Source organism: Cricetulus griseus, chromosome 2 (assembly GCF_003668045.3).
Source record: "Cricetulus griseus strain 17A/GY chromosome 2, alternate assembly CriGri-PICRH-1.0, whole genome shotgun sequence".
Classification (NCBI taxonomy): domain Eukaryota; kingdom Metazoa; phylum Chordata; class Mammalia; order Rodentia; family Cricetidae; genus Cricetulus; species Cricetulus griseus.
In genome coordinates, this window is record NC_048595.1 from 435,723,575 (window position 1) to 435,795,663 (window position 72,089).

The 72,089-nt window shown below is 38.2% G+C and overlaps 1 long non-coding RNA gene and 1 pseudogene across 1 annotated transcript; one reads left to right on the forward strand and one right to left on the reverse strand.

Moving 5' to 3' along the window:
* The first annotated feature begins 8,596 nt into the window (after positions 1–8,596).
* On the forward strand, positions 8,597–17,315 carry LOC113833592. The gene is made up of 2 exons (XR_003481569.2): positions 8,597–12,783; positions 12,886–17,315. It is a non-coding gene; the product is annotated as an uncharacterized LOC113833592 (long non-coding RNA).
* Positions 17,316–29,781: 12,466 nt separating this feature from the next.
* On the reverse strand, positions 29,782–30,413 carry LOC100765945 (annotated as a pseudogene).
* Positions 30,414–72,089: the final 41,676 nt, after the last annotated feature.

The following is a 72,089-nucleotide window of genomic DNA, read 5'->3' on the forward strand; positions in this document are numbered from 1 at the left end:
AACTAAAACCTTTTTTGGTAATAGTTACTTATGCTTGGCATTTCAGTAATGCTTTTGGCTTTATGAAATGCTTTCACACATGTTGGAACACTTCAGCAAGTCTCTGTGTCATCTTTGATGGATATCCAAGTTGATTTGCAAAACTTTCCAACTTAAAATGATTTAGATGCTTGCCACTGCATGAAAACATTCACCTAAGTCTGTGCAAATCCTGGCAGGATGGCAAGATGATCCCATCTTCATCTGGTGACTGCATTGCCCGCACCTCACTGCATTCTAACTTCAGTGATCCTCCTGGGCCCTAAATTCATCATGGTCCTTCCTACTCCAGGGCTATTGCATGTGCTGCTTTCTCTCTTTGCAGTACTACCTTCATGAGAACTGGAATCCCTGACTCTGTCTTTAGAAAATGGTATCTATTGTTTGAATTGTAACCCAACCATCACTGTTTTTCATAACTTTTCTTCAACCACAAATTTGATTCTGCTCTGCCATCAGTGCATGCTCCATATATGTCCCCGCATGAAGCTCACTGTAGTAAGTGTAGGCTCACACTCACTCTTGTGTGGCCTCCATCAGTGCGTGCTCCATATATGTCCCCCCATGAAGCTCACTCTAGTGTAGGCTCACATCACTCTTGTGTGGCCTCCCTTCCCAGTTGTCATTACTGAATTTTAGCACACGGGAAGACAGATTATTTTATCATGTCTGATCTCATCCTTGCTGCATGAACTTGTCCTGTGGCTTAGTTGTTTATGAGAACAGTTCACTACTAACATGAAGTTCTAGGAGTTGACAGTTCCTTTGGGAAATTCAGGTTTTGGGTCCTTCATGTAGTAAATGTCAAGGGGCAAACAAAGATAGGAGCATTTGAAGACTTCTTCCTGTAATTTGGTACTGGGGCTAGAACAGCCAAGGACTGGCCATGAATCCTCATTTCAGTTTTCCTTATCTCACCAGCTTTTGGCTGCCTAGGGTAGGTGGAATTCTTCCACAGTAGACTGAGGACTCCACAAGGACAAGGACTGTTCTCAGCTAGTCAAGGAAGAAAATGCATGCTACCACCGAAATCCAGTCTGGTAGACAGCATTGGACAAGACAAGGAAGGAATGGTCTAGCACTGTTTTTCATTCACATCAAAAAGTGAAGGACATCTTTCCAATCACCATTCCCTGGACGATCTACAATCCTATTTGTAAATGTGTTTCATTTTGGGAAGCCTGTGACCTACTGAATGTTGTTTTAAGTGAATTTAATTCTAGAAACTTATCTTCTGACAAATAAAGTTTCTGTTTCTCTCCTTCTCTTTTGGAGGAATGGAGAAAGTGTGAGAAGATCTTACAGAACAGTGTTTGCATATCACATTTGATTCTTTAAAGATCCCTTGAATAATTAGGCTAGAAATCTTCATAAGTTGCAGGAGCTTATCTTTGTCAGTAATTTGATAAAATGGGATAGAGATCTAGGGTGGTTGTTCCCTGAAGCAGAACCCCTTATTAGTGTAAGCATTGGCAAGGGAACAATTTAACTGTGGTTGTTAAATTTTCTGTAGGTGCTCAGGTCCACCAATGGGCCAACATAGACCAAGTATTCTATTTGGGAAACCAAAGCCAACATTAGCTTTAATGTATTTGTGAACTACTTTCATTCCCTAAGTCAATCTAGTCTGGCTTCAGAGGGCAACCTGTAAAATGCCAGATTTGCATTGTTTTCTGGCAACAAATGATCTGCAGCGCATCAGATCATATTTTTGACTAAAGAACAAGAGGGTGATACATGAGGCTGGTCTCCAAGAGGCAGGTGTATCCAAAATGATTTACCTTCATTTTGAGTAGTTTCAGATTTTAGTAGTGACTTCAAATATTCCCAATACTTCTGAACTAACTTTCAACAAGGGATGGTCATGATGAAAGTGATAGACATTTTACTTAGCCCTCAGTTGTTAAGAGACATGTGCTCATTTATACTCCACACAGGGGCTTGAATCACCATGGCCAAGTAGGGGCATGCCTATAATGACAAGAACATTCGCTCATTTATACAGATAGAAGGTATAAGGAATGACTAAATGTACCCATTGGTTATAAACAGAAACAGATTTTGATTGGTATGATACAAATTCAATGTATATATTTTGCAAAAGCAGGCATAATTGGGATGTTCTTTTACATTGTGTTCTGTAGTAAAGATACCTCATGTAAATTATCTCCAGTGGGAGATAAAAAACACCTGTTGTTTCAAAAGTAAAAAAATATTCAATGACCTCAAAAAATGCTTTAAAAAGTAATGACAATAGTGTAGACCTCAGTGGGCATGAACGGCCAAGCCTAGGAGTCAGTTGCTGTGACTGGAGAGAGGGTCAATCTGGATGAGGCATGTGCCATGATAGTCTATCTGGGCAAACTACTGACTGAGCAAAGGGTCTTGCAGACCTTCGAGTTCCTGCTGCTATGACCAGAAGCAATCTCTGGATTCAATATCTGCACAAGTCATTTGTATGTTTGCACCAAGGTCAATTCTCCAAATTACATGTCCTCTCTGAAGAATCAAGGTTTATGGTATTGTCTGAAGTTTGACTATTCTCCTTCCTTCCTTCCCTCCTTTCTTTCATACCCTCCCTGCTCCTCCTTTTCTCTCTTCAGTCCTTCTTCCTTTCTTCTTGGACGTTTGAGGAAGTATCTCCTTATCCATCCAGTAGCAATCTTCCTGCATCTGCTCCTGAGTTCTGGGGTTACAGGTGTGTAATACCACGAACAGTTTATGGTCCTTAGCTACTTACTCACCCAGCATCTCAATCATTCAGACTCCATGTACAAGAGTGATTGTGCTAGCTTCCAGAGGATGTAGGGAGGGCTATATATGTTTCCAAAGAATTGAGCATAACTGCTGGGCTACAACTAGGAAACCACTGTGATGGGTTTGTCTCTATGAAAATGGGAATTAGAGCCCTCCATCTGAGTGGTCAAACAAAAGCTGTATGTGATCCAATTAAGATGACTCACAAAGGAAAATTCTTCCTACAACCCAAAGGAAGTCAACCAGGAAGAAATGGCATTTCTATAAAAGCAGTATCCTGCATCCAAGAAAGGAACAGGAAAGCTCTCCTGTGCTTCTCCATGTGTGTCAGTATGGTAATGCTGCTTTTGAAAATATGCATCACTGAGTTTTCATCAGAAGCAAATGAGGAAAACATTGGCCATCATGAGTAGTCACAGCACAAGCCTGACATAGTTGTCATTGACCTGGAAAGTAGGTGTGAGAAATCCACACAAACCAGAAAAAAGAAAACTATAAAGCCCATTTCTCTTTTATAAGGTACTCTAAGCCCACCTAAAGAACATTTCTAAAGATGTCAAGCTGTGGAATGAGCAATTGGAAAGGGAATTAGGAGACTAAAAATAGCTGCAACTGAGGTAAGCTCAGTTGAGTTTATAAATACCTCTGGGCCAGTGCAAAAGATGGTGTTAGAACAACTCATGGACTTTTGAAAAAATAACTTTTCTTTTACATTATCTCCCTAAGATACATTTAACATGGTTAAATCTATGTGACAAATGCCTAAATGCACAATAGATAACTTTAAATTTTAAAAACTATGTATTTTATTTGTGTATGTGTGTGTGTATGCATACCACAACATGTGTGGTGGTTGGAGGGCAACTTGTATGTGTTGGTTCTCTCCTTCCAACATGGAGGTTTGGAGATAAACTCACATCATCAGAACTGGCAACCAAGTTAATAAGTATGCCATACAATGTGCCAAGTTGTCAGCCTAATAGGTAAAATATGTATATTTTATATACATATATACTTACATATTTGTATATGTGTGCATGTGTATGTATGAATATGTATATTTGTATGTATAAAATTGTTTATGTCTTTCCCTGTAAGCACAAGTAACAATTTCAGAAGAGAAAACCATGTGTATCTGAGTGCTAAATGTAAACAAGTCTACCTGTAGAGAGAGAGGGCATTGAGTATAACTGCTGGCCTACAATTAGGAAACCTTGTGCTGGGTTTGCCTTTGTGAGAATGGGAATTACAGTCCTTTACAAGAGTGGTCTAACAAAAGCCATGTATGAGCCAAATCAGGACACACACACACACACACACACACACACACACACACACACACACACACACCACACACACGCACAGAATGCAACAGCAGATAACTTGAGTGAACAGTCCAAGGATCACATAGGCTCAGCCTGTCTAGAGTGGCATTGTGAGTAGCTGACAGAACACTTGCCACTGTTTTAGTAACATTTGGCACACAGTAGGTAGTCAATGATTTATATAACCTGATGTGTTCTCCCATATTATTTTTCAGTTTTTATACATTTTCACAAAAATATTTTTCAAATCATCACTGTTCTGTTACATGTATACCCTTCCCATCTTCTCTGATAGCCTTCATGAGAATCTCATCTTTTCTTTCACAGAGAAAACAGAAATCATGAAATTAGACTTGTTCTGTCATAAATCATTCTAACATGTTTCACATTTGAAGGCAATAGAATGGCTTCTCTACTCTACTGAAAGTAAACAAACAAACAAAAACAGTGAGAGATGTTCCTTCAGGCAAAATGGCTACATGAGAGCTCACCTGAAGGAATACGAGTAGCTGATCAAAGGAACTCGAAAACTCTCAATGCCCTACCGGACCAATCAGGGAAGTTCATCAATGGAGCAAGGCAGACACGTGGGTGGAGCTCTTGTGAGAACCACCATGGAAGACTAGGGTTGTGAGGACTGAAAACCTACTTGTACTTTAGAGTAGAAGTGTGTGCAGAAGAAAGTCACCCATGCCCATGTGAAGATACTGTGGCAAAGTGCCTAGTGTAGAATTTTAAGAACCTAATGGGCATCTTGAAGAGCCAGGCTCTGCACAAATGACAAGGAAGAATCCCTGCTCTGGAGAACTCTGGAGGCAGCTAAGAACAGGGAACACACAGGGAGCCTTTGTGTTGCTGTTGGGAATAGTGACGACTTCCTGGGTTTTGGTTGTGGTAAAACACAACTGATTCATTCAACAAAAGAGTAATCTGCCTTCATGAGAATAACCCAGCATAGAAGGCAGTGGGTTATACTCCAAGAGAGGGGAGCTAAACTGATGATAAGATAGTGCTCAAAAACCACTTTTATTGTGGCAGAAAATGGTGCAGAGGCAAGCACAATGAAAACCCAGCCTTTGATCTCACAGAAAAACTTGTCCTTGGGTGTCTATCGCTCAAAGGACCCTGAGTGCCAAGTACAGACTCCAGTAGCTACATAAGTAATTAGAAAAGAAATTTCTTCTTTCTCTTTAATTCTCTTTCTTACTTGTTGTTGAAACTAGAAGTGGAGGAGTAAGAAAATACAGAAAGAGCGAGGAAGAATAAATAATTCACAAAATAATTGGTATACTTCTGCTTGTGATGTGATTGACATCTTAACATCTGGACTGGACCACTTTTTTAACACTATCTGATATATTTCAAAAATGAAATTGATAAGATGAGTTAGGGAAGAAAAGAATGAAGGTGGGAATTTTTTTCTTTTTTGAACTTCATGTGTAATTGACTTAGTGTGTGTGTGGGGTAAAATAAATGGTAACGGTAATGCATACACAAAAAGGAAATTACTGTATTCTTTTTTTTATTTTTTATTAGTTCAAATTATGAACAAGCTTGCTTCACATGTCAATCCCTTCTCCCTCTTCTTCCCCTTCCCCCAACCCCCACCACTCCTTCTCTCCCCCCCTCCCCATGGAAGCTAGGGCCCTCCACAGGGGCTCCCCAAAATCCACATCATCCAGTATCGGGCCTAGGCCCTCCCCAATGTGTCCAGGCCAAGAGAGCATCCCTTCACGTGGGATGGGTTCTCAAAGTCCCTTCTTACACCAGGGAAAAATACTAATCCACTACCAGGGGCCCCATAGAGTTCCAAGGCCTCCTTGTTGACATCCACTTCAGGGGTCTGGATCAGTCCCATGCTGGCCTCCCAGACAGCAGTCTGGGGTCCATGTGCTCCCCTTTGTTCAGGCCACCTGTTTCTGTGGGATTTACCAGCCTGGTCCCAAATGCTGTATTCTTAAAGAAGAAAACTTTACACCAGTATGGTAGCCTATCAGAGTAGTGAATTTACATATTGCAAATGACAGTTTACCTTGTGCATTTCAGACTTCTTTCTCTATATTTGTCAGTAGCCATTAAATTGTATGTCACCTTTCCATGCTCCTTCGTGATTGAGGAACATGCATTAGTCATTCTAATTATGAAGTGTCTCTTTTATAGCAACAGATCTAAAAACAGCTGACAGAAGTCTTATGTGTAACAATGAGGTTTTTAGAAATCTTAAATGCTCAATTTTATAATAACTTCTAGAATTTCTGCAATTGCTAAGGCCTTCCCTTCTCCAGAATTGATTCAGAAGGTCATCAAGTATCTCTGACATTTTCTCACTAAACTTCACCCTCTAAGGAATTCATCATATGCCCACGTTTCATTTGTCAGACTTTAGACAACATGGCTGGAAGACAGATTTTGACTGATTCACTGACTGATTTAGAACAGGTATCCGGTCTTGGTGACCATGATCAAAACATTCCAATGACTTCATGTTGTCTCTGGAGATACTAAGCCATCATCATCTTTGTCTTCTTCCCAGTCAGTCTCTTCGAAATGGTTTACACTTGATGTCAAAGTGACTCAAAGTTTCCCCAAACTGGCTTCTGGTGAGATCTGATTTTCTTTTCTTTCTTTTTTTTAGAAGAGATAATGCAAAAATATATGTTCATTTGAAACTCACATGTATATTATTAAAAGTCAAATTAAAAGTCAACAATTGTTTTGATGTGGCAATGAGAGCAATTTTTTTTACTGATTATATTAACGTTTTATCTACCTATCAATCTGTATGTCTGTGTGTGTGAGTGGTGTGTGTGTGTGTGTGTGTGTGTGTGTGTGTGTGTGTGTGTATGTGTGTGTGTGTGTGTGTGTGTTCATAGAGTTTATTATTAATTGGGTCTTGACTAGATGGCTCCCATCCTCTAGCCATCATATCTCAATGCCTCTGCCCACATAATTGTCCACAAATAAGATCAGTTTGCAGCTGTGTGTAGATGGCAGCTTAGAGCTAGAGGTGAAAAGCAGCTCTAGTAGATAAATATTCCTCTTTATGCATTGGCACAAAATTAGATTATTAAAGTTGTCAGAAAGCTATAGACCTGCCTGACATGCCACCATGGACTAGGTGGGAAAGACACGACAGATCAGGCCTTTTCTTGCTGAATGGAATAATGTAAGGCTTTCCCTCATTAATTTCCAAGGTCATGGCTGAAAGCATAAATGTTATATTAACTATTCTCCTCTTGAAAATTAAGTAAATATCATAAAACACATCCAAGGTTGATCTTTTTAATTCCATTCTACTAAACCATCATATTGTATTCTGGTAAAAAGAAAAGCAAAGAATTATAAACATTTGTATTTCACTAATGTCAAGATTAAAAATAGAATAGCACATGCAATAGTTCATACTTGTCATTGATACAGTATGTATGTATGTATGTATGTATGTGTGTGTATGTGTTATGTACTTAGAAATAATGAGCTATGACATTTGTCTGTAGGCACATGTTTATTTTTAAATCTCTCTCTCTCTCTCTCTCTCTCTCTCTCTCTCTCTCTCTCTCTCTCTCTCTCTCTCCACCCTTCCTCCTGTATGCATGAGTGAGTGTGTGTGTGTGTGTGTGTGTGTGTGTGTGTGTGTGTGTGTGTACTAGTGTGCATGTGTGTGTAAGTGCATGTTCATCAAGGCCAGAGGACAATGCTGGGGTGTTAGTTCCCACCTTCCACCTGTTTGAAGTAGGGTCTTATGCTGCTGCATAGGTTGCTGCCCAGTTCTATGGATTCTTCTGTCTCCACCTTTCATCTCATTGTACGAGCACTAGAATTACAGACAAATTGTGTCCAGCTTTGCCATGGATTCTGAAGATGCAAACCAGTTTCTCATGCTTGTCCAGCCACAGCTTTTGCTCAGCCATCTCCACAGCTGACATTCTTTGCTTATATAATGGTAATCAATTAATACATTTCTAACCATGGTCAAGACAGAGAAAAAATTTAATATAACTGTACTGTAGTTTCACTATCCCCTCTCCTGAAGTTTTCTTCCTTTTCAGTACCCCAAAGGGAATGAGACCTGCATACTACCTGACTAAGATCCCTTGGCCACTGCTGCATTTTTCACAGCCAATGGGGGATGTTGATGGGGGAAATACTTCTGTGTATGTTTATAAATACAGTACTTGCTTGGCCAATGAGACAGCAGGTTAGGCTGGACTAGGAGTCAAAAAGGATTCTGGGAAATGTAGTAGAGAAGTGGTGTTCCAGACAGGAAGTGACATAGCAAGGAGACTCATATTTAAGAAGAGGAAAAAGGAAGTGTCGCTCTCTTTCCCCTTGGCTCCTGCTCCAGTGGCACGATGTGATTCACCAGCAAGGAGGGACACCAATAAGGCGTCCGATAAGATAAGTCCCATAAAATATATAGATGTATGGTAATTGAGACTGAGCTAACAAATGAGAATCCTAGTCATTGGCCAAGCAGCTTTGAACCTAATACAAGTTTCTGTGTATTCATTTGGGCCTAACTCGGGCAGACAGCTGGAGTAAAGCACACACATGGCTGTGGGGCTCAGGCAGCTTTTGGCAGAAATATTTATCGTAACAGGATGTTGGCAGGAGTCTCAGGGCAGGGGAGGCTAGAACCACCACATACTCTGTGCTTGGTCTGTATCTGTTTGTGACAGTATCATTCAGGTAGCTGACTTTTGCCATTTCTTTCACCTATTTCTCAGGCCTAGTGATGCTAAAATGACCCATTCTCACTAGTGCTGGAGAAATATGGCATGTGTTGATGGCATCCTTGCTCTTTCCCTCAACTCTGCCAACATCCCATTCATTATATTTCACCTATTACATCAGCACAAGCCCCTTCTTTCTCATGTTGGTACTCTCATTAATTCATGCCTTTTATCCCCTTTCAAAAGTGCTTCCATAAAAATTCTGTTCTATCTGCATCTCAAAAGGTGTTTTAAAATTACATTTTAGTGTGGGTTGCAGGACACAATAAACTCTGAACAATTCTCTTATCTGTTAAATGGGAAAACATTCCCAGTACCAAGGATTAAAAGAGATAATATGAAAGCCTGGTGGCACAAGCCTGTAATCTCAGCTATTTGAGAGACTGAGGTAAACAACAACAAAAAAATCCATAAGGCCAGCTGAAACTGAGCTTGCCTATTTACTGAAGGCTCTATGTACAACATCAATATGAGAGAGAGAGAGAGAGAGAGAGAGAGAGAGAGAGAGAGAAGATAAGAAATCTTGGTGTATGCCCAGTACTGGTAAAGCCATCTGGTTTACCTTGGAAAATTCTAAACAATCCTCATAATTTACCTACATCTCCTTCAGTTAGAATCCCGTACTCCTTTGATTTGTCCAGTGTCTGTGTCTAGTCTTCATAAAGGTACTTTTACTTTTGTGTTTTCTTTTTTTGTGAGAGGCATTGAATGGGTGAAATCATAATACTAGATTCATGGAAGTTTCTTCATTTAATAAACCCATGAACCACTTTCATCAACCTACTCATTTGAAATATTATAGTAAGTATTGATAAGCATGCCACTTTAAGTTGTTGATGCAACCAAGATATACTAATTCTCCAGTCTGTGCTTCCTCCATCTACATGGCATAAGCCACATACATTCTCTTGTTTCTATTTGCTTATAAATTATATTTGTTAAGAAATAAGTCTATCCTTCCTTGATCATTTGATATTTGTTTTTCAAAACCATTTTGATTTTCTAACATTTTTATCTTGTTGCATGTTATCATAATTTGTTAATTGTGACAATTGTCTCATATTCCACTTTATGAGTAATTTGCTCATTCATTGTCCTTTAATGGAACCTAAATCTATCTAGAGATAGAATCTAGCTCCAGGCTTGTTATGGTGACAAATTAATGTTACTGACATTTTGATATTGAATATCCTTGTTGTCTTTACTTCAATTTCCCTTATTATAGTGTCTCTACTCAAACTTCTTATTGGCTGTTTCTTGAAGTATAATTGCTGAGCCTCAGATATATGAATACTCAATCTTAAAAGGGAAATTCCCAGGAATCCACAAGGATAACCCCAGCTAAGACTCTAAGCAATAGTGGAGAGGGTGACTGAACTGGCCAGTAACTAACTGATAGAAGCAGATGCATAGATACACAGCTAAACAACAGGCCAGATTCCTGGAGTCCAGTTGAAGAGAGGGAGGAGTGGTAATATGAGCAAAGTAGTCAAGACCATGATGGGGAAACCCACAGAAAGAGCTGACCCAAGTTAGTGGGAGCTCATTGACTCTGAACTGACAGCCAAGGAATCTGCATAGGACTGAACTAGGTCCTCTGAATGTGGGTGACAGTTGTGTGGCTTGGACAATTTATGGAGCAACTGGACCAGGATTTATCTCTAGTACATGAACAGGCTTTTTGAAGCCCTTTCCCTATGGAGGAACACTTTGCTCAGCCTAGATACAAGGGGGAGGGCCTTGGTCCTGCCTCAATGTGATGTGACAGACTATGTTGACTCCCCATGATAGGCCTCACCTCTTTGAGGAGTAATAGGGGGTGGGATGGGAGGAAGGTGGGGGGGTGGGAGGAAGGAAGGGAGGGGCAACTGAGATTGGTATGTAAAATGCAAAGATTATTTTTTAAAAAAGATAATGTGGTACTTTCTCAAAGTGCAATCATTCTTATGATTTGCCAGTTGTAGGGTATGGGATATAGCTCAGAAAACAGAGACCCCTCCCACATCACTAATGTAATGTTATTATTCATTTATGTTACTGAACATTCCTTTATTCATTTCTTATGCAAGGGGTTTCCTTTTTCCTCTGGAATTGCTTTTTTGTCTTTTTCCCATCCTTTCAGTTGCATTATGCTTTAAAATTGAATCTTAGAATACTTTAGTGTCTGCTCCATGGTTTTCTCTTCTGGGGATCCAAATTAGAACCTTGAATGTGCTAAACAATTACCCCAAAGCTAAATCCACATTCCCATATATATATTATAGTTATATATAATATATAATTATATAGATTTAAAATTTATAGCTATTTTTAACCTGTGTGCATAACTTGTAATTTATATTTTTATTGTCATTGAGGCATTTTTTTTTGTGCTAAAGCAAAAATGTAATCTACTGATGTTTTCCTGTTAGTCATTACTTGCTTGTTTAAAAATATTCCTCACTCAGGTGGTAGTGGCATACACATTTAATTCTAGCAAGGAGGCAGCCTGCCTGGTTTACACTATAAGTTCCAGGACAGCAAGGACTACAGAGAGATCCTGCCTCAAGAACAAATATATATATATATATATATATATATATATATATATATATAATATATGTTCCTTCATCCAAGAGCTAAAAGATAACAATGTTTCTACAAGTGTATTCAATGTTTGGTTATGATTTTTAAGCCATAAATTCAAATTTAACAATTAAAAGTCTATCAACGGCTGGGCATTGGTGGCACATGCTGTAATCCCAGCACTTGGGAGACAGAGGCAGGCGGATCGCTGTGAGTTCGAGGCCAGCCTGGTTTCCAGAGCGAGTGCCAGGATAGGCTCCAAAGCTACACAGAGAAACCCTGTCTCAAAAAAACAAAAAAAAAGTATATCAATGAAGGATTTTCATTACCCAATTAAGTAGTCTGATTAAGAATGATTGACCAAAACAAACGAAATTGTCTATTTTTACATTTGATATATAGTTCCTGAGAGGCAAACTGCATCTTCCCTTTGGTTCACAATCTCTGAGGAGGTAAATCTTGCTCTTCCAGGATATATCCATAACATCAGAGGACAATGTGGGGACAACTCAAACAGAAATTGAGAACTAACACAGATGTGGAGAGAAAGAACATCAGAATGCAGAAGAGCTAGACAGATACTATGTATTTTCCAGCATGGACTTTTTATTATCCTCTGATCTTTCTGTTACATTTGTGTGTGTGAGTTTGTGTTGTTATAACAACATACCCATATAAAAATGTTTTTAAAGAGAAAAGGTTTTCTTTGTCTCATTGCTCCTCTGGAAGTTCCAGCTCAAGATCAGACAGATACATTGTTTTGGGTGCTCCTGGGCTTTGGATAGAAACAGGAAGAGCATGTGGGACAGCGGACTCTCTGAAATGGGACAGGAAGTGGGTAAAAGATATAACAAAAATTAGGTCTCAAATTCCACAACCCCTTTCTGAAGCATTCTGTATGCACCCCAAGATCCACATGTTAGGATTGGTCTCCAGAGTGGTTCTGCTAGGTGGAACCTCAAGAAGTAAGAACTTTATGGAAGATCTTCTACCATTTGTCCTCAGATGTACAGAGCTCCCCAAAGTTCCTGGGTCCTAGTCACCATGCACATTCTTTCCTCAAGTGGTCTTTCTTCTCCACAAATACTGACAAAAATATAGTAAACCACAGTGTTATATTTTATACCGTGTTTGATTTTTACTTTTATTTGCATTCTGAATATATGTTTGTAGATTATTTCAGTTGATTGTGAAGACTTGTTTACAGATTCATGAAAGATAAGTCTATAGCTTTATAGATTTTAAAAGACTTATTAGTTTTTACTTATGCACATGTGTTTTGCTTGCATGTCTGTTTGTACGCTGTGTATGTATCTGATGCCTGCAGAGGCTGGAAGTGGATACCAGATCCCCTGGAACTAGAGGTAAGAATGGTAGTCATCTGCTTGTCTTCTCTAAGTATAGCAGGTGCTCTTGACTGCCAAGCCATCTCTCCAGCCCCACTGGAAACTCTTTCTGCTATGCAGGCAAGAAGAAAATGCTGCTTAACATCATGAATGCTTGGTGACTGCACTAGAACATCATGGATGCTTGGAGACCGGACTAGAGTTCCACATAGCACAGAGCACGTCTAAGGCACTTTTAGAAGGTTTATTGAATGAATGGGTGGCAGAGCAGGAGGTGCAGAATCCATAAGGAAGGGTGAAGATTGCAATGCTTGAGGAGACAATGAAAGCCAGCATGAATGCTGTTCAAAGGGCTGGAAGAGACTGGAATGGGGACAAGGAGGCCAGCGGAGGGTAAGCACATAACACAATCTTAGGAAGGACCTGTCACTATACAGTTTACATAAATGTCTCCATGAACCTCAACATGACTGTGAATGGTTTCTCTGAACTTTGTAATGTAACATCCCTGTATTGTGTGTTGAAAGCCCTGGTCATTGTGTCCTTCAAGGAGTGAAGCAGGGATGTTTAATATGGAGATTTTATAGCAGCAAGAACACTAAAGGAAATATTTTGCATACTAATTGTCATTGTGGTTGACCTGTTAGCACATTCTAGATGCACAGATAATTAGCCATTGCAACTGCCAGGAAATTCTAACACCTACACTTTATTTTAGCACTTGTGAAAACAAAACCACATTCAAAACAGTTTTAGGACCCCAGAAATGGGAAGGGTCTAGAAACAATATGTTCTGCAAAGTAATAAAATAGTTCTTGTATACATCTCCACAAATCAATAGCCAAGCAACTAGTATTATTTTAAATATTATTTTTTTAAATATTTTTATTTTTCACACTTTATATTGGTGTTTAAAAATGATAGCACTGTTTTGCATCTCAATCCCATCACAAAATTACCAGGAACTATAATAAAACCCATACATATTTCTTGAGTATTATGTAATGTTGCCATAAACAAGAAGGGTAAAATATGAAACTCAATTGTATTCTAACATGGAATTATTTGGCCGATGTGTGCTCTTCTATGAAAAACCTTTCAGGCAGTCATGAGAGGGATTAACACACATGAAAAGAAGAGCAGCTGTTTGCTTGCCACTGGCTTCCTAAAGGACTGTTGGTGACTTAGTGATAAAACCCAAGTGTCCTTTATTTCATAACCAGTGATTTCCCCAAAGACTGAGACTTAGGGAAAAGTTAAATCTTAGGCTTAGTTGCTACAGAAGTTCAATAGATCTGGGGCTAGATTATTCTGTGAGACACATCTCTTCATTCACATAGTTGGTCATCAGTGACCTCAAGAGAACAATGAGAGTAACAATGGTTTGCCACTGAAAGCTTTCTAGACATAGAAATATTAAGAGCTAATGTGGTAATTGGCATATTTGCTGTCATTTGTATTACTGAATTTGTAATTATGTATTAATGGTTAGTTATAAAAATTATTTCATTGACCCCTCGTACATATAAGTAGACTTAGAATGCCAAATCCTATACTCTTGAGTATCAGTCTTGGGCAATCTTAGTGTTTTAGAAGGCTTGCTGCTAGCAATTTTCTGTTTCCAAGTCCTGAAAAATTTGAGAGGGGAAATATGGGGGATGAAACTGTAAGTAAGGCATGATAGCAGAGCTAAACTCAACCAGGGGCCAAAAGAGTTTCCTAGTATCTCTCTCCCCGCCTGAGTAGACTCATTCCACCACTCACTGGTAGTCAGCTCAGAAGCACACCACACAGAGATGTGACCTTCAGAAGCAGAAGGCTGGGACAAGGAGGCAGGCATCCATTCCCCAGTTCACATAGGAGTTAAATAGCTTCTCCCTGGGAAGTCCAGGCATGGGGCGGAGAATGGAAACAAGTGTGATTGCTTCTAGAAATGTGTAAATAGGAGTAGGTAGCACCAGAAAAGCTTTCTCATTAAAGACAAAAATGGGAAGCATGTTTACACAGGAAAATGAGTCTGTTTCAAATTTAACTTCTACATCTCCAGAAATAACTCTCACTCACAATCATGAAGATGCCCTTTATGTCTAAATTATTTACTTTTACCACACTTGTGCATGACCATAAACTAATAACTTTAAATATGTAGAGCATTTTTTTTACAAAACTTGACTAATGGTATGATATTTTATTCAATATGTTATTTTAACATTTTATAAATATTGATACAAATCAATGTAGATCATGAATATTAAAATCACATAGTATTTTATTATATGGCTGTACCATATGCCCATTGATACAGGCATGTGGGAGTTTTACCAAGTATTGTTATCAGTGTTCTTACTATATTATTTCTATTCATGTGTGAGAGACTGTCATGGGATTTTAACTTAGTCTAGAGGAGAACTTTTGGTGTAGAGATAAATAACTTCCATTGTCTCTTCAAGGATATATTAATATCATCAGAGTTGCTTTCCACTGCAGTGATACCAGCTAATAATCTCTCCAGTTCTCACATCAGGGTTAGGCAAGCTCACTTCCCTCTTTTAAGCATCATTGAACAGAGAGATCTACTTTGTAGACAGGTTAGTTTCAATCTGGAAGAAGAGAGAGATAATTGTGTATTTGAGTGATGTATTCCCAGTTATGCCCCTCCCATTTTCCCTCTCTCCCCCCTCCCTCTCTCCCTTCCTCTCTCTCCCTTCCTTCCTCTCTCCCTTCCTCCCTTCCTCCCTTCCTCCCTTCCTCCCCCTTTCCCTTCCTTTTCATGTTTAAGGCAAGGTCTCACTATATAGACCAGGCTGACCTGGAACCCACAGACACCGACCTGCCTTCCTTTGCCTCCCTGATGCCAGGGTTAAAGGAATGAGCTACTACACCTAAGTAGTCCCCATCTCCATATGTACTAACCTAATAAAACACTTCTTTGGTGTAATGATTAATTTGTTAATTTTCCTGTGCTAATGTGTCCTCAGAAAGCATAATTTCTAGGTGGGCTTGTGAGAGAATTTTTTGGAAGATATTAGAATTTGAATTGATAGACTGAGTAAAAACATCTCCCTTTCTTGTGTGAGTGGGTGTCCTAGAGTCCTGGGGAAACTGATCTGCCTTATTCAGCTGAAGCATCCTTCTCATGTTCTTAAACAGAAGTGCCTTTATCCTTTGGCTTTCAGAACTTCAGATACTGGCTGAATTACCTCATGGGATTTTCTCAGTCTCCAGGGTACACACGTCAAACAATAGGACCTCTTGGCCTTCTTAACCATATGAGTCAATTCCCATAATAAATTTCCTTTTTAAATATATGTATGTCCTGTTGGCTATGTTCTTCTGGAGAAGCCTGTGTAAAGTACCCAGAGGATGTGAATTAAGAAAGAGGCTGTGGAATAAAACACATTCTATCTTTCTTAATCCTGCATGCATCTTCTGCCTGTTGGTCTTTATCTTTCTCCAGGACTTTCTTGGCCATATTAATATCACCCACACTAGTGCCTTTATCTTATTCTGAATATAGAGCATATTGAAGCTATCCTCTTATCCTCCCTCAATCTTTCATTCATTTTCCCATCTCAGTTGTTGTGTTATGCTCTGTAAACACTATTCAATCTATTATTCAGTTCATTAACTTTCTCTTCTACAATAACCCATACATAGAATTTTAATCACGGTGGCAGGTGTTGTCTTGCAGCTATTTATAGAAGGGGCAAGGTGTCAGCTATCAACCATCAGAGTGGTGATTAGTTTCAATATGTGAGCTTTAAGTAGATATACAAATATCCAGCTTATAGGAATACATTGTCTTCTGGTTTTATAAAAACAAATGTTCATGATCATGTAGCCCAAGAGATAAACATGGGAAGGGGTGGTTCTTGTTTAAGTCTTCACAATTCAGAAAGAGGAGTGCTATTATTCACTTCCAATCTTTCCAAGATTCTATCATCTTCATCTTTTATCTTTCCAGGTGGTTATTGTTTATTCACAATTGTGATCATTATTCACAGTTTGCTCTCTTGCCTTGTGAGTACCTGCCAGTTCTAAGATGTGATTTTGGCAGCCATAATCAGTTCTCTTTGGGCAATTACACTCACAGGTGTTTTTCTCCTATACATGTTTTCTTGAACCTCCCAATACATACCATCTACTTCTAGACACTGTGATTCCCATCCTCTGTCCTCAAATTATAGCTTGGTAACTTGCAGAGAGAAAGTGCTTACTGCATGTTTATTAGTCGAATAAATATAAGGAACAGACCAGATTCAAAATCAGAAATTCATCTTTTAAAAGGGACTTGTGTTGGATAATATAAAAAGTTGGTGGCCATACCATGTTAGAATGAATGCCATTTAGGATAGTAAAATCAAGTGCTTTGAAATACATCAATCTTGGTTTAAATCTATGTTTTGAACTGATAAATGCTATCAATGTAAATTGTTAACTTTCTGAATTTGATCTTTCTTCTCTGTAAAGTGATATTGATAGAGACAATTCTGAGAGTTGTCCTACAATAATGAAAATATTAAAATTTGTAGAAAGCCCAGCACAAGTGACTTCTGGGAAGAGGTTCAACTTTTATTGTTGCATCTTCTATCCTAATCACTTTTATACATTCCCCAAAGAAACTTGAAACACACACACACACACACACACACACACACTATCTAGAGATTTCCATCAAAAATCTGATATTTTTAGTATAACACTTCAACTCAATGAACCATAGCACTAATGAAACAATATATATTGCACAATTCGTATCATATATTTGGTTTTAATGTTAGAAAATTGTATCAAAATGAAAATATGTATTACTCGAAATTACTGATCATTGTTCAGAATAGGCTATTTTTGTGGTTTTTGAGAAACAATTTTTGAGAAACAATTTGCTGAATGACATAACTTCCTTTTCTACTTCTCTTCAAGCATTATAAAAATAAATGCTTGATCATCATTCATATACACATACACACTCACACACACACACACACACACACACACACACACACACACAAATAAATGCTTGAAGAACAATGACAATAACAATAGACACACTAATTTGGAAGGGGAAATCTCATAGTTCTCATCATGAGATAAAGATCTACATGTCACTAAATACAGCTGAGAGAGGGAGAATTAATTTTTCCAAGAGATGAGCCACTTAATTGGTTATCAAATACAAAGTGGTCCTCTCTGAAGTTAAATGCACACAAGCAACAAAAATGGACTCCGGGAGGAGTTTAAGGAAAAAAAGGGAACAGGGAAATGATGTTATTATATTTTACCTAAAAATTTTAAAAGAAAAAATGGAGAGAAGCAATGATGCCAAACCTAGTTGACATAGGATAATTCCTAATTGTTTTATATTCAGAGACAAGAGGAAAAGCATTGACCTCAGAAATTAAGAACAAATGTATAATCCAATAAAAGTAATAATTGAGGCTTTTATTCCTTGTCTCTTCCCGAATGCTACATTTAGTGGTGTTACTTTTGAATTAGTGGTTTGCATTTCGCTCCAGTGGATTTCACAGAGACTGGCATTTCAAAAAGTTCTCAACATTTTACTGCTTAAGATCATCCAGGGCTTTGACTTTACCTTTGAAAGACAGGCATCTTTCCACACTGCATCCTTTCTGTGGCAGACAGTTCTAGTCAAGCCAGTGACACAGTGCATATTTTTTTCATATAGACACAGATGATGCTGATCTTAAGCAGGCTTACCATTATGTGGCTAATTGATCTTTGCAGGCATGTTAATGGTCTGTAGAGCAGTAGCAGAAACAATAACATGAAATGCTAGATGTTGCTCAAAGTTAACTCTCTGGTCCCAACAAACTTACTTTTAAGCAGAAACTTTGGAAGCTGGTCCCCTCACTCCAATCTAGTTTTGAATCACTACTCCTATATGGTCCAACCCATTCCTCTACTCAATAACTAAGTCCATTTTCACTATTAACATAATTCCTACATTTTCAACACCAACATGCTCAGATCTTTCTTCCAGCCATTAGGGATAAGTCCTGACTGATTTAAATCAGTCTGGTGTATTTTACTTTGCCAGTGGTTGGTCTGGGAGAGAACTACTACTTTCTTCCTGCATTTATCAAGATATGTGACCTCTAGAATGAAAGCTGGGAAATTCTATTTCAGTAGGGATGGTGAGAGATGCAGAAACCTCAGCTTGTTTGGTAGATAGTCTCAAGGGAATGGAGAAGAGGCAGGCCAATCTGGTGCGTGGATATAATGTACAATTCTCCACTGAGGTGAATGGGTTGACAGAAGCCTTTCAGCAAGAGAACGAATCAACTGACATACAGAGGGGTAGATAATTAGTAAATGCCAGTGAAGAATTGGAATTTTGAAAAAGAATGGATCATAATGGAAGATTTTTAAACAGGAAGTAACATGCATGATATCGGGGAAAACATTAGCATAGTGTTGAGGGGTTGGAAAAGATAAATTTGGTGTTTTAATTTATAATAATTAAATAGCATTTTAGAGAGCATCTAATGCCATCTGTTCAGTGCTTGGCTAGGGAATCTCAGGAGGACCTGCACAAAGCCATATGCATAAAGTTTATCACAGCAAAATTGCAAATATGCACAGCTGGACAAAAATCAGAAACACACAGAGGAGTCTGAACAAGGCACATGGCTTCTCTATTCTTCCTTCCTGGGTGTGGTCACATAGATCACATTCTCTCAAAGTAGGAAAAATGCTGCACATTCCATGAGATGTCTTCTCTATGGAAGGTTATCAGAGGGCAGCCACATAGACATTGTTCACTTGTCAACCAGCAAAATCCTGTGTTCCCATTAAAAAGGGAAACTGTCCATCATGAATCATTGCATGGAGCATTCTTTATGCACAGCCACCTTGCCAGTGAGAGAAAGCTTTGGAAGCTAGGCCAAGAGCTAGCAAAGAGCCCAACCTCAAAATCAGAACCTTTTAAAGGAAGCAGTCTGGGCCTGCTATAGTAACTCTTTTCTGAGAAGTAGATTACCTTTTGAAAAGGTAAAAGTAGCCATGAATATTCTTTTTTAAAACTAGTTTATTTATGTATTTTCTGTGTGCTTTCATTTATTTTTTTCTTTTTTCTCTCCATTTTTATTTAAATTAGAAACAAGATTATTTTACATGTCAATCCCAGTTCCCTCTCACTCCCCTCCTCCTCTGCCTCCCCAACTAACAACCTACCTATCCCATACCCTTTCTGATCCCCAGGGCTGAGGCCTTCCATAGGGGAGTCTTCAGAGTCTGTCATATCCTTTGGGATAGAGCCTAGGTTCACATCTTTGTGTCTAGGCTCATGGAGTATTACTCTGTGGGATGGGCTCCCAAAGTCTATTCCTATGCTAGGGATAAGTACTGATCTACTACAAAAGGCCCCACAGATTTCTGAGGTCTCCTCACTGATACCCATGTTCATGGGGTCTGGATCAGTGCCATGCTGGTTTCCCAGCTATCAGTCTGGGAACCAAGAGTTCCCTCTTGTTCAGGTCAGCTGTTTCACCAGCCTGGTCTTGACCCCTTGGCTCATCATTCCTCCTTCTCTGCACCTGGATTCCAGTTCAGTGCAGTGTTTAATGTGGGTGCCTTCTTCCTCTTCCACCGGCTGCTGGGTGAAGGCTGTAAGATGGCATGTAAGTCAGTCATCAATCTCATTATCAGGGGAGGGCATTTAAGGTAGCCTCTCCTCTGATGCTTAGATTGTTAGTTGGTGCCATTGTTGCCATGAATATTCTTATTTCATATATATTTAGCTGGTAAAATATATCAAATGTGTTCTGTGATGGTTTCAGTTTGATAGTAACTGGAGTCTATAGCTATAAAACTCTAAATACACTTGATTTCCTCTGATATTATTATAACGGAATTATTACTTGAATAGTAGGAAAAGAAGTGATGAAGTTGCAAGACTTTAACAACTCCCTAAGATACTAGGAAAACAGCAAACCATAAAAACAAGATCCTAGACTTCAGTAAATAACAATCACCTTGCTATTTTAAAAAATTATCTGGAATCCATGTAAAGGGTTAATGATTTTTGGCATTTGCATGGATTTTATATAAAACCTAATGAAAATAAAATATTAATCTGAGGAGTGCATTTAACCTGAAAAGACAGTGTTAAAGCAGGGAGTTGATAAGCTGATGAAAGCACATTGCCATTATACATGAAGTATGAACACATTCAGATTATTTTTGTTGTTGTTTGTTTGGTTTTTCGAGACAGGGTTGCTCTGGAGACCAGGCTGGCCTAGAACTCACAGAGATCCGTCTGCCTCTGCCCCCCCCCCCCCCCCCCGAGTGCTGGGATTAAAGGCAAGTGCCACCAACGCCCAGCTCACATTCAGAATTTTTTATGTAAAATCACAGTATTAATTTTCACTGAAAGCTGAGAGGTGATGGAGTAAGAATGCTTCTGTTTTATGTTGGAAATTTTTCTGTCTCCCTGTGTATCTTGTATCAACTCAACTTGTAGGAATAACAGATACATCCAACAAACAGAATCAATGTTGATAGGTTGGTTCCAAAATCAGACTGTTTGCCAAGAGGGATACTTTATCTGATCACTTCTTACCTTTTGGTTAAGATCATGCATCCTTCTATATATGACATATAGATATAAAACAAGGATATGCCTTCTATAATTACTAGCAAGACCCAGAGCCTTTAGATTAAAGGTTCATCAAAACAAACAAACAAACAAACAAAAAACAGCTTCTTCATAGTCAGTGGAAGGAAAGGCTTTAGTTTTCACGTATCAGCAATGAGAATTATGCATAAACGACAACTCAGCATCTCTTGGTTGACTTCTTAGTTGTATGACATAATGTTACAGCCTGAACAAAAACAGTTAATGTATTTTTTATGGACTGGATTGCAGAAATAGCCTGAAAGGTCTCTCAAGACCTCAACTTAATTATGCATCCCAAATGGTAGTTGTGTTGCTAGAATCAGTAGTCCAGTTGAGGTAATGTATGTACCATATTCCATTTTATAGCTTCTCGTGAGGTAAATAAATGGCGCAGTTTTGCTGCCCTGCCAGTTTTTTTTTTTTTAATTTTATTTTATTTTATTAGTTCTAGTTAGGGAACAAGCTTATTTCAAGTCCCTTCTCCCTCTCCCTCCCCTCACCCCCAAACTTTCTCCCCCACCCCCAGCCCATCCCCCCAACCCCATCCACCCACTACTCCCCAGGCAGGGTAGGGCCCTCAACGGGAGCTCAGCAAAGTCCACCAAGTCTTCCTATGCTGATCCTGGGCCCTTCCCCATGTGTCCAGGGCCAGAGTGTAACCCTTCATATGGGATGGGCTCTCAAAGTCCCTTCTTGCACCAGGGAAAAATACTAATCCACTACCAGAGGCTCCCTGGAGTGCAGAGGCCTCCTTATTGACATCTATGTTCTGGGGTCTGGATCAGTCTTGTACAGGCCTCCTGGACAGCATCTGGGGTCGATGTGCTCTCCCTTGTTCAGGCCAACAGTTCCTGTGGGTTTCTCCATCCTAGTACAGACCCCTTCGTTCTTCATTCCTCCCTCTCTTCAACTAAATTCCCGATTTCGGCTCATTGTATATCTGTGGATGTCTGTCTCTGTTTCCATCAGCCACTGGGTGAGGGCTCTAGGATGGCATAAAGAGAAGTCATCAATCTCATTTTAGGGGGAGGGTTTTTAGGTTATCCTCTCCACCATTGCCTGGATTGTCAGATCGTGTCATCCTTGTAGGTCTCTGGAGATCTCCCTGGTTCCTGATCCCTTCTCGGGCCTACAGTGGCTCCCTCTGATATCGTTTCTCTCATCTTGCTCTCTTTCCTCTATTCTTCCCCCAACTCAATGTTTCTGCCCCTCCATTTCCTCTCCTCTTCTCCTCTTCTCTTGCTCTTATTGTAGCAGCTCCTTCCCCCCCCACCCTCATGCCCCCAATTAGTTCGGGAGTTCATGCCACTTCCATTCCTGGGGACCATTTAACCCTTAGAGTCCTTCATGTTTCCTAGTTTCTTTGGTGAAGAGCATTATATACTGGTAGTCTTTTGTTCTATGTCTAAAATTCATATATCAGTGAGTACATACCTTGCTTGTCTTTTTGTGACTGGGTTACCTCACTCAGGATGGTTTCCTCTAGTTCCATCCATTTGCCTGCGAATTTCAAGATTCCATTGCTTTTTTCTGCTGAGTAGTACTCCATTGTATAAATGTACCACATTTTCTCAATCCATTCTTCAATAGAGGGGCATCTAGGTTGTTTCCAGGTTCTGGCTATTACAAACAATGCTGCTATGAACATGGTTGAACATATGTCCTTGTTGTAAGTACATGCCCTATTTGGGTATATACCCAAGAGAGGAATGGCTGGATCTTTATATGCAGCCTAATCAGTATTTTTATGTGAGGGGGAAAACTTTGTCTAAGCTTCTCTTCTGCAATGTAGCTGACAGAAATAGATTGTCACACAAAGTAAAAACTACCATGATGAACAGATTCCCCTACTGGTCTTTATGGGAGGATGCATACAGGTAGGGAAATCAGATTAGATATAGGTGAGCTACAGCTGCCAAGCACTGTGGTAATTAGTGGCTGTTTTTATATGTTACTATCTTCAGGCCATCACCTTGAGTTTAAAACGTAGTTGTCCTATTGTGCCACTTTCAATCTTGGTCAGAAAGGACTTATTATGGTGGCTAGTGGTTGATAGACAGACTGATACTGTCCAAAATATTAAGATTAAAGAACTATGTCTGTTTGACCACAGATTGGACATCGATATCACCCACTGTCCCCTAACAGGACTCAGGGAAAAACATGGCATAGGAGACAGAATGAAGGCCAGAGTTGGAGCATGGGACAAGTGCCATATTCTGGACATGACATAGCTGCTGCACACTCGAACCCACAGTCCATAGGGTTTCCCACACAAGATCAAGTCAGTTAACCATTTCAGTATCCATGGGCTATGGGGCTACCAAAGCCCCAATCCTAGCTAAGGAGCTATTAGCAATGATGGCAGATAAAGACATTCTTTTAGAGCAAAGTGAACACACTTCTATGTCCTGTTTCACTTTTCTCTCGTTTATTGCACAGTTAGTTATTCACTAGATATTCAGCCTTGAGACTTCTCATAGCTCTAGCTCTGTTTTATGACTATTTTACAATTACCTGGAGTATACTCAACAATGCAGAAAAAATACTGCTTCCTTTTTAGTTCATTCAAAACTAAGTTCTGAACAATGCATCTCCCTCCCTTTCATCATCTCTGATTTTCAATTGAATTAATTTCCTTAGAACCCAAACTGTTCATTGTCTTTTGTGGTAGTAGAACATGTCCATTAAAATATATCCAACTATGGATGCTAATGGATTGAGGTAATAAACAGGGTGTGAAGAAACTAGTCCAACTATCCAGGGATTCGTCCTTTTTTATAAGTAATGTAATCACCTGTGTCCTGGTTAAAGATGACTGTTCCATGGGTTGGAAATAATAGTTTTAGAATTTGAGTTTCAAATAACAAAGATCAAGTCTGATGTGCATGGCTGGTCCATACTTTGATTTCTATTGCCTTGGGTTCTTGCAGAGCCTGACTATTTTCTTGAATACTATCTGTTTGTGTAGACCCAATACTTTGGGAGAATGGGTGCCATGTGATACCTTTATATGCACAAAATACATTCAGCATCGAAAGTGTTTTTTAAGCCTCAAGGGCTGCACCCCTATTTGAGAAGTAGAGATTCCCAGGATGGAATGAGAGGAACCACTGTAAATGGGTGATGAGATAAAAGCTTATGGATCCTTGGGGAAGAGGGCAGTGTTGCTGATAATCGACCTGTGACATTCCTTAGGCAGTGTACAGGCCAGTGACACACTCAATGGGAGAATATGGGGTAGATTCATAGGCTTAACAGTCATTTTATGCTAAGCATTTCTATGGAAATTTAGCCTAATTCTATCATCTGATAGACAAATAATTTCAAATTTGGACAGAGATCCCCAAAACTTAACAAGATTTCCACTTAGTATTTGGGGAACTCAAGATTAATATGTAAAAATGATGGTTTCAGTCAACAACACAATAGCTAAAGAAATATTCTCGTAAGAATTTTCCTTTTAAAATCGCTTTTGGCAGAAATAGGGATTCACACAAGTCTTAGAATACAGGTTGTCAGTTTCATTGAACATTTTAAACAATATAGTTTTGGGTTTTGTTTGTCTCAGTTAACAGAAACTTTGTTGCTAACGACTGGCTTTGTGTCATAGCTGACCTTCTGAATGGAAGCATGCTGTCTGGTTCTCAGAGAAGCATGCTGTCTTTATCCGTTTCATCTGAAATACTTGAAGCTTCTTTACACTTTGAAGCTCCCATAGAGGGGATATTCATTGTGTTTCAAGAATATCACTGTCTTTGAAAATTGTTTACAGAGATATGTGTCAAAATCTGATAGAAGCATATGCATATCTGAAGTAAAGGTTTTTCATGAGAACCTCTTGTATATTACTATTTTCAAGTCAGAAAAATATAAGGCAAATATCACACAAATATGGTTGTTCTTTCTCGAGCATGTTATTTGCATTGTAAAATTTCTTGGGTAGATTGGTTAGAATGTTAATAACGACTGACTACTTGTACTGTTTTTATTTGTTAGTATTTATTATTTGATGTTGTTGATAATTTTACTGAGACAGTATTCCCTTCCTGCATTCAGCCCCTCATTATCTCCTAACACTTAGCCTTTGTTATTCTCTTTTCTACATGTTTACTATACCCATGTGCACACATTAACCTAAGTACATATATTCCACATATGTGGCTAGATTCCACACATGAGGAAAAATATGGTCATCTGGCCCTGTTTTTTTTTTTTTTTTTTTTTTGGTTTTCAAGACAGGATTTCTCACTGTAGCTTTGGAGCCTGTCTTGGAACTCACTCTGTAGACTGAGCTGGCCTTGAACTCACAGAGATCCACTGGCTTCTGCCTCCTGAGTGCTGGAATTAAAGGGTGTGAGCCACCACCACCAAGCTCTTGCCTATTTTTACTAATATAATGCTGTCTCTTCTATAACATAGTTTGAGGTTGGGTATTATAATGCCTCCAGAAGTGTTCTTAGTCCTTAAAATAGCTTTTGCCATATGTGGTCTTTTGTGGTTCCAAGTGAATTCTTGTTTTATAGATCTGTTAACTATGACATTGAAATTTTGTTAGGCATTGAATTAAATGTATAATTAAATTTGGTAATATAGCATTGTTCACAATATTGATTCTGCAAAGTCAGAAGCATAGAGTGTCTCTTAGTATCTTATATGGTTTTCGTTTTCAATATCTTCAAATTTTTATTGTAAAAACCTTTCACTTTTTGGATAGTTATATTCCTAATCATTTAATTTTATGAAGTTATTTTAAATGGAATTATTTTCTTAATTTCTTTCTCAGAGAGTACACTTTGTGTATAACTAAAACCTTGTGTTTTTGTTTTTAAATTGATTTCTATAAGAGTTAACTAGGTCCAAGTGTTTTCTAGTAGATTCTACCAGGTCTTTAAGTGAAGAATCAGATCACATGCAAATAGGTATAGTTTGACTTCTTCCTTTTCTATTTTTATCCCTCTTGTGTATTTTTTGGTCTGAATACTGTAGCTGAGACTCTGAGCACAGACTGTATGGTTTTTAAAATTACAAGAAACTTCCAGATCATTCTATTTAATATTGCTTAATAGTCCTATCCAGACTAACAAGGCAAAGAAATAAAAGGCCTTCCCCATAGGAAAGGGTCATCCCTGTTTGTTTTGTACACCATATAATTTTATATATAGAGAGACAGATTTTACAAAGCACTGCTAGGAATGTTCATTTCAGATTCAGTAAGGTTACAGCTTACAAAATTAGTACAAGGTCTTCAGTGTGGATCCCCAGAACTTGCATAAAAGTTGTGAATGGTGGCATATGCCGTTCATGCCATTTGTGGTAAAGTAGTGGCAGGAGGCAAGTCTGGATAAATTCATGAGCTCCAGGCTCGAGTGAGAGACCTTGTTTTGAAATATAGGGTGGAAGGAAATAGAAGAAGATGATTGACATGGAATTTAACATCTGTGCATGTATGTATGTATGCAGGTGCGTACCCACATACATACATGTGTACACACAAGCAGAAAAAGGTTGATTAGGGAGCTATGCTCAAAACACCTTATTGTTTGTTTTATTGATTATTTTTATACACTGTGGTGTTGGTGGTGTATGTTTACTTGTACACACGTGTATGTGGTGTGTGCATAACACTGTCAACCAGAGTGTGATTTAAATTCAGGTCCTCATGCTTACATACAAGTGCTCTTACCCACAAAGCCATCTTCTATTCCCTCAAAACACTTTATAGAAATAAAAATGAATTCTAAAAAATGGTTAAATAGGTTAGTTTAAAGTATAATGGAAAATTTCAAAATTCTGTGATTCATATAAATGAAGAGTTAGTATTTGAGCCCAGATAATTCAATTCCATAACCCATTAGCCTAGCCATTATGCCTTACAAATTCAGGTACTCATTTGTTCTAATTAGCACCAGTAATACTAGGTCAAAGTATTAGACATTTTATAAGCACTCCAACCCAAGATCACACAGTATTATTGCAGTGGGTAATTGAGAAGTGATGAATATTTTAGAGAATAATTTTGCAAAGGATGATATTTTCATTACTGACTATTTTATACTCTTAAGATCTAGTTCAGGTTCCCAAAAGATCACTCTTTATGACTAACCTTCAGAGAAAACTTGCTGTCAATCAGTAGACGATAGCTAAGTGTTACACATGTGATTAGAAAGTGCTTGGTACCTAGTTCAGCCCTGTGCAAGTGCCCTAGCTGTCAGTCCAGAGCCAGTGAGCCCTCAGTAGCTCCAGGCAGCTATTTCTGTGGGTTTTCCCATCATGGTCTTTGCTCATATTATCTCACCTCCCTCTCTTCAACTGGTCTCTGGGAGCTTGGTCCAATGCTTAGCTGTGGATCTCAGTGTCTTCTTCCATCAGTTACTGGATGAAGGTTCTATGATGACTATTAAAGTAGTCATCAATCTGATTACAGGGGAAGGCCAGTACAGTCAGCCTCTCTACTATTTCTTAGAGTCTTAGCTGGGGTCATATTTGTGGATTTCTGAGGATTCCCCTAGTGCCTCGTTTCTAGCTAACCCCATAATGTGACTATTGGCAGTGAGACCAGGATTTATCCCTCATGCATGAGCTGGCTTATGGACGGATACCTTGCTCAGCCTATGTACAAGGAGTTGAGATCCTGCCTCAACCTGATGTGGCATACCTTTCTGACTCCCCATGGATGGCCTCAACCTCTCTGAGGAGTGGATGGGGTCGGATAGGGAGATGGTGGTGGGCGGGAATGGGAGGGTGGGAGGGAGAGAGGACTGGAATTGTTATGTCAAATAAGATTTTTTTCCTTTTTTCAGATTATTGAAAGTTAAATGTTAAATGTGCCAAATACTCAGGTTCAGATTAATTTCAAAGTATATATAGGCATTTAATTTACTTAAAAATGAGAAAACTGGATCAGAAACTACTAGTGACTGATGGACCTGAGTTTTGAAGATCAAGGTCATTGCAAACTGTTTTCCCTCAGTACACAACATTCAATTGGTTCAAAATTACCTTGACCTTTAAAGAGCAAAATTTATAACAAAAAGCACTTGGTATTCAGCAGTGCTCATAACCCTAACAAATTTGTTCATAAATTGAATTATTAACTGATTTCATTGTTTTCTACAAAGTAAGTTAATTTTAAGAAAAAGTAACCTCAGTGACAAATGCATTTCATTCTTTATTTAGATGTTGAAACTCTTTCACTAAGTTTTTACAAGCTGGTGAACACTGACAAATTATTTTTCCCACAGAACTATAACCACACATTCCCAGACAGTATAAATCTATGGTTGAACTAACATTAATACACATCACCATTTCATTTATAACATAATAAAACAAATGATCAAGTACCAATTATTAAGTTGCATAGCTGAAAAGGCATATAAAATGTCTGCTCAGTTCATTAGCAGATCCCACATCTTCTTTTTTTGCACAAGAGGTTGAGAAGAGAAGGGGAAAATCATAATTCAAGCAAGTTGGAAAACAACTTCTGATAGGTATGGAAAAAAACCAAGAATTTCAGAAATTTTGATTAAGGATTGGTTAGTTACAACAGTGCATCTCTACCTTTTAAAAATATTTACTAAAGAACATATTCTACATGTTCTGCACAAGACAAAGGCAATATTTGACTAAAAATATTTAATAGCCTCCTCCCATTCCTTTATCAGGCCCTTCCTGTTAAGGTGTACCTTTGAGTGCAAATACTAAATTAACCATAAGGCTTTTTGTCTGGAGACATTATTGAAGATATGTGCTTCTGTAACAAAGTCGATTTTCAAATGGAGGCTTCCCATAACAGCACAAAATAATATAAAGACATTAAATAATCTGCACAAGACTTGCTAAAAATTTGGTGGCTAAGCAAACCTGATGTATACTGGTATGAGTTTGGGAGCCATAAACATAGAGTGAACAGGCAGATAACAAGACCACCCCTGCAGTGTTTGAAATGACTGAAGGAATAAACCATGGAAGGTCTAGAGTGTTCTTAGTTCCTGGAATTTTGGTTCTGTATGATGCTAAAAATATATAGTTATTGGGCTGGGTATTTTGGCACCTAATCATTCTAAATTCCTTATACACTAATAAGACTCTGGCACAAGAGTACATTTAAGGACATGACTCAATACTGTGTTTTAGGAAAGGTCAATTGGTACAAATAATAAGCACATTTTAAATTCTGACCAGCAAAGATCTTTTGCTAAGTGTCCAAACAGGTTGATCATAACTCAAATATAGAGGTTTCAGTACTGTCAAGCTTGTGGCCTGGTAAAACAGGCTTTCAATATTACTGTAGAAGATTCAGTAGACTTATTCAATAAGCCGACAGGTCCCATCTGAGTCCCACTCCCAAGGCGATGACATCAGGCACCCCAGTTTTACTGAGTACAACAGTTGTTTCTATGACCATTGGAATCCTTGAAGCACAGCGGTGTCTTAGGACGGTACTTCTCCAGATACAAAAGTTGCTTGCTGTGTAAAGCTCCACACTGCTTTTGTCTCATGAACTGTACTTCTTCATATTTCATTTCACCTTCAATGAATGCTAGGGCAACAAGCAATGGAGCTCTGCCGAGGCCTGCAACTCAATGGACAGCAATACAGCAGCCAGGTTCTTCATGCAACTTAATCTTTACAAGATTTAACCAGTCATCTACAATCTGGTTGGATGGTGGTGCACCATCTTCAAAAGGCCAGTCGAGAACACAAATACCTTCTTTCTCCACAGGAGTAGTGTCGTAAGTTGCTTCACATACTCTTACTATTATGGTAACTCCATACTTCTTAAGTTTCTCTATAAATTTGTTTAAGGTAGCATTGGTTGGATTGTGTGTAATAAAGAATCTCATGTTCTTGTATGTGACTTTCACAGGAGCAGGGCGGTTCATTGGAACCATGTTAAGTTAGTTTTTAAAAAACACCCAATAGGGTTCTGAAAGAATTAAAAGATTGGATACAGAAATGATGCAAAAAAAATCAAAAACAAAAACAACAACCTGAAGTCTACTTCAATATTCAACATACTCCGCTTGAATTTTCAGTGCTTTGTATATGAAATTGGGAGAAACGGACAATGAAATGAACGTCCTAACTAGAAGCAATGATTCTTCAATCTAGTAATACTGAGCAATACAAAGGAAGTGCAGTGAGGTTTACCCCATCCAGGTCTGAGCTCTTGTAAAATGCTCTTCAGATTTCAATTCAACACGTCTATGTCTGGGTTATCTACTCTGATGGGGACTTCTTGGTGGAGTAATAATGAATTTCTACAGTTCACTTGTCTGCATAGAGGTCGTGCTGTGCCTGGCAGTAATCTCCACTGCCCTTCAGAAACTCCATAAATTTGTGACCAAGAACACCACAGAAAGGAATGTGTCTACTCATTGAAGATTGTGTCCTAATTATACAGCCGGCAGGTGGTGGTGGGCATCACTGGGCAGCGGTGGCGATGCAGGTGGAGCCGGACACCAGATGACCATGCAGTGAGCTGCCCGAGGAGTGGGCCACAGGTCAGAGTCGATGTGAGTGCCCAGGCCAATAAGATTGTTTCTAATTTAAGTTAAAAAATTAATAAAAAATAAAAAAACTAAAATTCTCTTACTAATCCATCCTAAATGTGTTTTAATTGTCTCCCCATAAATTCTTCCAATGTGATATTTATATTTGATCAATTCTGCAAAAACCGAGGCTCTCTGGAAAAGGTCTGAATCTTAATAAATCCTCACTTTTCCTATAACAATGTTACAGAAAATCCAGATGTTATCCTGAGATGCCAACAACTTCGATTTGCTAGCTGGTTTTTTTTTTTTTTTTGATAAATATCCCAAAAAACTTCACCATTTAGAGGTAACAGTTTCAGCAAAGTGTGAAAGTATTATGAGATGTATTATTTTACTTAAGGAGAAAAATTGAGTTTCCAAGAGGAAAATCCCTTTGGTTTATTGGAAATTAAGTAGAACAAATTATCTGTGTATTTATCAACTCACCTTTTATTAGTCAACCAATCAATTTATCTATCATCTATCTTTTATAACACAACTTTATATAATTTATTAACAATAATCTATTGTATATCATTCTATAATTTATCAACCAATCATCTAGCATTAATTTCTGCATCTATGTATTTATCTCTCATTCATCTTCTTATCTGTGACTATTTGTCAACTATGAGTTATGTTTCTATTATCTGTCAATCATCAACCTATTTACCTAGTACCTATCATTTATCACCAATCATCTCGCATTCTTCTATCACTTATAAATCATCTATCTTCTCTCTATCATCTATCTATCAATCTAGCATCCTACCTACTATAACAACTATCAGTCTCTATTTTATAATTTTAGAGGTTAAATACATTTACATGTATAAAACTACATTTTCATGTAAAACTTCATGTAGAATTATTAACAGTTTCATTTAGTACTAACATTAATATTTCCAAATTGAGCAAGTCATGCAGATATAGCCTTATCAGAATACTAAACTGTTGATCCTACCTGCTCTGCCATGAAGAAAAGTAGTCTTTTGCATATGCATATATATGAATGTATAAGTCAGGTGGTGAGAAGCTATTGGGTACTCAACTTGTGAAAGTGGTGATCACTGGAGGGGAAAGGGAACTGGAGACAATTGCAGTGTTACTACCTGTCCCATAATCTGAGTTGTTTTCATTGAGCATGTGTTTCATACGACTAGTAAGTAAAGGTAGACTGTGAACTAATCTGCAATCATTATATTTTAACACTTGGCTCATTCTTTTCTCTACACTCTTCCAGCAATATTCTGGAATGATTTTTTCATTTATATTGGGAAGAAGTTATAATATTTTCTAATATTCTAAATATTGACTTTAGTTTCATTGACTTACATCCTCACGATATGATCACCTATCCAGATTTGACTGTTTGGTTCTATTGTCTTTTTCTGGATGTTTTCATTCCCAATACTTTTATTATTTCCCTCTGAAGCTCTTAGCTATCCAAACATGACTTCATAAATTTTCTGGACAGACAGGTACATTTCCAATGACACTCAATCCTCCAGCCCTTCGACTGTTCCAACTTTTCCTCTCTCCATTATGCCTCTCACCTCCTCCATATCCAAACATGAATCCAGCAGCCACCACCATTGTTTTCTCATGTCATAGACTGCTTTCTTTCTTCTTTTCTGGCTTCATTACACTAACAGAAGAGTCCAGCACATGCTATGTCCAATTTCTCTAGACTTTGAACCAACTCATTACAAAGTTTTTCTGATGAAGAATATGCAATAATTTCAATTTCCTGTACTTAAAATGATCCTCCTAATGTTCAAACAGACAACACGACTTCCAAGCAATACTTCCACTCTCCTGGTCAATCCCTCCACTTAAATGCACACACACTTTCTAGACAATGACCTCCCATCTGCTCTTCCATTCAACTGTCACTCATCTGGATATACTAAATCACACTTTATCGAGGAAAAAATGATCACAAAAGAGTACCTAGCATTTTAATGCAGCTGGTATTATACTGATAAGGAGGAGTATAGTTTTAGACTTACATGTGAGGCCAACCCTTCTATTCATTCCCCAGACCCCTAGCATCTCTAGCCAACAAATGAGCCCATTCCCAACAACCAACACATACTCTCCAGAATATAAATAAGATTTATTTGATGGTCTGAGTCACCATACCTATGGTACTATCTTTCATTCAAAACAAGATTGCTCAGTGGTTAAGAGCATGAAATATTTTCCCCCAGAGAATACAGGTTTGACTCCTAGCACTCACAGGGTAGCTTATAACCATCTTAGCTATAGTTCTATAGGATCTCATGCCCTCTTGTAGCCTCCATGGGTGCTGCATGCATGTGGTGCACAGACAAACATGTAGATTAAAACATTAATACTCATAAAATAAATATAAATAAGTACAAACCCAGTAAATATCTACATGCCTTCCTTTATTCACGTCATTAGAGGAAAATGCCTTTAATAGGTTATCTACCCCAGGAATAAGTTTGGGTCATTATATATTTGAAATGTAAGATTTTTATAATCACATTTGACTCTGATTGCTGGGTATTATGATTCAACTTCTCCATTGTAGTAGCCTTCATAGTGCCTTAGGTTAATGAAGTGACTATAGGCATTTCAGAGACTCAGTAAAGGGCACTGATTTGGGGATGCATTTAATTTGTCTTGGATAGCTTGTTGGGTACTGTAGTTTACAGAGATTTCTTTGTGTATATAGCTCCAAGCAATGCAGGTATAAGAATGTCCCCTAGGGAATACTATGTCCAGTCATATATTATACTAAAGCAAGGCAGCTTATACAGAAGGCAAAAAGCATTTCATCCAACAGAGACTTTTTATAAGTGATGCACCCTGCCCCACAGAGCCCTTCTCCATTGCAGTGCGGATGGCACCTTTGTCCTTCAGCCAACTGAGAGCTTGCCAGTGCTGAGCATCCTCACCCTGCTTTGAGGTGCATCTACCATCTGTGCTAACCTCCAGGGACGACCTAGTTAGGCTTAACAAAAATGTGATTATTTTATTTCTGCCCTCTTCTTTCTTGTGACCTCATCACCAGATTCACAAGGTCTCTCACTATGCGCTTGATCTATGTGCCTACTGCATGAGAATTACCTATGGCACTATGACACTAGAGATACCCTGGAACAGCTGCAGGTCTGTTGACACAGGTTATACAGGCATTGGGAAGGGATGCATATTCTATAAAATATGACCTCCAATAGTATTTCCGCAGGAACCACAGCCCTTAAAAGTAACTTGGGGAAGAGGAACTTGGCTTAATCATAAGCAGTGGAATTAAACATGATGTTACTCTCTGATTTTTTTTAACCATACATACAAGGTAATCTCTGCTGTGGTCCTAACATTTTGTCTGAGCATCCTTTTGAGTGTGAAGCACTAATTTCCTCTGGGCATCTGTTACAGTGGTGGACTGTCCAAACCTTCTTATAGGAATATTTGACTAAAAACATCATTTTAAATTCGTTATGCTTTTCTTATGAACTCTTTTAGATACCAATATATTTGTTAATATGTAAATTATGTGGTTTATGATACAGTTCCCCTGTGCTCCTGCTGGAAAATAAACCTCATATTTTTCACTTATGAATAATTCATATATAGGAAAATATGAAAAGAAGAGAATATGCTTATATTTCCATAGCAAATAGCCTCATGGGCTCCTGATTTGAAAGTCATAGCATCCAAATTGAACTTCTATAGAATCTGGGTATTTATGGCTTTCACTACAGAGACAATCACTTGTTTATGTAATAAATCTTTCAAAAACACAGGGAAATTAAACACAGGTTTTTTTTTTTTTCAATTAAATTTGTCTTTGACTAGAAGGAGACAGATGGCTGCAGCTACTGTCACCTGTTTTGGAAAGGCGACTTAGTGGTGTTGCAATGAAACATTGCTGTCTTTATCCTCTTTACATCAACCCCTGATTTTAGACTCTTCCAGGACTCGCTTCTGTGCAGAATAGAAAGCTTTACTGAGCAAGAAATATCAACAGTGCTAGGTCTGAGAGAGATTGTGAAATAGGCACAATTTGTCTCTGGTGTTCCCAGTTGCCCTTTTCAGATGTTTCTCACAGCTGCAATGTGCCTACTTGCATGTCTGGCCTCACATGCTGGTACTGGAAGCTTTCCTCGATGCCCAAAAGGCCAATCTTTGAAAGGAAATGTAATAGTGAAGGGGATGGGAGAGAAAGGAGAGAAGGAAGGGAAGAACAGTGGAAGCCAGCCAGGCTAGCCAATCAGTGAGTGTGGAGAAGAGAAATCCAAGAGGATAGACATCAACCTCTGAACCCCATACACTCACATGCATGTCCACCCCACACACACTACACCACAAGGAGGGGGCAATAAAAGAGAGAAATAGAAAGCACATAACTGTCCTGGCTATGGAAACAAAAACTGTTTATGAAACTCTATTAAAGACAGTAGAGTCTTTCAGGAATTGTCTTTTGTCTAACTTCAGAAGCCAGCATTAAGAGGCAGCATGATAGAGGCTCCTACAATAATTCCAGTAAAGCACATTGCAAGACAGAGCTCAGCGTGCAGGTTTGTTAGCTTTTCCTCTCCTGGAAAAGCATGTTTGTTCTTTGTTAAAATGGGCTCAAGGCCTAATGGTTTTCTGAGCTTGGTATGCAGAGTGCAGTCATCTTGTCTTTCTTCTGGAGAGTGTGGGAAAACGCTGACAGATACCGTGGCTGCGGTTGGCAGACTACTTGCTATGCAGGTGCAGTTCCTCAGCCAGCCCTTTTCCACTGGCAAGCCTTCATTCGGGCATGAATATGAAGTCAGCAAGAGAAGTCAGCAAGGAAGGGTAGGCATACGCCTCTCTCTTCAGGGTCCACGGCCACACACTTTCTTTGTTCCATAATCACCCAGGACTTTTGAGCACTAATTTAGAACTGGGCACACACTTCCATGCCCTTTTTTTCAGACTTCTGTGTGGTAACTGGTCACATGATTATGATGTAACAAAAAACTGTACATCTTATAAGGTTTTGTTAACCTTTTAAGAGTCATCCTTCTTGAACATGGTTGATTTCATAGCATGAAGGCTTAAGTCTACACAAACTAGTTGTTAGATGAACACAAACTTCAATTTACCATGCTCTTTATTTCCTAGAATTACATGCTTATACAACAGCTGGATGATAGAAACACCCACCTAAAACCAGGGAGTTTAAATTAGTCAGTTGCTTCCAGTGGTTTTATTTTTTTCACTGACTAAAGTTTAATAATGAATAAAATATGTCCTTAATTAAAAGTTTGTTAATTTTCTAACAGTAAATAAACTGGATAATATAGGATCTTATTGAACAAAACGTGTATTAAGTATGACTATTAGTCATACTTATATTATAATTATAATTATAAATATATTATAATTATAATTATAAAAATATCATTTCTATTTACTTTCCAACTATAGATCCATAACTAGGTAGGTACCCTCTAATTTTATTTCAGATTTTGGTTATCTGGTTATATACATAAACCAGAACCCTGTGTAATTATTAAAATACTTATATTTATGCTATACATTTATAAATGATAAACAGTAATTAATTAACAATCAATATTTAGCCTTGACAATAAGTCAAGGAGGCAAATATTTCCTTTGCATGCTTTTGAGAAAAACCTTGATTGCTCCAGTGTCCAGAGTTCATGATTGTTCAAAGAGGGACTTAAGCTTACATTTGGGGGAAACAGGGAATGAGACAGTGCTGGGGGTTGCAACTTTGAGGCAATTTACCTGTAGGTGAATTTTTTACATTATTTATCCAAATATGCTTTTTGCAATTTAGTTTTGTGTGAATGTGTGTGTGTGTGTGTGTGTGTGTGTGTGTGTGTGTGTGTGTGTGTGTGTGTGTGAGCATGCATACATGTATACATGTACACATGGAGCCTAGACATCAGACTCAGGTGCTATTTCTCAGGTGCTATCTTCTTCATTGAGACAGGATATCTCATTGGCCAAGAGCATGACAAGAGGTAAGACTCTGGCTGGCCAAGGAGCCTCAGGGATCCACATCTCCCTAGTGCTAAAATTTACAAAAACTTCTCCCATCCCAGCTTTTAAAGTTGGTTCTAGGGAATCAATCTTCGTATTTGTATGTCGAGCTCGTTATCAACTGAGCTGTTTCCCCAGCCCAATTCTCCTTTGAAACAGAAAATGTTCTTTTTATGGAAAATGCTACCAGAGCTTTCATTTTTCAGGCTGTACATTGTGACATGGGAAAGTCATTGCTTCAGGTCTGTCTAGAAAAGACAACATGGGTCTGAGGATCCCAGCATCAGGTTTACTGCTTTTCCCTCAAAAGCACATATTTTATAAGTACTATTTTATTCTCTGAAGCAAAAAGAAACGATCAGCCTCTCCTTTACTTCTGTATGTCTTATATATGAATCAAGTATGGAGCAAGGAATACCATTAATTCAGAAGCTTTTTAACTGAGGAACTTATAAAGGAAAATATTGCTTCAGTTATAAAAGCAAATATGTAGCTTTTGTAATTCTAATGCCAGCATTTTGGAATAAATGTTATTCTAAAATGGTTCACTACATTAATTGAACCAATTGAACTTCACACTTTGAGCAAATATTAATGTGGTTCAGAAAACATCAATACTCATTCCCGTTTTAGAAAATTCTAGGTGATATGAAAAAATATGAAAAATGTATGTAAGACAATACACAGCTGACTAGTTTTTTTGGCTAGAAAATAGAGTCATTGCTGGAGAAGGGCAAGCTAATCCCTTAGTGGCCCTTTAGTTGTGAGGGCTCAAGCTACATGCCTAGACAGCATCTTGACTAGGGTGTACCTTTGTTCTTAATGGCAATCAAGGGACAGAGTGTAGCTGGTTCAGTGAAATCCAAATCAACTAGGGAACAAGGGCTCTCTGCAAAACATACAGGAATCAGTACTCATTTCATGCATGAAGGAAAGCAGCTTCTCCTTATAGCAAAGTTATTATTGAAATATTCCTCCAACACGTAATATTGCCCTTTACTTTTGAAAGATATTTTGGCAATCAAAAACACTATATCTTAATTATCACAGAATTCATGTTATGAGATAGGTAAAGTTTTCATTCTCACCCCAGCTTGATAAACATTGACTATTGCCATAGACCCCAAGTACTGGGGTTAGGGATCAGTAATATCTCAGGGTTTGGAGAAGGCCTGGGAAGGTAGATATCAGCAAGTATGCTGGTTTACATGAGGAATATCCCCCATAAGCTCACAGAAGACATTTGAACATTTGTTTGCCAATGGAGATGTTGTTTAGGGAAGAATAGGAGATGCAGCCTTGTTAAAGGAAGTACATCACTGGGGATGGGCTTTGGGAATTCATAGCTTACCCTAATTCTAGTTCACTCACTTTCTGTGCTTCATGTCTGCTGCTAAAGATGTGATCTCTCAGATTCCTACTCCTGCCACCCTGCCTACTGCTGACTGCCATGCTCTTTTGCCACGATGAACTTGCCATGATGCCAGTCTGAAACCATAAGCCCATAATACACTCTTTCTTTTTTTCTTTTCCTACTAATGTACCTGTTCTCACAGGTTCTTTTTTTATTTGAATTAGAAACAAGATTATTTTACATGTTAATCCCAGTTCCCTCCCCCTTCCTTCCTCCCCTACCATCCCCCCAACTAAAACCCTACCTATCACATATTTATCCTTTCTGCTCCCCAGGGAGGGTGAAGTCTTCATAGGGGGTCATCAGAGTCTATCATATCCTTTGTGATAGGGCCTAAGCCCACCCCATTGTGTCTTGGCTCAGGGAGTACCCCTCAATGTAGATTGGGCTCCCAAAGTCCACACCTATGCTAGGGATAAGTACTGAACTACTACAGGAGGTCCCATAGATTTCCAAGGTCTCCTCGCTGAAACACATGTTCTTGGGATCTGGATCAGTCCCATGCTGGTTTCCCAGCTATCAGTCTGGGGACCAAAAGCTCCCCCTTGTTCAGGGCAGCTGTTTCTATGGGTTTCACTAACCTGGTCTGGACCCCTTTGCTCATCACCTGTTCTTCTCTGCAACTGGATTCCAGTTCAGTTCAGTGATTAGTTGTGGGTTTCTGCTTCTACTTCCACCAGCGGCTGGATGAAGGTTATAGGATGGCATATAAGACAGTCATCAATCTCATTATCAGGGGAGGGCATTTAAGGTAGCCTCTCCTCTGTTGCTTAGATTGTTAGCTGGTGTCATCTTTGTAGATATCCAATCTTTCCCTAGTGCCTGATTTTTGTGTAAACCTAAAATGTCTCCCTCTATTATGGTATCTCCTTTCTTTTTTTCTTCTATTCTTCCCCCGACTCAATCTTTCTGCTCCCTCATGTCCTCCTCATCCCTCCTCTTCTCCCCTTCTCATTCTCCTAGCTCCCTCCCCCCTCCTCCCTTGCTCCCAATTTGCTCAGGAGATCTTGTCCCTTTCCCCTTCTCCAGGGGACCATGTATGGCTCTCTTAGGGTCCTCCTTGTTTACACACTCTTTCTTCTATAATTTTCCGTGGTCATCATGTTTTATTGCAATAGAAAAGTAACTAACACAGAAGGCAGAATGTCAGGACTACCTGGAGAGAATTTTACTCATTTATTAGTTGGGTTTTTCCTTTGTCATTAAGCTATGAGTAGATTTTAAAACCAACAAATTTACAATTAAGTGACTCTTTAACCTTCCTGCCTTCATTACTCATAGCTCATGGAGTTTTGTATTCTTCATTCTACACTTCTGGCGTGCCTTCACAGATCTAGAAATTTCCTGCCTACTTGAAGATGGTCTGTCCTTCCTTTATTCCTTCCTTTCTCTCTTTCTTTCTTTCTTTCTTTCTTTCTTTCTTTCTTTCATTCTTTCTTTCTTTAGAAAGCAACAGAGAAATTGAAACCCATGGCTAAGATCTTCTGGCTATGCTATTGGTTTACTTGTTTGGAGTTCCAAATGCATGTGATATCTATTGACTTAATACTTTTCAAGGGAACTAAGACATAAAAGAGGAGTGAAAGATGGGAAAGGAGTTATTGTTTTCATTTTTCTCAACGATATTATCCTAAGGGATAGCAATATTTCTCATATAGGCCCCCCTCCATTTTCATGTCTAGTTCTGAATGGAGATGGAAAATTAACTCCCATCTGAAACAGCAGGACTCAAGTTCAAAGGCTTTGAAGAGACAAGAAAGAATGTGGAAAAGAAAACAGTCATTTCATGAGTCTTCACCCTGTTATAATTTTTAAAATGGCAGGAGATAGATAGATAGATAGATAGATAGATAGATAGATAGATAGATAGATAGAGAGCATCATGTGAGAGGCCTTACATGAAGGGCTTTCTATTGGGGGAGGGAATGAGAAAGGGGAGGGGTGGGGGGAGACAAATCTCTTGAGACAGGAGCAGCAGAAGAAAGAGAGGCAGAAGGAGAGGAGGTGGTTTGGGCAACCTTTTATGAAGAGACATAGGTGTAGTGATCTAGCTGATGACTGTGTCAGGAATCCTGAGCAGATCAGAGTACCACCTGAGTACTGAAAAGGGCATCCTGCCAGGTGACAGGCCAGAATAGTGCCTGAATGTTAATAACCCTCCCTTAATGAGTCTGTCTTATCAGGTCCCTATCAGTGTGTATTATGACTGTTTGAGCACACAGAACTGACTATGCAAAATGTTAAATGAGATGACCATTTTGGATGCCCCCCAATTTATTAAAGTTGTAAGTTTCTTTTGAGCAGGTCTACCTCAAAGGTTAATAAAAAAAAGAGAAGAGCACTGAGTGTCCTGACCAAAGTCCAGCTCCCCAAGTTGCTGCTTTACTGAATTATAGGTATAGGAACAAGCTATCGATACAGCAGCAGGGTGTTTTTCCTACCACTCAATTTAAAATTTAATTCAATTTAAAATTTCCTAGGTGTAAAACTTAAAAACCAGCTTATTTCTCTTCTGTTTGATATCATTGACCCTAGATGTTTCTTTATCCTTTGGTCTTCAAATCATATAAGATATAGCTTACTTACTTTTTACATATTAAACACCCCCTCCCACACACACACGTGGGCTTATCAAGTGATCAAAGACAGGTCTCTACAAAGGGAGGTTTTGCTTCCAAACACAGAAATGGGTATTCAGAATGGTAGAAATGACTTCAACCTTTCAATGCAAAAATGTCACAAGCTGTTTCTGAGTACCAAGTTCTTGTGCACGTGGACAAGCTGTGCACTGTGATAAAAAAGGTAAGGTTGAGAACAGATGATCCACTTTGGTTATGGGGAGTCTACCTGAACTCAAAAAAAAAAAAAGCCAGAGATCCCTCCTGCATTCTTACTATGCTTCAGTTGAGATGATAGGTTCCAATAAATTCACACTGATGCTCCCTCGCTCAGTGTCTGGCAGGAGGCTGATCAGGGATGATCTTGTAACAGGGAATGCTCTGAAAGCCTCATGCACATCCAGTGATTTCATGCCCATCACAACATTGACATAGCCACAATGATTCTTATTTACTGTGAGAACTTGAGGCTAAATGGTTCAGAAACATACCTGAGTCGCCATGGTTGGTGGTGGGAGGCTTAGGCTCCACCCAAGTGGTCAGACTGCAGAACCTGAGATCACACTAAATGTGTTTCCTACACAATAGGAACAATGAATTTGATCATTACATTGTTTAAGTAGCTTACTTGATTGCTATTGTTTGTTATTGTAAGAAACACAGATTTTTTTTAAGGAAAATGCTTGAGTGGGAGATATTTTCCCTCTTCTTTTTTTCCTGCCTCTCTTTCCCTACCTTCCTCTCTTCATCATTCCTTCTTTGTCCTAGATATGTATTTGGTGAGAAAAAGGTGATTTTTTTAAAGTGATGATGTTTTAGTACCAGAGATGCGACTCTGGTTATGGTCCCCATTCCCTTCAGCACAGAGATTCTTCAGAGTTTAGCCCACCTATTAGAGAAATGAACAGTGGAAACGAGAACTGCTGCCCATTAGCGGACAGGGTAATTTTGAGTGCACAGGCATGGCAGGGACCTGGTGACAGATGGAAACGCCTCGGGCAGCAGTTGCCAGGCATATTTTTCTCTCTCCACACCTCCATCTGTCAGCACAAGTGTGTTACTATTTTGGGACACAATTTATCCATTTACAGAGCAAATTTCAAGCTTGTTCTTAAGGTTAAAATAAAATCTGTAACTCGCTGGGTTTCCTTTCTCACCATTACCTTCTCTACTACAAAGAAAACTATTGAGACGGTAAACTAATTATATACTTTAAGGGAAGCTAGGGCCGGTTCAGAGTTGATAAAATATTAAAATATGGCATTACAATAAAATAATTAAATAAAATAATTAAAAGAAAGTAGAGGACAGCATGTGTTCTGCACATACATATTGAAGCAACCAAACGTATACAAGAAACATGCCAATTTTAAATACACTATTGACTAATAGTCCTTGGGTATGAAAGTCCAAAATAAAAATAAAAATGTCAGTTCTTACTACATCTATAGTATTACTAAGTTTTGGATTTAGAAATAATATTTAGAAATTTAGTTTTCCCCTCCCATTTCTACTGCTGAGTCCCACAAGAATGCCACGCTACTCAACCTTAACATACAAGGCAAGGCAAGGAATGCACATGGCAAGGGACCAAAAGGATATGCATGGCAAGGCAAGGCGACCTAGTGCAGTCCCGTGCAGGCTCTGTGAGTGTCACATCAGTCTCTGTGAGCACCTATGAGCTCTGCTTAGTTGAAAAAAAAATCCTTTACAATTGAATAATAGCTCATTGATTAGATTAACCATAGTCTTAGTTACGTAAGAGGTAGAGAAGTAAATGAATAAAATCATATTTTATTTGTGGCCTGGTTGTTTCTTTACTCTCAGATTAAATAAGAACAGGAATTCACAGGATTTAACATTATCTGTGCCACTCAAAGCAACAACAGCCAAGAAAGATTGTTTCATTTTTGCCTAAAATGTTCAATTTTTTTTCCTTTTTGAATTAGCAAATACATTGAAGTTTTGTGATGAATACAAAAAGTGAGGCTTGAGAAGTAGCTTGGTCACATTTTCTGAGCAGGCATGAGAATATAAGTTTAAATCCCTGACACCCATGCAAAAACCAGGCAGTCTTGGTTGTCTTCCTGTATTCCAGTGCTTAGGGGGCAGAGATGAGATTCCCTGGGAAATGCTGGCTAGCCAGACTAGCTGAACCTGAAAGTTCCAGTTTTAGTGACAGAGTCTGACTTAATAAGTAAATGGAAACAATCAAGACAACCAGTGTCAAACTTGAGCCTCAACATGTGGGCATATACATGCTTCTGCTCACACACATGAACCTGAGCACTGTGAACATGCATATACATGCATGCACTTACGAACGCATGCACTTACGCATGCACTTGTGCATGCGTGCCTGCACACATATATATACACACACACACAGACACACACCCTACTCATACATGCTAAAAAAATACTGACAGGAGTATATATATATATATATATATATATATATATATATATATATATATAGAGAGAGAGAGAGAGAGAGAGAGGTTTAAACCTAAGGATAAGTTCATGTTCTTTTCTGGAAAGTTTTGACTTTGGCAGTTTTTATGATAGTGGATTTCATCAATAAGGCTCTTCAGAAAGAAGTGGTTCGCCAAAAATAAAGCTTTTATAACTCATTTTTGGGTCTTTCTCACTAAAATTCCCTCCTACAATATAGGAATAGAGGACTAATGCCCTGCTCCATAAAATTCTTCCAGATTGCTCCATGCTTCATAATCTTTACCTTCTAATTTCTAAATCCCATGAAGTCCAGTTGTCCAGTGTGGACTGTTGTTATAAAAATACCAGTGTGCCGGTTGAGCAAGAAGACACTGAGATGGAGTTAAGAGTAGAGACGCTTGTTAAGGGGAATGGGATGGGGAAGGAAGCAAGACAGATTGTGATGATGATCTGACAACTGGGAAAGGAGAGGGTGGGGCAACACATTCTTCCTGATACGGAGTCTGAAACTGGATAGAAATGGTCAGGCATGAGACCACTTACTGTGTTATGTCATTGGCCAATACTTCCAGAGCTATGAAGGCTGCAGAAGATGTGTGCACTGACAAGTTCTTTCTTGAAAGGAGATGCTAAAGTCGTATCTCGTGAGTGCCACATGCACAACCTACTGATCTGTGTTTGGCACTGTCTTTTGTATCTCCTGTGTCTGATAAATTCACCGGATATGGTAGGTTAAAATCGTGACTCCCTTCTGTACATGTACATAACACAACTTTCTAAACTTGTGAATGCATGAGTAGGAAGATGTTGCTGACATGACTAAATTAAGAAGATGATCAAGAGTTACCTGCTTATCTGCAAACAAGCAGGGAAATGAATTCTCCCCTAGAAGGAACACAGCTCTGTTAATATCATAGCTATAAACCTTCCAAACTGCAGGAACAGGAAACAACAATAAATGTACTTTCAAAGCTTCTAAATGCATTATCATCACACCATTTACGGGATCTCAGTATGTCACACCTGGTCTCCATACTGACCTTTGTGGGGAGAAATGCATACTTTTTCCCCAACAGTCTATTTTTAAACATTTCTTTCAGCACCAGGCATTGTTGGAAACATGAGTTTCTAACAGATTAAAGTAAGTTCCTGCCACTGTGCAGCTACCACCTTACAGGGAGGTGTGACCTTTCTCTAACATGTGACCTTTCTCTGAACAGACGCTACTTGGATAGCTTTCCAAATCAAGAGCATATCCACCCAGCTTAGACAGACACTGTGCACAGAAGACACGCTTAATGAAAACCTCCCTATTGGGTGATACTTGTTCCAATAACTTTGAAGAAAGGTACTCAAATATGTGGCATGTTTTCTTTTTCAGCATGAGATTCTGTGCTGGCTGTCTTCTCAACTCCGATGGTATGAATTTGATGTCTCCATTAAATTCTTAAATTGAGGCCTAATCTCCATTATGGTGTTATTAGCAGGTAGAGTATCTCATGGAGGGTTAGGAAATGCAGACAAAGCCTTCAGGAATAGGAGTGGTGACCTTAAATGGTAAATCTTTCTGCCAAAAGCTGCAGAGCCCTACTGCCATGTGGGAGCTTTACGCCAGCCACCTGCCTGAGTTAGGCCCAAATGAATACACAGAAACTTGTATTAGGTTCAAAGCTGCGTGGGCAATGACTAGGATTCTCATCTGCTAGCTCAGTCTTAAATATCATAAATCTATATATTTTATAAGATTTATCTTATCGGACGCCTTATTGGCGTCACTCCTTGTCGGTGGATCATATCCTGTCGCTGCAGCAGGAGCGGAGGGGAAAGAGCGCCCTTCCTGTTTCTCCTTCACTTAAATATGAGTCTCCTTGCTATGTCACTTCCTGCCTGGATCAGCACTTCTCTACTACATTTCCCAGAATCCTCTTTGACTCCTATTCCTTGCTTGCCCTTGGCCAAACAGTATTTTATTCAACAATCAATAAGATAAACATGCAAAGAAGTACATTCCCCATCAGTGACCTTGTAAAACATGAGCCCCAGAGAACGACCATACCCCTTATTCTATGGGCAGATGGAGAGAGAAGGATCCATGAATAGACCAGGAGGCGTGCTCTGACCAGACACCGACACCTTTACTGTAAGAAACTCATTTCTGTACCTTCTAAACTGCTGCTTTCTGGCATTTTGTTCTGTCAGCAAGATGTGAACTAAGACACAAATGAAGCTGTTGATCAGCCAATTTATCTTGTAGCTTTAACATTTGCCATCCAGACTAGGTAAAAATAAAAATCTCTTCCACGATTTCTTTTCTCAACCAAACATATATTCAGAATGCATATGACTTACTGGATCTCCTCAGTAGTTTTGAATAATGAAACCTAACTTTTGTTTTGTGAAGAACAGTTGAACCACGTACAGTTCATTTTACCCCGCTGCCATGAGATGTCAATGATCCAAATGTAAAGATTTATTCAAATAGGAAACACACAACTTTAATTTCAATTTCAATTTTTAGCACTGAACTTGACTCTAGAAAAAATGATTTCTATCACACACGATATGAAGGTTTCCACTCTCTTGTTGGTAGCTGAACTTTCTGAAACTGCATCATGGCTTTCACACCTCTGTCCATGTCTAGAGGCTGCTGTTTTCTTGATGGCCTCTCCATAATATGGCAACTAGAACTTGAATTAGTGCTATCTGCATTGTGTCCTTTCATTGTTGATTTCTTCGGTTTGACCTCAATAAAGCTTAGGTGAATTTATGCAACTTTTCCCTATTGAGTTCACGGAACAATCCTGCTTGTGGAGGACTGTATGTAGGTGTGAAGGTCTGTAGTTGTATCCTGATGTTTCACCCATTGCTTGATAAAATGTCTCTATTGTTGTATTTCCTTTCAGTCCACCAGTGGAGTATAATTGGAGTTCAGGAAACTTTTATTAGTTGTCATTTAATGGTTTTTATTTTTTTCCATTTCTGAAGGCTTATTTGAGACAACTCTTTCTTTCACTTGTTTGGTTTTGAGAGTGAGTTTTTCTATGTAGTTAAGGCTGGCTTTGAACTCACTATCCCCCTGTCTCCTGAGTGCTGGGTCTACAGGTGTGTGCCTTCAAACCAAGAATTAAAGTACAGATTGTTAGAGTATCTTACATAGGTTTGGCTGACTTGTTAGGCACAAGTTATCACATAATGCTATTTAAAAATTTGTAATGTTAAACTATCCATAGGTTTTACCACTTTATTTTTATTTGTGAATTTGTGTGTGTATTTATGCATTACTTTGTCAGAGACAAAAATGTGTTATATCCCAGGTAGGTCTTGAACACACGTTCCTCCTGCCTCCAACTCTCTGGAGCTAGGATTATAGGTGTGCAATACCATTTCCAGATTTAAAACGACCCTTAGGATTTGGTTGTTCCAATTTTTTTTAATTCCACAGTGAGAGTTATGTCATTTAACTGTTGTGTTTTAATAGCCCACACAGTATTATTTCACACTGATGAAGCTCAGTTTTCATTTCTAGTATAGCATTTCTATTTTCCATATTTCCCGTCTATTCTATGATTACTCATCTTTGTTCTTTTTCTCATTTTCTGTTTTCCTTTTATCAATTATAAAGAATAACTGAGCAAGATAGCCAGAATGGAAGTGGGGTTCCATGACACACATCTTTCCTCCCAAGAACCGTAGTATTGGAGTTGGAGCGATGCTTCAGCAGTTGAGAGACTTTCTGATTTTCCATAGGAACCAGATTCACAACTGTTTGCAACAGTCCTAGAGGAGCCGATGCCTTCTTCTGGCATCTGCGGACATACATATAATGCATAGCCATATATGCAGACAAAGTATATATACATATAAAAACAAACATCATAATCTCAATGGTAGTCAAATAATTGTAACCAGATTTGGACAGTTGTCACACACACACACACACACACACACACACACACACACACACACACACACACAAAGACAAGAGAGTGTGGCTTTTTACTACACAGTCAGCTGTTCTGTCACCACCAGAAAGGGAGTCCTGTTACTACTGCCTCACTATCATTCCACTTTCTTCTTGTTGGTGTCTGTTTTTTGAGTGATTTCAGTGCTTTGTTCTAGTTGTGTCTACTTCTCACAAGGTATAAAAGCAAGCTGTGGTGGCTTATTGCACAGTAAGTAATGATAATGTTTTTTTATGCAGTCTAAATTTCTATTTGTAATATTTTTACATTATTATTGTTGTTGTAAGTTTGGGGACAATTATTTATTGTTTTTGCACAGGGCAGCTCATAAGCAGCATCTCTCTGTGTCAGTCTATAGTAAGAAATTACCAATATGGAGTCAGGTAGAAATATAAGGGTATTTAATAGGGAAAAGAATAACTCATAGTAACTAAAGTATATCAGATTGATTTGGGTTTATTGCCTCTTTTAGCAGAATAATTTTGTCCTTATTTGGAGGGGAAAATTTCTCTTGAGTACAATGTGCTACTGATGAATGTTATTAGTATTGAAAAGTTTTTTTAATTAACCAGTATTTTTTAATTACTAATGTCTACAAAGCATTGATGAGTACCACTATAAGTATTGAAAATTTGTAAAGTAAAAGGATGCACATCAGTACAAAGTAAGGCTTAAGCATTTTCCAGGCAGCATTCGTTCTAGATGACAAAAGGCATGGATGTAATTATTTCCAGTTTTAAAGTCTTTGAAGCTAGAGGTCTAGAGAAACTTGTCCAAGATATCATCAGTCACCTAGCCTTTCTAAATATAGAATTCTAGTCTCTGTGGTTTTCAGATAGAAACAGCTTTAAAATGTACACAGGGGATGCCAAATACTGCACTGTTCATGTGTCTACTTTGTTATGGGCAATGTTCTACTCCATACATCTAAGAGTGAAATTATGGAACGAATAAATAAGAAAAACACTGTCCTTTATTACTTAGCGGATGCAATGACAAAAGTAATGCTAATTTTTTAAGAGGAAGGTGTACACACAATTGAAATTCAAATTTGGTCCTTCAAACAAAACTCTGTATTAATTGTGATATTCTTTTTCTAATAATTTAATCTACTTTTACTATGAAGACCTTTCCTTCTACTTTTGTGTTTGTAGAATTATTTACTGAACCCACAGACTCCCATGCCTTTCTCATAATAATTTCAAGATTTTGTCTGTTTCAGGAAACATTGCAAAAATCAGAATATTTAAATAAGAGTCCTCACATAAGATAAAAATCAATTTATAAGTTTGAAGAAAGCTGTTATCTGATAATTCCAATTACATATGGTTGTATTTTATCTATAAAAGTCTTCTGGGAATGCATGCTACAGATGTCATAAGTATTTTACTTCCTGTATAAAACAAGCTCACTGTAGAGTAATTTCTGTGCCATGGATTTTACTAAATAATTATTGACTGCATTCCAAAGATGGCTTCCTTGACATTCCCTAAGAGGTTGTAGAATTGAGAAAAGTGACACTATTTAGCTTTTGCACAAGCTAAATATAGCAAGACTGGTATGCTTAGCCTTCTGCATCTTGGAACACTTGTTGATGGCACATTCGCCTTGAGAAATCATCTGATCTGCCCTGCATTCAGAAATTAAATCCCTTACAGAAACTGTATATCTACCTAAGTTCCCAAAAATAACTGGCAAATGATTCTAGCAATGTGAACTTTTCAAACAAATTAATGGCTTTCAGATGATGACAGCTCCTCATTAGTATCTGACTGAAACTTTATGAAAGAGAAACCCCTAAACCACCTTACCTAGCCCAGCCAAATAACAAAACTGTGGGAGAAAATAATAAAATTTCATTTTGATTATTAAGTTTTATTATGGCTTATTATGCAATAATGAACTACTAGAATAGCCAGTAAGACATTCTGCATGGTGTGTGTGTGTGTGTGTGTGTGTGTGTATTATGTATGTTTATATGTGTGCACTCATTCCCCTCAAGAAGTAATTTAATAAACTCAAGTGTTTACACAATGCCAATTATATAAGAAGCTTGGCACCATGAAATAGGTTACTATTCTTATCTTTGTTTCATAAATGTGGGAAAAATGTAGAGAACCATTGTAACTTAATAAAAATTTTGAACAAAAAATAATTAAGTGATAGGTTTACATAAGGATTTATATAACATCTGTTTAGAACCATGGGTTCCAGGTTCTCTAGTTTGAGAAAAAACTACTGAAAAAAATTAATTTAATCACTTTATAACCTTGACTCTAATCTTTATCAAACCTATCCCATATTTCTAGAGCTCACATCTCTAGGTTCAATGCACCAAAACACATATATACAAAATGGAAATCTTCATATTGTGTGTTTTCGCACACAAAAAAATACTAACTGTAAATGATAATCAAAATAACCAAGTGTATAGAATCATCTGTTTGAAAAAAATGATCTGTTTTCTGCTGTTGGTTGGCTTAATCATGACATGGTAGGTACATACAGAGCAGCCATCACAGTAGAAATAAAGACTATAGTTGACACTCCTAATCACCAATATTGATCTAGCAACATCTACTAATTCAATTCAGTGTACTCTAACAAAGAATATTCTTGACTTCCTGTCTGTTAACAAGACACATCATTTAATAGTGAGCTCCATGTTGGAAGGGACAATTCTTATTATTATCAGGAAAAACAGCATCCTCTAGGTATACTCTTTTCATAGACATAAATTTTGAGCCAGCACTGCTATATAAGGATTCAGAATACCTGATTCACGAAGAATAACATTTTATAGGTAAGGCAACATGGCTATGAATCCATAATCTTGATTCTTGCTAATTATGCTTCAAGTTCTGGTCATCACAAGAAAACATCCTGGTATCTTGATTATATGGATCTTGGTAGAGAATTGATATACCACTTAGATATCATACCCTGTGAATACAGAACATCAGTTTTTCGAGAGTAAATATATGCCCTCCAATAACCCTGATCTTATAGTATTACATCCAGTCCAATGATGCCATCCATGGTCAGAGAACTGAGACGTAGAGACAGGAGTGACACCAAATACTAACTTCAAATTTATTTCCTCTTATCTCTAAGAACATTTTGAATTATATTATTCGGTGACACTGGGAGTTGGGTGGTGCAGCCATTTAACTCCCATCAGCTGGCGTGATGCTAGATTACAGAGAGTAATATGTGCTCCCTCCCATAGAGTCAGAATCCACGAGTTGAACACTCAGCATTATAAGCATGGCTGATTAATCTTGATTGAATATTTTTTTATTCATTAGAGTTGTGTTTAGAGTACCTAAAGTAAAATAAACATAAAATTTCAACATCTTCATTCAGAAAGGGGTTGAATTTTATCTCTTCTATATTTTTCTCCTATAACTCATGTACATAAATTCTACCATTTGAAGAATTGCCCTGAGCATTGAAACTGGTTGTGTGGCTTCATACCTTCTGCTGTGGTTGTTGAGTCTCTTGTGATTAGTGCATGCAGTGGGCAGAGACTAGATGCACACATGGAATTAATATTTCTGGAGGTCTGTATGGAAATTGACATCTCTTCTTTAGGGCTGCTATACACAGTTCCTTCTCATATCAATATCTGGAAATATCATAACTGAATACAGTTTTGTGTCTCATTACGAATTGTCTCTGTCATGAGAAGCCCTTGATTATCTTCTCTAAAAAATGGAGGTACAAAGGTCCAATCATGTTTTCATAATTTTAGACAACACGGAATTCCTGCCACAGTTCTTCAGAGAGCTATTTAATACCCTACTTTCAGTACCAAGGCATACAAATTCCCACAGATGTCATCTGAGGGCAGCTTCCATTCTTCTCTCCGAGTCTGCAGCAGTTTTGTCCTGGGCTTTATTTCCTGGAAACACATTCAAAGAGACAGGGCCTGCTGATGTTGGCACTGTTGGGCACTATCAGAATGTACATCTCAAGTGCTTGGCTATTTTTTGTGATAAGCAGATGGAGATGTAAGTCCATTTGCTGTCATCCATGGTCAAGCAGGCCCTGTTGCATATGTCTGAGATGAGTGGAAAAGAAAACAACCTACACTTGTGCCAACTTGGAATACAGAGGGCATTAATAATCAGGAATATTTTGTCACACCACATTGTTTGCCAGCAAAGAAGTGTGGAAAAATAATTTCGAATTGCTGCTGAAGAAAATGCAAATGCAAATTCCAACACCTACTGAGACTTTCTAACATAGAAACAGCAGAAAATAAGCTGCTATTTTAGATTTTAATCCATATGTTGGGCAAACTAAGGAAAGGCTGTGAAGTAGTGACTTTAATGTGTAATAAGAATAAAAGTGAGAACTTTGGAAGAGGCCAAATTCAACAAGCCATTGCTGGATGTTCCCATTCCCACCTTTGAGTGGCCTGTTAGCTTTAGCTGTTTCTGTTGGTGTACTGATGGAGTTCTAGCTTCTCATCTGGTCTCATATAATGAATATCTCCTCTTAGACAATAAGCTGCTGGCCATCAGGCATGGTCACTGCTCTGTAGTGTAGATTACTCAAAGTGGGATGTGTGTATTTGTGCCAATACCTTGCTCTCATGTTATTCACTACCTTGTTGGTTTATCATTAGCAGTCATTTTTTCATGGCTCCTCCCTCTGGTGGCCATTTTCACAGCTCTGGCTAGGATTTTGCAGCTTTATGTCCATAAAATTGAATAAAAGTACTGACAAGATGGAAATCAAACAAGAAGGTAGAATCCAGGATGAAGTCCCACTGAAGGACTTATGTTAGGTCTTAGGTTTCCATAGCACTTAGAAACAATGAATAATGTGCCCATAAGAATCACCAAAAATGCCCAGTGTATAACATCACTTCTTTGTTGAAAATATATGGCCATTAAATGCATTAATCCTGTTAAAATGACATTGTTAAATGATGACATAAACACTGGAAATGATAATGGCTGTGCAGTAGATGAGCAGAACTCAAGCCCATTGGGTGAAATAAAAGAGTCAGGTGTCAGTAACCTGCGCTGGACTTAGGGAAGAGTGTGTCTATTAGGTGTTTAAAATGGTTCTATAATCTATCCTCATACAACACCCATGGATTCATTTTATATTTCCAGCATAAACTTTGTGATTGACTATAAATGTGTGACATCAGGTTGAAAGGTATATTGTAATTGTAGTAAGTTTGAAAATGACTTGGGGATGATAAGATAATTTGCATTTTATAATCCATGTATTCATAAAGAGGTCTAATCTCTTCCTTTCAATACTAAATATTTTGTTTGTAAGTTTGGGATTGAAGCCATTCAGTTTCTAAGTGGAATCAACTTAAGTTGATAAATATTAATCAGAGACTCTGGAAAGTAGCTACAACACATTACTGGGGATGTAAGTAGAGTTCTGCTTGGATTGTACACTTCATTATCATCTAAATTTTCACTGTTTTTGTCTTTATTAATATTCTTTTTATTTTATTTTTATTAATATTTTACTTTTATTATTTCTTTTACGTTTTCCCTTGGTGGGGCACTACAAGCGTGAAGGACAAATATGGAAGGTCTGGGAAATGAGTGGGAAGGGGTATGTGATGTGAAATTCTCAGCGAATCAATAAACAGTTGTGTTGAAACAAAGAAACTAGACTCTTCTCTCATACAATACATACCCGCCACAGTCTACCCTCCCTCAACTCCTCCTAGTTCCCATTGCCCACATCTCCCTTCTCCCCCAGGTTCACTTCCCCTTGCTTTCCTCTTCATAAAAGAGCAGGCTTCCCAGAGACAAGACAACAGCTCAACAGGACAAAACAAAATACAAGGCTGGGCAGGACAACCCAACAGGAGGGAAAGTTTCAAGAGCAGGCAAAAGCAACAGAGAAACACTCACTCCCACTGTTAGGAGTCCCACAAAAACAACAAGATAACAGCTAGGAAATATAGGCAGAAGACCAGTTGCACCCATGCAGGACCTGCTTCCATCTCAGTGATTCCATCATAGGATCCCTGCTTAGTTGATTCTGTTGGCCGTGTTCTCTCGGGGTCCTCCATTCCCTCTAACCCTTAGTGTTTCTCCTTCACCTCTTCTGCAGCTTTCCCAATCTCTGAGGAGAGAACTAGATGGAGACCCCAAATTTAGAGCCTCTCTCTTCTTGATGTTTGGTTATGGGTCTCTGGACCAGCTCCCATCTGCTGCTGGAAGATGCCTCTTTGCTGACAATTGGACAAGGGACCAATCTATGACCATAGCAGAATATCATTAGGAATCATTTTATTGACTTTTTTCCAGTTGTGTTTGGTTCTACCCCAAGTCTCTGGGATACCCAGTCTCTGGTTTCTGGTCATCTAGGCAGTGTAGAACATGGGATTCCCCCTCCTGGCATGGGCCTCAAGTTAAACCAAACATTTACTGGCCACTCCCACAAGTTCTGCACCACCATTACCCCAGTACATCTTTCAGATAGGGCAGATTGAAGGTAGAGGGTTTTGTGGCTGGGTTGGTATTCAGGTTTCTCTTTCTGTACTAGCAGAGTACCCTCTCAGACCAAAAAGACTGGAATTTAGGAGAGAAGGCTCCCTTCCCATATCTGCTCTACCATCATATCTGGACTGCCTTTGTCAAAGGAAGCAATTTTCAATGCCATCAAAAAGCTACCAGGTGTGGACTTTGGGAGCCCATTCCATATAGAGGAATACTCCCTGAGCCAAGACACACAGGGGTGGGCCTAGGCCCTATCTCAAAGGATACAATAGACACTGATGATACCCTGTGGAAGGCCTCACCATCCAGAGGGAGCAGAAAAGATATGTGACAGATAAGGTTTTAGTTGGGGGGGGTAGGGGACGGGTAGGAGAAAGGAACTGGGATTGTCATGTAAAACAATCCTGTTTCTAATTCAAATAAAAAAAAAGTTGGAAAAAAAGCTACTCATTTAAGTGGAGATGAATGGAGGCTCTGAAGCCACCAGGGCCCAGTAATCACCCTAATGGCATGTAGATATTCCACTTTAAAAATATTCTGTCCAGCCCCATGCAAGTTATCTGCAGACTACAGATTCAACCGACCATTGCAACTTCCTGATCTCCTCAGCCACATGTTATTAGTAAATTATTTTCCTATAGAAACTATTTACTGGCTAATTATGGTGCCATTTTAAAAATTTAAATCTGAAAGTCAGTATTGGTCTTTTCTAAATGAAGCATCTTCCAAACACACCAAAAAAAGAGAGAGAAATTGCTTATTGTGTGTTATACGATGGTCATGTTGACCATAGCTCAGGTATGCCCCTGAGGAATTCTCAGAGAAGACTTGTGCTTGTAGGGGAAGCTGCCCACTTAGGGGTGTGCTAAGAACAATTCTGAATGGGAATGACACACATGGGCTGGGGACCTGGCCATAATAGAAGGAGAAAGATGAGAGAGCCAGGACACCAGCATTGTCCTTCTGTCAGCTTCCTGCTTTTGCTCACTGCGCTGACTGGTTTATGTCAACTTGCCGAAAGCTAGAGGTCATCTTAGAAGAGGGAACCTCATCTGAAAAAATGATCTGACTAGACTGGCCTACGGGGAAGTCTGTGATGCATTTTCATTATTGATGAATGATGTGGGAGAGATTAGCCCACTGTGGATGGTGCCACCCCTGAGATTCTGGTCTTGGTGCTATAAGAAAGCAGGCTGAGCAAACCATTAGAAGCAAGCCAGTAAGCAGCACTTCTCCACGTCCATTTCATCAGCTCCTGCCTCCAGGTTCTTGACATATCTAATTTGAGGAATATTTAAAACAATTGTAATATTATCCATTATGGTTTGAGTCTGACATTAATACATGAAGCCACACTTCATGTATTAATTGCTTGGTGTCCAACATATTGCATTCTTAGCATTTGAGCCATCTCTCCAGCCCCAGGACCTGAACTCTTTCTTATTGAGTATATTAAAATGGATGGCAGTAAAACAAAAGGGACCAGTGAATTGAGAAGCCACTGTTGCTGATGATCCATTTGTATACTACAGCTCTGTATATGTGGTTGGATCATGGATCACCTACAATGTAAGTTACATGGGAAGGCAAATAAATGAGATTCTTAAAGTAGTCCCTCTTCTGCTTATGAAGAGCTATAGAGTTTTCTTCCAAAACTCATTAGCTGACGTCCCAGCATTGTTGTGTGGTCTATATGGATTTAAGGTCCCAGGAGCACATGATGAGAACATGGAATCTGCTGATTCCAAAGCCATCTCCCTAACCACTAACTACTGTATACAATTTGGTGAGTTTGGATAGCTAACATTTATTTGATGCATGCTATTTATGATGACTAAGCACTCAAACATCTAATAAATCCATTTTGTGGCCATACTCAATAACCATTGCTTTAACGTAACTCATTAGGTCTAATTTGTGTTTTTTTATTTTAAACTGTTATCCATTTTTGCCTTAAAATCAATGAGCTGTTCTATACAACCCCTAAGGACTATATTAGGTGTTTATCATTTATACCTTTAAGTTTAAATTTGACAGTGAACACTCTCTGTTGAACGTACCAGACCATCGGAAGTCTGGAATTTATTCACAGACTATAGTTCATATGCATTATATTATGTTTGATTTAATGGGTTTTCAAGGAGAAATCTAAAATAAATTAACTTTAATAAAAATTGAATCTGCCTTAAGTTAGAAAGTAGATGGGTTCTAAATGAAACATTAGTTTGGATTGTGAAACTATAATTTTGAAGAGTTTAGCGTGAGCATGGCTATTTTGTCTGTCAGAAAAAAAAATGGGAAAATTATGCCAATGTCATTGCAAGGGGATTTGAATTTTATGTTTCTGTCAGCTGCCATGTTTCCATAGAAACAGTGGCTGAGGAAAATCAGTGTTAAATTTTACTCCTTCATCATACCAATCTTTATGCAAAAGATGGGTGTAGATACATGTGTTTATCTATATAAGAATGGATACATGAAAGCAATATTAACTTACTATTGCTAGAAATCACAATGAAACCCAAATCCTAGTGACAAATGTGATTTAAGAAGACCAAGTAAATCTCCATGACAAAACAAGGTCAACCTTGCTTTTCTAATTCATTTTTCTTCCAGTAAATTAATAAAAATATACACGGGATCCACAAAACTCTTTACAACAGTTTGCAATTTAAGGACATTTAAGTAATGTTGAATTTTGCATTATTTTTTTAAAAGTCTATATTTTACCAATGAAAATATTACATTGTTTATTAATAATGATTTTATAATTAAAATATCTATCATTAAAATATTTTATGATCAGATTGGACTTCCATGTATTTAAGTTTGTAGACCTTTAAAAGAATATGGTAATTATCGTCAATAGACGGATGGGAGGTTTTGATTCTTATATATTGCACTAATGAAAACTGGTTTTATTTTTCTCGATGTTTTTCATGTCTGATTTTGGTGAGAAATGACTAGGGATTTTCTATATTTTCCTTGTGTTAGATTGTGACCTTCCTCTAGAGAACAATGCAGTGAACTTGGGTTTGGAATGTGGAAGAGTTGTGGAAATAACTTATTAAACATTATTTGGAAGGGATTCTGGGAATCTTTCCCAATCTAAATGTTCTGTTTTCTAACTTATAGAGCCAGGGAGCCACACAGATGAGGGTTTTCCCTGCTAGTGTGGCCCTGTATTATTATTTCTTTACTCTTTATAGACTTCAGTGATTTATAGACTATTTATAGACTGTAGCTCTTGGTACACTGAACACATTATTGGTATCTATATGTTTATGTCATTAAATTTATAACTATGTATATTTTCTATAATTTGTGTAATATTTCAGGTGGGACTTTTATTTCAAATTCAGGTGTCCCACTATATAGAAGTATGTCTCATTTTCTGTGTTGATCTTACATTCAATAATCTCTCCAAACTCATTTTATTATAGGATTCTAAATTCTTCGGGGTTTTTCAATTATCAGCAAAGAATATCAGTTTGTTTCTTTATATGCAATCTATATTATTTACTTTTTCTTACTTATCGCCTTGGATAAGGCATCCAGTGTGATGTTAGATGGAACACTGAGAGCAGATATTCCAAACTTCGGCTGTTAAGGAGAATGTCCGACAATTATCCCTGTGCTTAGAGAACAATATCAGGGATCTGAACTCATGTATTCAAATTGGCAGGACACTTTTAGACATTGATTCATTTCTTTGGCCTTGAAGACCATATAAATTTAATGAGGCAAATGAAAGATATGAGCAAAGCAGTCAAGACCATGCTGGAGAAACCTCCAGAAACAGCTGATCTGACCTAGAGAGAACACACAGACCCCAGCAGCAAAGGTGGGGAATCAGCATTGGACAGAAACAGGCCCTCTGAATGTGGATGCCAGTTAGGAGGCCTGGGCAGTCTATGGGACCTCTAACAGTGGAACCAGTATTTATCCCTAGTGCACAAATGGACTTTTGGAGCCCATTCCCTACGGAGGGATACTATTGCAGCCCAGATACATGGAGGAGGGTCTAGGCTCTCCACCAGATTGTGTGACAGATTTTAATGATCCCCTATGGAAGCCTTCACTATCCTTGTGGCGTGGGTAGGGAAGGGTTGGGGAGTTGGGGGAGGCATGGGAGGATGGTAGGGAGAGGGAATGGGGATTGATATGTAAAATAAGATTGTTTCTAAATAAAAAGGTTAAAAAAAGAAAGATAGCTAAAAATGAAGGTATAATTTGCTGCAGACTCAACCTTGAAAACTGTCTGTTTTCTCCAAAATGATTACAAGCTTAACAAAATCCCTATTAAAATTCCATCATGCAACAGAACCCAAGCCACAGATCTTGGGAAAAGGTGCCAGTAGGGCAGAAGGCTTTTGATAGAGTTGAGAGGGAGATAAGAGAGGATGGTGGAAGACAGTTGAATGAATGAATTATATGCATGTCTGAAATTATCAAAGAAGTAGCTTAATTAAAAACTTTTCATAAAGACTTTTATAGATTAGATGTTTCTTTTCTAAAATTTAAGTGAAGGCAAGAGAATCAGCATAGCTAGAATATTTTTTAAAAGAAAGATACATGGGAAGGATCCAGTCTCCTTATATGACAGTATTTGTACAATGAGATATTATTTAATCTAAAATAAGAAGATAAATTGTAATTTTTGGCAACATGATGAAACTAGACGTCGATATGGGGAGAGAAATAAGAAAGTCTTCGTGTGAAATGTCTAGATCATTCTTCACTATATTAGATACTTTTCTGTGTCAAATATCTGCTTAGGAAGGCAGGCTTGGGGGCTTAGCACACAAGTATCTACCATAACTAGAAACAAAACACGGGAGGGTGGTGGAAGTGCCCAGAAACCCGGGTAAATTTACATTCTTTTAGCAAGTCCCCCTTAATCTTCCCCTTTTCACACTGTAATGGTGCTGGGAAAGGAGAGTTACCTGTGCAGAGTTGGAACATATTCTAAAACTAAGCATAGGAAATAAGAATAGTGTTTCCCCAGTGCACAGAAAGCTCTGCCTGCTAAATGAGAACTGTACTTCCAGAAGCATATAAAAGGAGATGATTCCCAGCTGTGACCACAGTTTATGTCCCTTCTAGTTTTACTGGATACATTACACTACTTAAAAGCACATGCCAGTTCCCACCACTGCCATCATCCTAAAGCACTTCAGAATTTTCACTGAACAACTGGCTAAATAGACATTTGTTAGATGAATGGGGTAACCGGTGACTTTAATGGAGTCTCAAAAGATTTGGGGGAAAGAAAATTGTATTATGGATGGGAAAAATTAACCATGGATATGGAATGAAAAACTGCATGTTTGCAAATCTTGGGCCTAAATCATCGTTAAATTGAAGGAAACACACACACACACACACTCACACACACACACACAAATCCCACTAGAGGCCAGGGTCCAAGGCATGATGAGCTTGTTTTTGACATTAGGGAAGCTCAAGGCAGTAAGATGAGTGCCTTATAAGTAGGCTCCATGGTGAGACTGAGCCAAGAGCAAGACACAAGGCTCAAGAGTAGATCTTAGTCAAAGTTATTTGATCATACAGAAAATGTCTGCTCAAATACAAACTGCAGATAATTCTAATAGTTAGTATGTTGTAACCAGAATATTGTATGAAAACACCTGTCCTAAAAATGTTTATTTGGAATTAAGTTTTAGATTTCAATGGAGTGCCTCTTATTTTATTGGAACCATCATCTTGCAACCATCAACTCAAAGAAAACCTTCTCTTTGTCATCATTCTGTACAAAGAAAATTTTGGTTGTGATCAATGAAAATAGTACGGGAGTTCATTTCAGACACGAGGACTCTGGGTATATTGTTTGAAAGAATCAAGAACAACAACTGCAACAAACCAGACAGGCTACTGCTTCTGTGATACTTCACTGGCCCAAGAGAGTAACTTCTATAGTTATAAGTTAATGAGGTCTTAAAAAGCTGGCCAAAAGGCTTTTAATTGCTCAAGGTATTTTAGCTATGTGTCTCCTGTAGGTCTTGATAAGATCCCAAAACAATTATCATCGATTATTCTGGTCTTACATCAGTGTAACAGTTGACACTGTACAGAAATGGTTCTCAAACTTCCTGATGCTGAAACCCTTTAATACAGTTCCTCATGTTGTGGTAACACCCCCCCACCACCATAAAATAATTTTAGTTGTTACTTCATAACTGTAGTTTTCTATTGTTGTGAATTATAATGTAAATATCTGATATGAGACCCATATGAAAGGGTAGCTTGACCTTCAAGGGGTTTGGACCCACAGGTTGAGAGCCACTGCTGTAGAGCAGCGTGGTTGCATATATGAATGTGCATCAACCCATCAACAAACAGGTCACATGAGAGTGAACTAAGCACAGCTGCAATGTCTTAAGGTTCAGCTACTTTCCCCACTGGGTGCAAGACACAGCAGCAACATGGTGATTCAATACTAATCGCTGTAATTAGGTTTGATTTTTAGTTTGTAGAAACCTGCCAATCCTTATATATTCATTTTATATCATTAGTGAATATTGCTAGCTGATCACATTGAAAGAAACAGTGGCGATGAAATGTGAGCAGGATGGACAAGATCCAGTACTGGAGGGAAAAGACAGCATGGTGTTAGATGTCAAAATGAGAAAAGTATTAATGAAGAATTGCAGTGCAGAGACACATGTGAGCTAGGAGATATGGCATATAGGCAAATACTTTAGACTCTCTGCTCAGGGATGGTTGATCTAAGGGCATAATAGTTAAGTTGAGATTCTGAGTTGGATTTTATAAAGATTGAGAAGAAAATACCTGATGAGATTAAAATTCAGACCCTGTGTTATTATGGCCAAAGCAGATAGGTCCTGGGTTCAAAGAAAAATATAAGGGCAAAAGAAAGTTAGAGATACAATTCTTTATGTGGAGCCTAAGGTTTCCACTCAGTCTGACTTCACTGGGACTCCTGTAGGGCACTTCAAGCAAGAGAATTTCATGACAGAGTCAAAGCATAAGAAAACACTATGAAATCTAAAAATTTGAGAACTCTTTTTGTCAGTATTACTAACTAAATCATATTAGATGTCAAAATAAAATGATTCTGCTATACCAACATGACAAAATACAGAAAATATCTCAACAAAATCAGTAGGCATAGCCACAAAGCAGATAAAACACTCAAAAAGTTGCTTACCATCAGGCATCATAAGAAATGTGAATGCAATAAATATTCCTTTTAGAATGATAATACCCTATGTTATCAAGACATAAGAAAATCCAATAAAGTGTTTATAGGTGTGTCTACTCAAATACACAAGTTCATGGGTGTCATTAATTCAGCACTTTTGAAGCACATTTTCTACCAATTAGTGTATTTTTAGTGTATTTTTAAAATACACTATTAAATATTAAGCCCAACATTTCAGATTTTAGCACTGATTTTCAGATATACTATATTAATCAAAGTACTAAGTCTCTCACACTTAAAGAAACTTTTTCTTACAGTCATCATAGAAAATATTTGAAGACTTTTGCCCTCATGTACAATAAGCTGCATGATGATAATAAGCAGCTGAAAGAACAGAAATTTGTAGGAAAGATCTATATATAACACATGTATTTTTGAAGAATTGCAATCCTGAGATGGGCCTGAAGCTGCCAGAACAGTAGAAGTTAATTACTATGAGAAATGACCCAAATAGAAGTGATTTCAATAGCCTTTTTTTCTCCAAAGGACTGCAGACACACACAAAGACAGAGAGACAGGTGAAGGGAAGTGCACACATGCACTAGACACACACACACACACACACACACACACACACACACACACACACACCACACACACACACAGAGAGAGAGAGAGAGAGAGAGAGAGAGAGAGAGAGAGAGAGAGAGAGAGAGAGAGAGAGAGAGAGAGAGAATGAACAAGTGTGCTCTTAGTGCTGTGTGTAAATGAAATGTGTATTGTGGTGTGTGTGTGAGAGAGACAAGGAAGTAGGGACAATTGTTTTGAAATTACAATGTGGCGATTATCTTAAATTCTGTGTTTTCCTGTAGTAGGGAGATAATTGCTTCATAATTAGCTTCTAATTATGTGCAGTAAGTAATTTATAAATGACAAAATTGAGATGCAGGAAGAAGACATGAAATTCTAATTAAATGACAAGATAATGGTAAATGTGGTTTAAGGAACTTGAGTTTAGGGGAAGGGAGACCTTTGCACATCTTATACTTCCCCATATATGTTGTGATTATAAGCATCCCCTTGAGACTTTATAGTTGATTTATTTGAATTTCATTTTAACACAAAAAAATGACAATAATTATTGGGAAGTTTATTGTAGCAAACATTCAGTACTTGATATTTCAGTCTATATTTTATAAATTGAAGAGACAAGTTCTTGGTGGCCAGTGTAGAATCTGAGGCAAGGATACCGTTATGTTGGCAGATTAAACACTGGATTGAAATTTTTCCACTTTGTATTATTTATCATCATTAATACCACCACTACCACCACCATCATCATCATAGCCATCATCTTTATTATTATCACCGTCTTGGAAACAGTCCAGGATATTGTACAGACCCAGTGAGCCTTCTACTGAGGTATAGCCCACGCTCATTGCTGGCATTTCAAATGCACTCCAGCCCAAGAAAATATCACATTTCAGAAAGAAAGTTTATTCCTTGATTACTTGGTAATAGTTACAGCTCTTTGAATCATCCCAATATGAGCCACTTTTAAAAATAGTTTTTAAAACTACTCTCTGTTTTCTGAGAGAAACAACTGCAGAAAAATAATTTTTGTTTTGATCATCTAGCAAATGTAAAGAAAGCCCAAAGGATGTGTTAGCCGCTAAACAAGCAAAACAATTTTCTTGTGAACAAAACACAGATTGTTGCCAGAGAGGACAAATCTGTTATAGTTATAATCATGCCTAAAAGGACATGGTAATTACAGTGCAGAGATCCTCAGTTGGACCAGGCCATTGCTCAGGAAAGCAGGATGCTGCTTTTACTGCCATGCCTGGCCTTCTTATCAACTGTGAATCTCATCTTTCATTTCTCTAATTAAGTCCCTTGATGTGTGTGACAGTCAATAGAGTTGAGATAATAAAACAAATCAGGCCAGTTACCCTGTAGGTGAATTGAGACGAGTTACAACAAACATTCTTTCCCCTCAACTTGGACAGTTGAAAACAGTGTTTCTCTAGACATACTCAATTGGAAGTTTTTGTCAATGTTAAGAGAGTGTCTATTGAGGAAAACATTGTCTATTAGTAAAATTGAAACTAATAATTTGTTCCCTCACTTGAAGACTAACTTGGAGGTCCTTGATGATTTCAGGTAAGTTGAATATGTGAGATAATACATTGCTACTTTTTTGATGGAGAAACATTTCAATGTTTGGGGAAGTCACTTAATTATTCTTACATGGAAACTCATGTTCAGGAACTTTGGCGTTCAGCCATTTAATTTGCTTTATTCATTCTAAATGTTAATACTGGAATGGAATTTTTATGTGTACAACATCTCATCTTTAATATAACCACACAAAGTAAACTGTTAGTCTTATTCTCTATGGGGGCAGCATTTAATCTGAGAAAAAAATACAGGTGTCTCCCAAAGTGAGAAGGTATGGGTGTAGCAGAAGTAGTCTTCAAATAAACAATGGTTTGGAGGACAGAGATGGAACCTTGTTAAAAAATGATGTTGCTAAGTTGATGAACACCACTGTGGAATCAGCAAAGATCATATATCTCCTAAACACATTCACAAGGTCACCTTTGTAGGAGCTAATTGTCCCTTCCCATCCTGCATGCTTTGGCCCTATCTATCATAGACTTGGCCTTTTCTTGGAGCCACACAATCTCTATAGATCTATAGGACTACACTTATCTCCATTTTATGTTCACATGTAAGCCATACTTACACTTAAAGCTGTCTGAGAGCATGTTTACCAACCACTCTAAGATGGACTGTAAAATTTTCAAGTGCCTTCTGGCTGGCTAGCAAGTCTCATAGTAATACTATAAGTGAAATAAGTGAAGTTTGGCACATGGAAGCTAAGGTATCCATTTTGTTTTTTCAGAAACTTTTAAGGAGTTTCTTCTCTGTATTTCAAATGTGTTATGAAGAAATAGGGTCTACCAGAGATCCAAATTCAATGAACACAGCTCCATTAAGCTTTGTGTTGACCTGAGGCCAGAACTCTCTGTGGGAGTCAGTCACAGCTTGGCTATAGAGTGGCTTTACTGTTTGTCAAATGAGCATGGTGCCTTGTTACAGTGTGTGTGGTATGGTAATGATTTGTTGTGTTGTTTTCCATTGCTGTGATTTTGGTCTACCTCTTTCAATTACATACAAGCTCCCTGAGGCCAATAATGAGGTCTCATTCTTCTCTGTGTCCCAAGTAGTAGCAGGAATCCTGAAACAATGAAGATTCCCAGTGGATGTACTCTCAAATGGATGATGTTGCTATGCAACATTAGTGATACAGAGAAAACTATCTGGAAACATAGACTTGTATAATCTTCCACAGCACAGATCATAAGTACTTTCTGCTAGACAATTTAGCTATTTCAGTTTTGGATCATTGTAATAGTCAACCCCTTTAGCAGATGGACCCCAAGATGCTATTAGACACAATTTCTCACTGTGACATCTGTCTTCTATCTGAAAGCTGTCCAGTATAGGTTGGACTCAAGCTATGCTTGGGGTCATCTGAGATAGTTCAGTGTTTCTGTTATCCCTCTTGTGCCAAAGGATAAATCTGGTATGTTGTTGTCATGTCAAGAGCTAGACTATTAAGAGAGCAAGAAACCATGTAAAAGCCTCAGCACATGTCATGTCCACTAATCATCCAATATCAACAGCATCAATTGCATGACCAAGCTGAAAATCAAAGTGGAGGTGAGTGCAGATTCTCCACAATATTTTTATGGAGGCATTATCCTAATATAATAGCAAATCTACTTTAGTCATCTTCAGCTATATGTAAAAAGAAGAAAGGCACAGAATCAACTACCTCCAGTCATCATCTTCTGTACCTTATCCCAGACATTTTGTTTTATCTGTGTGTGGAGTTTGCTGCTGTTGAGTCATATGCTTGAATCTATGCTTGACTCACAGAACATATAGAGAGGTATCACCCTGATACTGCCCTGGGAGTTTCGTCCCCACTAGGTAACTTTCACAGTTTGGAGGTGCTATGTATGCTTCCAGAAGTGAAATGTATCATCAGCTTTTCCCAGCTGTGAACCGTATGAGCTACAACAATGACCAGCCTGGGGAAGAACGTGTCCCCTTGAAATTTTTTCTCCATATAAAAAATTGTATGTATCATCTTTAGTGCTAGACATCCACAAATATTATTTGCAATTGATTTCATTTTAAATCATGGGAGATCTGCACTTGAAAAATAAAATCTGTTTACAAAATGCAATTTATATGTTATTTAGAAGCAATATGCTCTGACAAAGCAAGCCACTCTAGTTATGTGAAAAACAGAAGCTAACATATAAGGCATTTTTACAACTTTCTCCTTATCGGCTTCAGATAGAGAGAAATAAATTAGAATTCATTTACAGACAGTATTTAGTAATTCTATGAATAGTGACTTTATATCATATTTGTATGCATTTTCATATATATGTAAAGTATAGATATATAAATGTATGCATATGTCGACTGATATATGTATTTACCCATGGAAATGGAAGGTAAGATGCAGTATGGTAAAGCTCCAGAGCCCATTAATCTAGTAACTAAGTTTACAGTAGGGTCTCTAGATTTTGGTGGGTCATGTATTTTGAATTTAGGGGTTCATAAAAATTTGGACTAAACATGATGGAGAAACAGCATTGCTCTTACAGGCACTGAGGGAAGTATACTCTAGAAAAAAGATGGGAGATTCAGGAGACCCTGCAGGATAAGGATTTCCAGTGTTTTCTACAAACTGTAAGGGGGTCAGAGGGATTGAGGCTTAACTAGGATCCATGCAACTGACTGATGAATAAGCCAGCTTTTAAAAGGGAATCTTGATTATGATTGACAGCTGTCATTTCTTCTTTCCTCCAAATACACCTCATTGACATATGACTATCTCACCTTAAATGCACTTACATGAACTCTAAAGAATGTGCATATATGGTGTTGTTTTATACAGATATTAGGTGGACCAAAACACATAAAAGAGAGGCTTCTTTTCCTACTTTATCAGTGAAAAAATCAAAGGAGGCTAGATATGAGTATAACCTCCCCCACTAGTCTGTTAAATGATAACTGATGAACAACAGTGTACTTCTTTGCACACATCAGCCCTAGAAGTAAGAGGATTTCCCTAGAGGATTTAGGTACAGAATGTAGGAGAGAGTGTTCTTTTGGGCATATGTTTTGTGGGTGTGCCACTGGCAGAGTATGGTGTTTGAAAAAAGTGAAGCTTCTTAAGTCACACATTATGTTTTCCTTGTACTGAGAGAAAAGTGATGAGAGAGAGAGTGCTTAATCTATACCATGAAACAGAACATTTGTTACCAAAGGCAAATGATTTCAGAAAACGTTCCCTTTTTTGTATTTCTTTTCAGATGGCAATATAATAATAAAAATATTGTGATTATTTCATCAGCATTTATCTCTCCTCTGTTACCAACCTCATGTCACATGAAAACAGTTGTGAAAATGTCAGTACAATATAGATGTGCTTGCAATCAAGCTTATTTCCTTATGTATCTTACATTACCTAGTCGTAAGCACAGTCTTCTTGATTCAGTGTGGTAATTTGCTGACCCAGAACTAAGGCTTATTGAGGTTGCATACCTTGATAATGTCTTCATAGGTAATGGATAAAACTATATTTGAACTCAATTTTAAATCCAAGCTGCCATCATTAATCATTAACAACTAGCCATTCAAAGATTACTCCAGTCAGTAGCATATTATAAATGTTAATTCCCCTATATATGATAAATCACAGTGAAATGTGAAGCACCACAAATGTGTAATCATATTATTTATCTCAAATGAGGGTATTAATAAAATATGCTGACTCCCCATCAGTGTTTAAGAGATGACATGGCAATGGTCGACTAACTTTCATAATACATAGTCTATAAAATCTAAAGGGATTTAAGTCCAGATGTTTTTAAATATGTTTCTTTTTAAAATGTTTTAATTTATTCTTTGAGAAATCTTATACATATTTATAACCCTACCCCCATCACTTCCTGGAGCCCTACCACCTCATGCCACTTTCAACTTGACATAAAAATTTTAAATCCATCAAGTGTAGTTAGTGCACCTGGTATGTGCATGCAGGTGTGGGGCCATCGATTGGAACATGAGCAAACTACCAGGGGCTGCATTGCTGTTGAAAACTGACTCTCCCTTCATACAACTGAATCAAAATTCGCTAAATTCTCAAAGTGACTAACACAAAAATGAACAATATCAAGACAAAAAAATCTTATAAAATGCTTAACTGGAAAAGTGAGAATAACTATTTTTTTCAAGTTTCTTGTCAGTTTCATTAAGTCTAAGTAAACATCTGTTTATAATTGGTACTAGCACACTGACATATTTAATATAGGTAAGAATCACACAACCATACTATGGAGTAGCAAAACCTGGATGAATAAGATGCGTGCTGTTGATAAATAAATACACTGTTGCCTAGAGCAATGCATGTGTTAGAACACATAGATAAACTTATTTTCTTTTTTATTAAGATTGGAAGTCTTATTCTTATCATAGCATAATGAAACATTTTTTTTACTCAGATTAATCTGAAGTCTGGTTTTGTATTGTTTTATTAGTTTGATTCTGAAAGAGGAGTTCAAGTTCAATTATCCGTTTACAGGCATATAATGTATAGTTCCTGTAATCATTCATACATATATTTATCCAATGGATACTTTTCAACATGATGCATACATAAGGCCCAGATTTAAATACATTCTATTCATAATGTATTTTTCAGTAGTTTATTGGTGAAGAATGGAAATGCAGGTAGATCACATCAAAACAATGAAAAATGCTGTATCTCAGGTGGCTCAGTGTGCTAATGTAGTTATAGCTAATAAAGTTATAGCTAATAAAGTCTGCAGGTAAAGTCAAAAATATTGATTCTATGTATCATCTATGTACTGATTTAAGCTAAGTGAATTGAAACCAGGCAGACAAGTCTATATGTCAAGTAAACATGGGGGTTTAAGAGTGTTTATAAACAGAAAATATTTTAGATAAGACATGTCCTATTACATCAATGAAACACTAGTCTCAAATATAACATGGGTTGAAGGAAGGGAAAAGGGAGATGCTTTTGTAGCCTCATGTCTATGTTTTATTTATCTCTCATAGGTGACATTTCCTGTTAATCCCAATATATGACAAATTCATTCACTTGTATATTGAGAATATACAAGAATTTCTTATAATCCATGGAACAGTTTTCCTCTCACAGGATCTCAATATGATCTGATCAATTTTATATTGATCATAAAAGTTTGGTGTTGCATGATATCATACAATGATTTAGCCTGCTCATCTTCTGCTCTAAGTTTCTTTCCATCATATTTCTTGGTTAATGTTTTTTCTCACTAAGCCCATATTGATATGTTAAATAGTCCAAACTGATTATATTGTGCAATCATCAGAATTGACCTATGTGGTAGAGATCACTATTAGATGTGTTATATGTAGGGGGAAGCTGATTAAAACTGGTGTTAGGCTTAAAAGCACAATTAGACATTTACCTATGGAATCCAGGTAGCAAAAACATCATAAGCCACAAAATCACATTTGGGGTTGTATCCCAACTCTTTCTTCTAGCTACCAATGAAAACTTGACAACTTGACTTAGAATTTCTGATGTGTTGAAATAAAAATGCCTGTATCATCCCTAACACAGAGTGACTACTCAGAAGTATTAGCCTTGTGATAGTTAGCTTTAATTATCAACTTGACATAACCTAGAATTACTTGGAAGGATAATTTCAGAAAGTTATGGAGGGTTAAAGCAAGTTATAAAAGGTCAGAGGAAAGTTGTTAAAAGTCAGAAAAAAGGTTATTATAAGTCAGAGAAAAATGTAAACTGTGCTATGGTTTCTCATGTCTAAAATTTTAACCATATTAAGCTAATTCTGTTTTATATATACTTGTTTTAAAGTAGCCAGCACATGGCAAAATGTTCACATGACTTGACTGGTCGCCATTTTGCTAAAATTAAAAAAAGAATACTTAAACCGCCATCTTGACTAAAGATGACCGCATGGAAATTAGAGGTACCATCTTAGAAACAAGTTTTTCAATTAAGATTTAAAATATTAATGCTTCTATATATTACAGAAAGACCTTAAGGGAATTTAAATTTCTTTTTAAAATCAGTTTTTCAAATGTTTGTTTTTATTAATGTTTGTACTTAAAAAGCTTCAATTTAGAATTATTTTTGAGCAAAGCCTGACAATGTAAAGTTTTTGTTTTATGAAAGATGCTGATCTATTATAAGATATTACAGTTTATATTTTAGAAATAAGTTTAGGATGTTGGTAACACACACCTTTAAGCTCAGGATGTAGATAGCACACGCCTTAAGTTTAGAACATTGATGACACACGCCTTTAATCCCACCACTCGGGAATAAGAGGCAGATGGATCTTTATGAGTTCAAGGCCTGCCTGGTCCGGCAGATCGAATTCCAGGACAGGCTCCAAAGTCACAGAAAAACCCTGCCTAAGAAAGAAGTTAAGCTACTGTTTAAGGAATATAAGGTAGCTCTATGCAGTTTTAAGTTCAGCTGTGCTGTTTCAAACATCTTACTAAGTTAAAACCAGTTACAGTCAGACTAAAAATTATTTACAGAAATAAGACCTTACCTAGCCACCTGTATACTTAATGTGTGCTTAAGGCAAGTAATTAAAACAGACAAACAGACCTCTAATGCTTCAGAGATCTTCAGAATATGGCATTTAAATTGTTATCTTTAAAGTTTATAATGTCAGACAGACTGCCAGATCCTGACAATGACCCGAAGATTACAGGCACCTCAGTTCCTGCACCTGGACCAATGAGCAGATGCTCAGATATGAAACCTGCCGCCTGCCAGAACCTGGCCGAGACTGTGGACAAAGCTGCTGGACACTGGAAAATTGATTGTACCCCTTTGCCTAGACAAAACAAGGTCAGTCTTTTCCATGTCCCTCTTCCACAGAGAGAAAATAAAACCTCTCACAATATAGGCCTGGCGAAGATTGCTGTTCTTTGAGACAGCTGCCTCCAACGGTGATGGAGAAACTTGGGTTTGGCTAACTGTATATAGACTGGCTTCTGTCACTTTTTAATAGATTCGGACAAAATATACCCTTCTCAGATCTCTGAAACATTACAGGTTGTCAGCTTGACAGCATCAGGCAGTCAGATCCACTATAGACTAGTAAATATGTTAGCTGATAAAATAATGACTATCTACTGTTCAGGCACAAGCTCAAGGTTTTTAAGTTTATTTTGGTTGTCATCTAAGTACAAACTTAAGGGCTTTTCATCAGGCCAAAGACACCTCTGTCCAATCCATACCTGGCTCTCTGGACAGAAGAAAAATGTACATGCTTATAGCCCAAATCTGTAGTTTTTGCTAAATATGTTCTTGCTGTTTGAACAGATATCCAGATATCTGCTTTTTCTACACTGTGGGCTTCAATAAATAAGTTTTAACCTCTGTTCCTAGTTTAAATATGTCTTAAACAGGTTTCTGCTTCTGACAGACATCTGAATATCAGTTGCAGACTACCGGCTGTTCCAAGTAGACTGCGAGCCCTGGACTTGCTGTGGATGTAAACCAGTCTGCTGATGTGGACACCCCCTATTTCTACAACAATGTCTGCTAACCAGAAGCCCCTGATGGATTCCCCATTGTCTAAATTCCTTTTTACTTTTGACTAGCATTTCAGCCTTCTGGGGTCCCTAACTTCGTCCCAAAGTCAGCAGGAAGCAGTTTGGAAAAGAATTTCGCCGTCCATTTTCCCTGGTTAAAATGCTAAGTCAAAAGGGACTCCCTTGCATGGGGATGCGAAACGACAGGGGATGCTCACTGGAAGCCTTCATCCTCATGGGACAAGATTCAGGTAACCAGAGGATGGCAAAAGGGCTCCACCGGTACCACCTCTATGCCTCCCCTTATTTCCTTTACGGATGAGGGTAAGAAAGCAACAAAATGACAGAAGGGATATGCTTGGGGCCTTCGCTGGTACCTGTCGGGACCAGATCAGGGGGGCCATCTTTAAAATTAGACTCAAAGTAAAAACTATCACCAACCTGAGTATGTTTACAGCGTACTAGGAAAATCAACCTGATATAAGAGGGAGCCAATATCCTTTACCATGGCCCTATTATTATGAGGGGTAACAATGGGGGGCATAGCAGTCGGCATAGGGACCAGAACCATTGCCTTACAGGGAATTAATCATTTTAAGCTTCTACAACAAGCCATGCACACAGATATCCAGGCCCTAGAAGAGTCAGTCAGTGCACTCGAGAAATCCTTAACATCACTCTCTGAGGTAGTCCTGCAGAACAGACGAGGGTTAGATTTATTATTTTTACAGAAAGGAGGGCTATGTGCTGCTCTCAAGGAAGAATGCTGCTTTTATGCAGACCATACAGGAATAGTTAGAGACAGCATGGCCAAGCTTAGAGAAAGACTTAACCAGAGACCTCTGAATGAAAGATTCCATTCAGTTACAAGAGAAATGGGGGAATGAAAGACCCCCGCCCTTAGCTTTTTCTTTTAAGTTTCCCCGCGCGCAGCTGGCGGAGCGCATGGGGAATACATCCTCCCCTGCACCCCCGACCCTTGATCCCCACAGCTGCCGGCACTTCCCCGCCGACGCACAAGGCCGGCCCCGGTCCCCGCCGGATCGCTCCGTCCCAAGGTCAGCCATCTGGACAGGCAAAAGATAAAGGCCGTTTCGCCTGACTATTACGGTGCCTTTTTTCCCCTATAAAAGGACTCCCCTTCCGGGGCTCGGGGCTTAGCCTAACAAAGCTAAGTCCCCGGGTGCCCGGCGCCATCAATAAAACCTCTTGCGGTTTTGCATCCAAATGTGGTCTCGCTGATTCCTGGGTGCGGGTCTCCTGCTACGAAAATACCTCTTCTGAGGTCTTTCAGGTTGTCTTAAGTTAATTCATGTAGGAAGACCC